The sequence below is a fragment of the Mauremys mutica genome, chromosome 5 (assembly GCF_020497125.1).
Source record: "Mauremys mutica isolate MM-2020 ecotype Southern chromosome 5, ASM2049712v1, whole genome shotgun sequence".
Lineage (NCBI taxonomy): Eukaryota > Metazoa > Chordata > Testudines > Geoemydidae > Mauremys > Mauremys mutica.
Window position 1 is genome coordinate 106,424,515 of NC_059076.1, and position 72,089 is coordinate 106,496,603.

The window sequence follows — 72,089 nt, forward strand, 5'->3', positions numbered from 1 at the left end:
AGAACAGAAAGACCACACAGCAGTACAAATCCCAGAAAGAATTACAACTAACCCAGCCAAAATTCTCCCTGGGATGTGGGGGGTTCACATTATGCAACATGGTCTCCCTAGCATATCCCAACCAGTTCCACTGGCCAATCTTAGGTGGCAACAGGGCCACGGCCTATCCTTTTCCTGCCTCCTGGTATAGAGATTTGGCTCACCACAGAGATTGCATCTGTCCCCTGTGTAAGGAAAGAGGGGTGGGGGAGAAATGAGGAAGGCTGCTTATGCTCTTTGTTTCCCCCATGCACTTTTGTATAGGGTCAGCCACAGTCTGTTTTATTGCCTATTACATGCTATCTAAACCTACAAAAAGGCCTGATCCAAAGCTCAATGAAATCAACTAAAATCTTTCCACTGACCCAGAAGGCTTTGTATCACTGCCTAGAGAATTAATAAAATAATGATAGTGAATAAAATATAAATGAAATTGAGAAACCCACCATTTTGATTTTGTTAAAAATCCCTATGTGATGATTTGGGGAATTTGTCTGTACAGTTTATGAATTCTGCTTGATGCTATGAGGTGGCTATAAACTTGTTGTATCAGGGAAAGACTCAGAGCCACACGGGGAGTTTTGGGCAGGAGAGGGAACAAAATGGATGGGGTTTTGCAGCAAGGAAGGTCCTGTTAAACTGTAGGACCACCCAATGTCAGAAAAAGCTAGTTGACCTAAGGAGAGGTTCTGTGTTTCTGAAGGAAGGTTGTGAGCTGCAGGGGAAGGATTCCAGACACCAGAGGATGCTACCCAAGCACAGAAAACTTTCTAGAATGATGAGGAACCCAACACAAGGATATGTGTATAGTGCATTTATCATTTTATCTAGATTCGTGTATCTCTTTGCTATTAAGTAAAGAGCAATGGTGTTTTAGAATACTGTGTAACATCTGTGTGTGTCTATTGGCTTTCATTGTTGCATGCCTCTGAAGAAATGAATAGTGAATCCAGAGAGCTCACACACCTGGAGTTCTGGGACAGTGTATATTTAAGTGACATAGGAGTCTGAGGGGTCAGCCCTTGTCTAAGGGGCTACGCAGTGGGATTTTGGGGTCTTTGCGATCACAAGGGAGTGCTACGCAGATCTGCACCCTGTAGTGTGCTTAGAGACCCCAAACCAGGGACAATGCCTGGAGTACCTGAACTCAGTTCAGACTCAAGGCTTAAAGTGTACAAGGAGTCAGTATTTGGATCTCCTCACAGCAGCATGATGAGTGACCAACAGGGGAAGCTCAACTAGATCTGTGACACCTATAAAGAAGACACCTGGGCCGGCTCTGGCTTTTTTGCCACACACACACAAAACCTGCGGGGTGGCTGGAGCGGCAAAGCGCACGCACACACACACAAAAAACCTGCGGGGCGGCCGGAGCAGCAAAGCACACACATACACACATAAAAACACCTGCGGGGCAGCCGGAGCAGCAAAGCACACACACACAAACCTGTGGGGCGGCTGGAGTGGCAAAGCAGGGAAAAAAAACCTGCAGGGCAGCTGGAGCCAGGGTGCAGGGTGACTCCCTGTGCTGCAGATGTGCAGTGGAGTGTGCACCCGGTCTAGTAGGGGGAGGGAGCAGGAGGAGAGAGAGAAGGGGGGCAGCTAGGGCTTCAGTGGGGTGCTCGCCATGCATCCCCTCCCGCCGCGCCACCTGAAGGGAGAGCACAGCGCTGCTCCGGTCGGCTGGGAGGGAAGGACGCGGGCTGCCCTGCCGAGTTTGCTGCAGGGCACTCCCCTCCTCTGCACCACCACCCTCTACAGGGCTGCCAGAGCGGGGAACCAAAAAGAAAAAGAAAAAAAAAGGGCTGCCAGAATGCCGCCCCTTGGAATCTGCCGCCCCAAACACGAGCTTGCTCAGCTGGTGCCTGGAGCTGGCCCTGAGACAAACACAAGAGTAGAAATATGGAGCATTTAATTTTGTGGAAGATGAGAAACGAATCCTGATATTAGACACTGATCAGTGTATTGTCAGGCAAAAGATGCATATAATTAGAGCCCTGTGCAGATACAAATTTATATCTGTGAATGAGGATAGCCACGGATATAAATTGGTATCCGCGGAACCACAGGTTCCTCTCCCAGGAACCGCAGCAGCAAAAGGAGCAGAACATGGGGCCGCCAGTCCCAGTAGCCAGCGCCTCATGCCAGCAGCTCCTCCAGCATGGCTGTACCACCCCCAGCCCAACCCCCAGTCCTGCCCCCATCCCTTCCATGCGCCTCCTGTCTGGGGGCATAGGCGCTGCTTAAACACAAGAGCATGACCAGAGACAGTTGCCCGTGAGCCTGCTGCCTGCTTGGTTTTGCTCCTTTCACTGCTGCTGCTACCAGAAGAGCCCTGTGGTTTCATGGATACCGATCTGTATCCATTGATATCCATATCCATGGGTATAAATTTGTATCTGCGCAGGGCTCTACATACAATACCCTTTCAAGTCATCCAAATACTGGATGTCTTCAGTTCCTTTAGTGTTTTTCCCTAAGTGCCATGCGTTTGCAATTCATTACTTTTAAAAATATTCTGTCATAAAATAAAATGGATAAGTATAAGGCTGGTTGGAGTTTATCAATTAAAACAACATACATAATATTAACAGAACTGTCTGAATTTTGCAAAGCTTTGTGTACAAACATTCATTTGAATGATGAATGGCTGTTTGATTTGTCAGTTTTCATGCATCTCTTGTTATTTGTTCTTCATGAAAATTCATACAATTATTTTTGGTTCACACAAATGTTTGGGGAATAGTTGTTTTCTTTACAAGTATTCATATTCACATGTGAACAAGATTGTTCTCACATGCAACTTTGTTGTTTGCAACTTGCTATTCAGCTGTTTAAAATTCTTCAGCCAGCCAATCGGAGAGCAGAAACAAGATCATATGCTGTACTAATCTCATACTAAGACTAATGAATAGCAAATAGCAGGGTGAGCAGCTTGTAAACAACCCACAGTTGGAAATTTATTTGCATAAACATTTGTGTTTGATGATTAATTATGTTCAGCACATAGATTTGGTAAATATAAAGTCTTGTTCATGAATGGAAAAGAGCCAAGTTCACAGTGAATATTACTCACAGTGTAGAATTTGAATAGTTGTAAATAATATCTTAAATAACTCACACAGTATTTCGCAGGGTACTTTAGAAATTGATTTTGGTTGCCACAATACATATCACTATTTTTCACCCACACAAAAAGAAAAAAAAAGTGTAAGCATAAACATTCTTCATTGCCAGCCCTTTTTCCTGTATAGCCCCTTAACACTTCTGGAACCTGAGACCAAAGATAGGGTAACATGGGAATGATGACAGTCTTATGAAGCTAAAGCCTGATTCAAAACCCAATGACTTTAATGGAAAGACTGCCATTGATTTCACTGAGCATTGGATCACCCCCCAAAATATGTGTTTGCTGGGGGAGAAACAGAATCATAGCTAAAAGCAGTGCTGAGGGGAAAGTACTTTAAGTGACTGGAGGATGTAAAAATCTAGTCTGCCTGAATATGTCTCTCTGAATAAGTAGAAGACAAGACTTATCCCTTAAACATGTTCTGGCAGGATGAATAGCATGTAAAGATATAGTATTAGGTGAATTAACATTATTTTTAAGAGTCTTTTTGCTGAAATTACGAACAAAAAGTTAATGCTAAATTGCTCTGGAATCCCTATGCAATTGCATGCACATCACATAAAAATCAAATAATTCATCATGAATAATGTTAGCACTGTACAAGGAGCTGCAAAATCATTTAAAATAATAATCTGCGTCTGCAAAAGGCTGCATTAGTCTTTTGTTAAACTGAATAATAAATTTATACTAAACATTTGGCAAATGGCTGTTGCAAAGTAAGACTATTGCTCCTTTTCACAATTCCTGCATTAATGTAACCTGACTCCATTTGCATATAACACAAGTGTCAGTACGGTAAAAATCTTCTATCATCACTTTTCTTAGTATGCCACCTTTACGTAGTGGAAATAGAAAGGCATTTTCCTAACTAACATCATCTGTGCAGTTATTGAGAAATCATTACACCAGAATAATATAGTTTGAAAATTGAGGAAGGGCATTTTGATGAGCATGGCCTTGAAAATCTCAGCCTGAATATCTTTGTTCTTTCGCTGACAAGACGAACCTCTTTTGAACTGATCCTATGAATCTACTTTCATTAAGAAAAGCCTATACTGTGTTAGGAGGTATCTGCTGTCGGTTCAGCTAACCATACTGGAAGTGCAAGAGACAGGCAGAGGTATCTTTAAACTAGCCTCTTCTTTCTTCCTCCCTCCTGGAGGTGCATCACTTTCCTTCTTGTGATGCTGTTCTGTGTCTCTAAGCTGTTCTTTTTAGAATCCAGACCTACTGTAAATGGGTAGGCTTTTATTCTTTATGAAATGCCTATTTTCTGGGCTGCACATCTCTGAGGGACACCATGGTTGTTGTAAAATTTACACATAATAGCTCTAAGGTTTGGAGGGAATTAGAGAGCTTCAGGTCATAGCTCAGAGTAAATTCATTAATTTATTTTTTAACAGAAAGCACATAAAATTAATGAATAGGGCCCACTGAGCTTTGCTTTGCTATATATTGCCATAAACATTTTTTTTGGTTAAGGATTGCTTGCAGCTTTACATTTTTAATCTGCACACAAAGAGAGAAAAGGGTGTTTCAGGGGAGTAACTGATCCTCAAATATATAATACTCCACATACTGTGTTATGAGCTATAATTACTGTGTTTCTAGAAAGAAGTGATCATAACATCCCAGTCCTACAGTGTTCAACACTGTAGTCAACAATGCCCTTATTGTAACCAATGGGAAACACCAGTAAAAACTGCATATTCTTTCAAGAGTTAATGTATAATAATTAGACACCAACTAATTGAAACACTGAAGCTGAGCTTTTCAAAACCACCCTGAGTGTTAGATGTACAATTCCCATTCATTTCAGTTGGAGCTCTATATATGGATTCCTTAAGGAGCTTTGAGTATCTCCGCCCAATGTTGTAACTAGTAAATAGCACAATATCATCTATTTATTTATCATTATTGTATAACATCAAACCTGCTAAAACGAAATGGTGAGTTTAGGTCAGTTGATTTATACTATAAATCAACAAAAGCCCACCCCAAAAAAAACCCTTAAATGGCTTACTTTTCCTTGAGAATTATGACTTTATTTTTTTCTAAAAGTCAGCCGAAAAAAGAGAAAATAATTATCAAACCTTATATATAAGCACAAGAGAAGGAGCTATAAAATACGATATGGATTATATATAATAAATACAACAAATGGAAATGTTATGTTATTGACATGTTTTGACATACCTCTTGACAGAGGGGAATAGGATTTTACTTTACTATTGTTCACCTTCACGAGAAAGCTACTGCCTCAGATTCTGCAATCACAGGCAATACATTGCAATCTTGTGCTCTGTATTTGTGAAGTTCCTTGGAATATTTCTCAAGAACATTACTTTATGGCACTGAAGATCTATTTGAGAATATGGCCATTATGTTATAAGAGCTTTAGCCATAGACTTTGCTCTACAATAATATAATCAAACTGAAAAAAAATTTGATACTCCATATTTTCCATTTATGTGGTATGACATCACTCTTCATAACTAGAAACAATAGCCAATGTACCACAAACCCACACAGGGGCATCAGCAGTAGGGGATCAAACCTGGGACCTCTAGAGCTAACAGCTGCATATCTGTTAGCCAAGGCTGTAGCAGGCTCAATGAGGTCTAGGGGGCCTAGATGCGGGCACTGTACCACTCAGAAAAAGCAGGGGTTACACCAATATAATAGATTCTCTCACAGCTGAAGATGAACAAGTGACTCCTATTTATACTAATAAGTACTATAGGCACATAGTGGTGTAAGCTGGCAGAATTTTCTGTTGATTTTCCATAGACAGGATTTTCCATTCCTATGGAATGGGCACAGGATTCAGCTCACAGGAGACACATGGAGTCTTTCAAGGTAGCATGGCTCTTTGCTGTGTTGCCAGGAGGATAAAAGGCTCAAAAGGCAGCTATGCAAAGGCTGTTGTCCTCCTAGGAGCTCAGCTTTATTGCCCTGGCAACATGGCTTCTGAAAGAGCCATGCTACCTTGAAAGACTCAAAATATGGAGCGGTGGCAGCCACAACAGGAATTACTGGTTTTACGTAACACTAACAACCAATTGGCTTTGAAATTGGAAATGTGTGGGGCTTGAAAAGGGGCGTATAATGATGACCAGGTGCTCCCCAGCTTCCTGACACCATAGCACTCCAATAGGAGTTGCATTATAGGGAGCATGCCATGGAGCCAGTAGTCTCTCTAGTCTTGGTGATGATTGCCTGCATTTGGCTCCACTCTTCCTACAGTAGGAGAGGGAAGAATACCGCACAAGGCTTTTAGCTTCCTGGGGTGGTTTTGCAGCAGCAGTTAACAAGCAGAACCCCAGCACTGTGCTGACAGAAATCAATGATGCCAGTGCATAAACAAAGATGTTCTTGGCATGATACGCTGCTAAATAAGTTGAAGCAGTTGTAAAAAAATAACCAAAGCCAGTCATATTAATTTCAGTTTTCATTCCAGTCAGAAAAAAATATCAGTGCTTGCCAAAAAGAAACATAAAGGTTTGGAAAGAGAACCAATGATTTTCAGGCTTTTAAGAAGATACAGCAAACAATGAGGGAAAGTGACCACCATATCAAATTATTTTGACAGTGCCTTTTAACAAATTGTAATGTAATGGGGACTAACACTATAACTGTAAGGGGCACTAACACTAATGGCAGTGGTAATTTTGCTGGATGTGTCTGAGAAAATGGGTACATAATATGGACTCCTTCCTTGGAAGGGAGAGGGGAAGAAGAGTAGAAGTTGGAACTGAGTTTAACTAATGGTGACCTAAACAGTGATGAGGGAAATGTTCTTCTTGGGAGACATAATAAGATGCTGTTCCAGGAGACAATTTATAGCCATCCCTGAGCATTCAGAGGTGGAGGATCAGGGCTCAAGCAACTACAAACACACAAACAAAATACTCTTCCTGGGCAAGACACAATTCATATCTTGCTCACAGCGAGTACACAAACTTCTCAAATACTGGCCTGTCAGAGAGAATGGTACATAGCAAAGCTAGCTTCATGCAAAGGAATATACACTGTGCTCTGTAAATTTTGTAGCCAAGACTGCTCTGGTCTATGTTCCTGCTGAATCCTGGCAGGAAATGTGCCTCAGTCACAATGGCCAAAATTTTCAAAGGAGAGTGCCTATAAATCTTGATTTAGGCTCCTAAATAGAGTCATGATTTTTTTAAGGCTATGAACATTCACATGTCCCACTGGTATCAGTGGGAGGTGCAGGTGCTCAGAACCTTTGACAATCAGCCCTGTTATTTAGACGCTAAATGTGGGATTGTTGTCTAAGTTTAGGTATCCATGTTTGAAAAATTGGTCAGTGCTTCTAGGCACTCCCACTGGAGCAGTGTGGTTTGCTCCATCCATTCTGTGGAACTGTGCTTCAAAACCCATAACCTAGATTTCATTGCTCCAGAAAAGAGCTTCATGAGCCAAGTACACTGGCTGCATAGTGCTCTAAAACACCACCTAAACAAGCACTGTGACAAATGAAGTGTGGGGAGGGTAGCTCCCTTTGATGGACATCTAGCCAGCCAGTTAGCTGTAAAATCCCTCTTGGTATCTAGTCTTTACTTGCCTTACCTGTAAAGGGTTAAAAAGTCCCCCAGGTTTAAAAGAAGAAGAAGAAGAAGTGGGCACCTAACCAAAAGAGCCAATGGGAAGGCTAGAACTTTTTAAAATAGGGAAAGAAACTTTTCCTTTGTCTGTTGTTCTCTGGGCTGCAAGGACACGAAACAGCAATGCTATAAGCAGAAATGCTGTGTAATGTTTGAACCTGGTATGAAAAAGTATCTTCCATAACTAAAATAAATAATTTGGATAGGGTATGTTTAGTTTGATGCTATCATGTTTATTTCTTATTTTGGCTCGTGGATCTCCTCTCTGCTAACCCCAAATGCTTTTGTTTGCTTGTAATCTTTAAGCTGAACCCCCAAGAAGGCTATTTTGGATTCTTAATTTTTGTAATTGTTTCTTTTAAGATCCAGCAAAAAGCCTAAGTTCCAGATGTATTTTTTCCTTTTTGTTTTTAATAAAATTTCTTTTTTAAGAACAGGATTGGATATTTTGTGTCCTAAGAGGTTTGTGCATATGTTTGATTAGCTGGTAGCCACAGCTAATTTCCTTTGTTTTCTTTCTCAGCTCTTTCCCAGGGAGGTGGGGTAAAAAGGCTTGAGGGTGCTCCACAGGGAGGAATTCCCAAGTGCTCCTTCCTGGGTTCAAAGGGTTTTTGTTTTTTTTGCATTTGGGTGGTAGCAGCATTTACCAGGCCAAGGTCAGAGAGAAGCTGTAACCTTGGGAGTTTAATACAAGCCTGGAGTAGCCAGTGTTAATTTTTAGAATCCTTGTGGGCACCCACCTTCTGCACTCAAAGTGACAGAGTGGGGATTCAGCCTTCACAGGCATGGACTGAAGTAATAGAACTGTTAGGGACAGATAGATAAAAATTGAAAGAGGATTTTCTGAATAAAGATGTATTTGTTGGTTTATTTGCATGTTACTGCAGTTGCAGTCTTTGTCATTCAGTAATCATGATCAGCTGTGTTATTTTAAAGCTAGTTCATTTTCCAAATGTTATAAACTGCCTTCCAGGGTCCCACTGGACTACTTACCTTCACTTTTGTGGCCCAGCTTTCCAGACAGGACCTAATTTAACTGCTCCACTCCATAGCTAATCCCAAAATACTGGGCTTCCTCCCTTTTTAAATCCTGCCTGCAGCAGTGGTGTAGTAGGGCAGGACTAATTAAACAGGCTTGGCTAGCCTCCAGGCTCCCACTTTTTAAAGGGGAAAGCCACCCTGTTACACAAGACAAAAGAGCAAAACATATACTTTCACTCTGAGTGCCTTTTGAGATTAAAGAAAAGGACAAACAAAGAACAAATACGAGTCTCACTGAAAAAGCAGAGTGTTGTTCTCTCTGTTTTAACAGCCGCGTTGAATTGACTCGCAACATTACACCCCAGCAGAGAGAGGAAAATTACATTGCTGAATATTCTATGTCGGCCTATGGCACATCTTGTACCATCACATACATTACTTTAATAAATTCCTCTAATCATCATTATTATTTATTATTTGTATTCCAGTAGCATTCAGAGGCTCCCAGGTATAATTAGTGCCTAATTGTGCTGAGAGTTCTATAGACATAAAGTAAGAGAGATTCTCTTTCCCAAACAGTTTATTTATTAACCATTTAAATTAGGAGAAAAAAAATCCAAGAATACTAAGGTCTCAATTGTGAAATCCACTTGTTACTTTAATTAGTTTGTTACACTCAAAAATGTGTTTTCAGTTGTTCTTACATCTCAGTCAGAATTAGTCAGGATGGAACAAGTTTGTTCTCAAGCTCAGGAAATGAACTACACAAAAAATCAATGCCTTGCAATTCTTACTAATGTTACAATGGACTCTTGAACATTTCTTGCTTCTTTTTTCAAAATTCAGCCTTTGCGTTTCCAGATTGTTCCCTGCTGTCTTTGTAGTTTACTAATGGCACAATCCTGCTCCCACTGGAGACAATGGAAAAACTTCCTTTGATTTCTAAGGAAGTAGAATTGGATCCATATGCCACAGAAGGTACAATAGATGATACAGAATTTTCTTCTTTTGAATTATTTTTCCCCTGATATTGGTTTAGCACATATTTTGCTGTATGCAACACCGATACTAAAACAAAAAGCAGGAAGAAAACTCCCATACATACAATGACACAATTATGGCAAACACATACCAACTGATGCAGAAAATAAAATGTAACAATAATCTACTCACCACTTCAAAAAATCTCCCTAGCATTCAGTATTATTGGAGATATTATACCCAATGTGTGCCTTTCAGTTTCTTAGAGGAAGCTGGGGAAAAAAGAACATAATGTATATTAATTTAAATCAAATAGGCTGGCAAAAGACAAGCAAAACTTTAGAAAAAAATCCATTTTAAAATTCATAAGGAAGTTGTTTGGGCTTTGAATTTTACCTCTGAATGTTGTGACAATAGTTATCCTTAGTTCATATGATAGCTAGTTCCATAAACTTGAACTGGCTGGTTCCTGCAAAGTTTCTTTGTCCTGTGGTTAAATATTTCCCTGTATGGACAGCCATTTTCATGTTTCTAATGGATTTTAGTTGTTATGTCAGTTTGTGGTTTCTTATCTAGCTAGGAACAATTCCAGACAAAGCTTGTGAAAATCAGGGAGACACTTAAAACCATAGATGTACAAAGTGCTATAGAAGTGAATAAAAAGTCAAGATCCTTATTCCTCCTTGTGAGATGCTTATAGTGATAAAGGATTGGCTCAAGGGACAGGCCAAAATTATTTCTTTTTTTAATGAAATCAGTGACAAAATGGAAGATTGCAACTTTTCTGTGGACAGTTAATTTGTTATATACGCAGACATTTGAGAGGAATCTGAACTCCAGACTTGCATTCAAGTGGAAAACAGAACAGCAGTGCAGGTTTATATATATTAACTGTCTGACAAAGTTTTATTTAGATTTGTATTTTTTCCTGTTTATGTTGTGATTGTGATCATGAACCTGTGGAAAGAGGGATGTCAAACCAGTACAGAACATTCCTCACACTTCCCTGGAAATTTATTGAAACTACTCCAGGTCACAAGTAGCCAGATCTCAATGGATCTGCAGAATATTTGCTGGAATGGAGTAGGCAGATGTGCCACTCTGTGGCATAGTCTCCTCTAAAACAGTAGGTACAGTATTTCATTCCTTAACATTTAGGAGAAGGAATTGCTGTTTTGTGCCATCCACTCCTCAAAGAAGAGGAACTTTCAAACCATTGCATAGTGCCTACAGAAAATATATTGCTGAGGAGAAAGGGTGGCAACCTGTATACAAGTTTGGGACTTCCTTTCTCCATGGATCTCAAACCTTCTGCTTTCTTCTCTAATACCAAAGGTCACCCCCCCAAATGAAGGATGTGGAGGAAATGTTGCTGGTAACGCTTGTACAGTTTCCTAAATCTTCTATCCTTTAACAAAAGTGATATTTCATAAATCCTGAAGTCTAAAATATGGTGGCATTATAGTGGAGTTCCATGCAGTTGGAGGATAAGAAACAGTTTAAGACGGGCAATGGACTGATCTCAACTTTTGTCCTTCTTCCAAAGATGGTTTCCCAGAGTACAGGGCTGTTTTTGCCTGTTGCCTCCCCACCTGTCTGGACCTCTTCTTCCATCTAAACTCCAAGAATTGTCTTCTATAAATTGTTAATTTCATACCATTATTCCTATCTGTGTCTCCTTAAATGATGAGAAATAATCCCTCTCTTTTTATTCTCTATGTGTTACAAATATTTAAAATGTTTTGAGCCAGAAGGACAAGATAATGCAATAATTGTTGTTAACGTTAATAGAGCTGAAAGATCATAGGGTGCTGAGGTGGGATTTTCAAAAGCACTCAAGCATTGGCCTCTGTTCCTACAGAAGTCAAGTAAGCCTTACTATTGTTTTCAGGGGAAGCAGAGCTACAACAACAGTAAGACTTTTGAAAACATGTATGATATCTATGTAATGATTATAAAGACAAGATGGGGACATCCATCACTTCTTATTAGTTTAGTTTAACTTCTGTTTTGGCCTCCAATTTACCCTCCTTTTAAGAGCCACTGCAAGGCCCCCTAATGCAGGAATTAAAAAAACAACAAAACAAAACCTTTTCTTCTGACTACACCTATGAAAAATAAAATAATCATCAAAAACCTTGTGAGTTCATTCTGTGAGTTGCTGACTGCTCTCTGCTTCCATAAACATCAATGAGAGTTGTGGACAATCAGTACTATGCAAAACTAAGCCGCAAACTACCAACCACTGGAAGTATGAAAGACTGTCTAAGAAAGATTAGGAAGTTCTCTCTGATATGCAGTATTTACTAAACTAACCAAACAAAAGCCCACCAACCCTCCATGTTGCATAGTCTTGCAGGCATACTCCTGCTCCACTTCATTACATGATGGTGACAAGTGACAATTCCTTGGTGGTTCAGACACCTTATAAAATACCTTTATTATCTTTGATATCTCACTTAAACAATGCTGAGTAATTTGTTGTATTTTTATTCACTTAATTTCCCAGAAGTGAATCATTTAGTATTCAGCTATGTACAGCCACAACATTTTTTTGATAGTAGTTCAATTCAATTATTTGGAAGCCAACTTAAAAAAAACCCAAATGTTCCAAAATGAGCAGAAGTTTGAAACTGTTCTTGAAACTGGCAGGGAGGAGTAGGTGACTGTTACTGGCAGATTTCTAATAATGAGTCACAAATGATTTTAAGCTAAGCACCATTCCAAATTACAAGCTTATTTCTTGAAGAGATTATAGAGATGGAAAACATCCATAGGTCAATTTAGTCCACTAGCAGTGAAGGATTGTTCTCAACCCTTGTTCTAGTTGAAAATGTATCCAAGGATGGGATGGCCTTACCGCATGCACTGAGTCATTTTGTTGCAGTATTTTGTTGCATTTTATTCATCCAAACTTATTAATTTAAATGAGAATTCATTATTATTTCTATTGCAGTACTGACTACAGGCCCCTATTACAGTGGCGCCCCCATTGTGCTGGGTTCTGTAGATACACATAATAAGAGACAGTCACTGCCCCACAGTTCATAACTGAAAAAGGTAAAGGGTGGAAGACCAGAAGTATTTCCATCTCCGGTTTTGGATATGGGGAACCGAAGCAAGAATTATTATTATTAATTATTATTATTATTATTATTAAAAATTAAGCGACTTGTCCAAGGTGTCACAAACCAGGATTTGGCGGTCAGGTCTAGCAGTCATAATAGGGGCAATCAGGCCAGGAACAGCACTGAAGGTTAGAGCTGGAGTCAGGAACAAAGCAGTGCTGGAGTAGACAGGGCTGAGGCAGGTGCAAGGCTAGCACAAGAGAGACTAAAGCTGCAGATATGTGCATTGAGCAGCCGGAAATCACTTGTTGCTGTTGGGTTTAAAAGAAGGTTTGCAGTCTTTCTTAGGTGGAGAGATCAAGCAGGTGTCCTGTTGTGGGCTCAGTGGTGCTCAGAGGCTGCCCCGAGACTAAGCATGCACAGACGCAAGTTCTTATTCCTGACACAAGATCACAGGCGACGTCTCTGGTATAAGTAGCAATTCAACTGAAATCTCCTGGATCCAGTAATCTAACCAAAGAGCACCCTTTCCTTTCTAATACCACTATCCTCCATTCTAGTTGTTAAGATGGTGATTCAATTTAATATCATGGTTTTTAAAAAAATGGTGCATAATTTGCATAATATGCATAATTTACACATTCTGTAGAGCCTTTTTCATCTAATGTTAGGTTGCTAACTCCATTGCGGTCTTTTGGCTTGCTTGTTTAAACTATTAATTCGTCCATACACTCATAGAATCATAGAACTGGAAGGGACCTTGAGAAGTCATCCAGTCTAGACCTCTGCATTCCTGACAGGTGTTTGTCTAACCTGCTCTTAAAAATCTCCTATTATAGAGATTGCACAACCTCACCAGGCAATTTATTCTAGTGCTTAATCCCCCTGACAGGAAGTTTTTCCTAATGGCCAAACTAAATCTCTCATGCTGCAATTTAAGCCCATTGCTTCTTGTCCTATCTAAAAAGATTAAGAAAAATATTTTTCCTTCCTCCTCCTTGTAATGACCTTTTACATACTTGAAAACTGTCTTCTCTTGTCAGACTAAACAAACCCATTTTTTTCAATCTTCCCTCATAGGTCATGTTTAATAATTTTTGCTGCTCCTCTCTGGACTCTCTCCAATTTGTCCACATCTTTCCTGAAATGTGGCACCCAGAACTGGACACAATACTCCAGCTGAGACCTAATCAGAGTGGAGTAGAGTGGAATTGCTTCTCGTGTCTTGCTTCCAACACTCCTGCTAATGCATCTCAGAATGATGTCCACTTTTTTTGCAACAGCATTACACTGTTGACTCATATTTAGCTTGTGGTCCACTATGACCCACAGATCACTTTCTGCAGAGCGACTTCCTAGGCAGTCATTTCCCATTTTGTATGTCTGCAACTGATTGTTCCTTCTAAATGGAATACTTTGCTTCAGACCATTTCTCCAGTTTGTCCAGATCATTTAGAATTTTACTCCTATTCTCCAAATCACTTGCAACTCCTCCCAGCTTGGTATTGTCCCCAAACTTTATGTGTGTCCTCTGTATGCCATTATCTAAATCATTGATGAAGATATTGAACAGAACTGGATCCAGAACTGGATCCAGAACTGATTCCTGTGGGACCCCACTCGTTATGCACTTCCAGCATGTGAACCACAGATAACTCTTTGGGAACAGTTTTCCAACAAGTTTTGCACCCACCTTATAGTAGTTCCACCTAGGTTGCATTTCCCTTATTTATTTACGAGAAGGTCATGCAAGACAGTATCAAAAGCGTTCCTAAAGTCAAGATATACCACGTCTACCACGTCCCCCCTATCCACAAGGCTTGTTACCCTGTCAAAGAAAGCAAGTAAAAGAAGCAGTGAGAGATAAAAAGACTTCCTTTAAAAAGTGGAAGTCAAATCCTAGCAAGGTAAATAGAAAGAAGCATAAACACTACCAAATTAAGTGTAAAAATGTAATAAGAAAAGCCGAAGAGGAGTTTGAAGAACGGCTAGCCAAAAACTCAAAAGGTAATAACAAAATGTTTTTTAAGTACATCAGAAGCAGGAAGCCTGCTAAACAACCAGTGGGGCCCCTCGATGCTCGAGATACAAAAGGAGCGCTTAAAGACGATAAAGTCATTGCGGAAAAACTAAATGGATTCTTTGCTTCAGTCTTCACGGCTGAGGATGTTACAGAGATTCCCAAACCTGAGCCGGCTTTTGTAGGTGACAAATCTGAGGAACTGTCACAGATTGAAGTGTCACTAAAGGAGGTTTTGGAATTAATTGATAAACTTAATATTAACAAGTCACCAGGACCGGATGGCATTCACTCAAGAGTTTTGAAAGAACTCAAATGTGAAATTGCGGAACTATTAACTAGGGTTTGTAATCTGTCCTTTAAATTGGCTTCCGTACCCAATGATTGGAAGATAGCTAATGTAAGGCCAATATTTTGTGGAAGTAGAGAAAGAACTGACAGGGATTTGTAGGGGATCTTAATGCATGACAGTCTCTGTTAGCAAGAGTTAGGCTAACTGTAACCCTTATAACGCAAGATTTGTAGAAGCGAGGATTGTGTGAGGCGAGTGGAAAAGAACTGTGTGAGAAGTTGTTTCGACCTTGTGTAGATAATGTGTAGATAATAGGAAATGTAGACTGGAGTCTCTTAAGTGAGAAAAAACAAGATATCAGGATGACCTATGTATAAACAAAATGCAGTTGTTGCTTATTATTGTCTGTAACGAAAGTATAAATGCTTGCTGTAATTGTTTACCTGTTGAGAGACCTGTCTAGGAAGGGGAAACCCTATGTCCTAGTGCACTCTCTCCCTGCTGTAGCTGCTAAACAGAATAAAGTATCTGACTCTGCTGCACCCAACCAAAAAGTGAGAACTAAGTTTTTCTCCGACAATTTAAAAAGGGCTCTAGAGGTGATCCCGGCAATTACAGACCGGTGAGTCTAACGTTGGTAACGGGCAAATTAGTCGAAACAATAGAAAAGAATAAAATTGTCAGACACATAGAAAAACATAAATTGTTGGGCAAAAGTAAACATGGTTTCTGTAAAGGGAAATCATGTCTTACTAATCAAACAAATATGTGGACAAAGGGGATCCAGTGGACATAGTGTACTTAGATTTCCAGAAAGCCTTTGACAAGGTCCCTCACCAAAGGCTCTTACATAAATTAAGTTGTCATGGGATAAGAGGGAAGGTACTTTCATGGATTGAGAACTGGTTAAAAGACAGGGAACAAAGCATAGGAATTAATGGTAAATTCTCAAAATGGAGAGGGGTAACTAGTGGTGTTCCTCAAGGGTCAGTCCTCGGACCATTCCTATTCAACTTATTCATAAATGATCTGGAGAAAGGGGTAAGCATTGTGGTGGCAAAGTTTACAGATGATACTAAACTACTCAAGATAGTTAAGACCAAAGCAGACTGTGACAAACTTCAAAAAGATCTCACAAAACTAAGTGATTGGGCAACAAAATGGCAAATTAAATTTAATGTGAATAAATGTAAAGTAATGCACATTGGAAAAAATAACCCCAACTATACATACAATATGAGGGGGCTAATTTAGCTACAATGAATTAGGAAAAAGATCTTGGAGTTATCGTGGATAGTTCTCTGAAGATGTCCACGCAGTGTGCAGAGGCGGTCAAAAAAACAAACAGGATGTTAGGAATCATTAAAAATGGGATAGAGAATAAGAAGGAGAATATATTATTGCCCTTATATAAATCGATGGTACGCCCACATCTCGAATACTGTGTACAGATGTGGTCTCCTCATCTCAAAAAAGATAAACTGGCACTATAAAAGGTTCAGAGAAAGGCAACTAAAATGATTAGGGGTTTGGAATGGGTCCCATATGAGGAGAGATTAAAGATGTTAGGACTTTTCAGCTTGGAAAAGAGGAGACTAAGGGGGGATATGATAGAGGTATATAAAATCATGAGTGATGTGGAGAAAGTAGATAAGGAAAAGTTATTTACTTATTCCCATAATACAAGAACTAGGAGTCACCAGATGAAATTAATAGGCAGCAGGTTTAAAACAAATAAAAGGAAGTTCTTCTTCACACAATCAACTTGTGGAACTCCTTGCCTGAGGAGGTTGTGAAGGCTAGGACAATAACAGCGTTTAAAAGAGAACTGGATAAATTCATGGAGGTTAAGTCCATTAATGGCTATTAGCCAGGATGAGATAAGGAATGGTGTCCCTAGCCTCTGTTTGTCAGAGGGTGGAGATGGATGGCAGGAGAGAGATCACTTGATCATTACCTGTTAGTTTCACTCCCTCTGGGGCACTTGGCTTTGGCCACTGTTGGTATACAGGATACTGGGCTAGATGGACCTTTGGTCTGACCCAGTATGGCCGTTCTAATGTTCTTATCAGGTTGGTTTGACCCAATCTGTTTTTGAAAAATCCATGCTACTGATCATCTTCTAGATGCTTGCAAATTGATTGCTTAATTATTTGCTCCATTATCTTTCCAGGTACAGAAGTTAAGATGACTGGTCTGTAATGCCCTGGATTTTCCTTATTTCCCTTCTTATAGATTGGCACTATATTTTCTCTTTTCCAGTCTTCCGGAATCTCTTCCATCTTCCATGACTTCTCAAAGATAATTGCTAATGGCTCAGATATCTCCTCAGTCAGCTCCTTGAGTATTCTAGGATGTAATTCATCAGCCCCTGGTGACTTGAAGACATCTAATTTGTCCAAGTAATTTTTAACTTATCCTATTTTAGCGTCTTCTGTTCCTGCCTCATTTTCATTGGCATTTACTACATTAGATGTCCATCATCAACTTTCTTGGTGAAAACTGAAACAAAGAAGTCATTAAGCACCTGTGACATCTCCACATTTTTTGTTATTATTTTTCTCCCCTCATTGAATAGCAGGCCTACCCTGTCTTCCTCTTGCTTCTAACATATTTGTAGAATGTTTTCTTGTTACCCTTTATGTCTCTGGCTACTTTGATCTTGTTTTGTGCCATGGACTTTCTAATTTTGTCCCTACATACTTGTGTTATTTGTTTATATTCATCCTTTTTAATTTGACCTAGTTTCCACTTTTTGTGGGACTTGTTTTTGATTTTAGATCATTGAAGATCTAGTTAAGCCAGAGTGGTCTCTTGCCATACTTCCGATCTTTCCTATGCAGTGGTATAGTTTCCTCTTGTGCCCTAAATAATGTCTTTGAAAAACTGCCAACTGTCTTCAATTGTTTTTCCTCTTAGACTTGCTTCCCATGGGATCTTACCTACCAAATCCCTCAATTTGCTAAAGTCTGCCTTCTTGAAATCCAATGTCTTTATTTTTCTGTTCTCCCTCCTACCATTCCTTAGAATCATGAACTCTATCATTTCATGATCACTTTCACCCAAGCTGCCTTCCACGTTCAGATTCTCAGAGAGTCACAGACTTTAAGGTCAGAAGGGACCAACATGATCATCTAGTCTGACCTCCTGCACAACACAAGCCGCAAAATCTCATTCACCCACTCCCGCAACAAACCCCTAAACTTTGTCTGAGCCATTGAAGTCCTGAAATCATGGTTTAAAGACTTCAAGGTGCAGAGAATCCTCCAGCAAGTGAACCGTGCCCCACGCTGCAGAAGAAGGCAACCCCCCCACAGGGCCTCTGTCAATCTGCCCTGGAGGAAAATTCCTTCCCGACCCCAAATATGGTGATCAGCTAAACCCTGAGCATGTGGGCAAGACTCACCGGCCAGACACCCAGGAAAGAGTAATCTGTAGTAACTCAGATCCCACCCCATCTAACATCCCATCACAGGCCATTGGGCATATTTACCGCTAGTAGTCAAAGATGAATTAATTGCCAAAATTAGGCTATCCCATCATACCATCCCTCCTAAACTTATCAAGTCTTGAAGCCAGATATGTCTTTTGCTCCCATCATTCCCCTTGGAAGGCTGTTCCAGAACTTCACTCCTCTGATGGTTAGAAACCTTTGTCTAATTTCAAGTCTAAACTTCCTGATAGCCAGTTTATATCCATTTGTTCTTGTGTCCACATTGGTACTGAGCTTAAATAATTGCTCTCCCTCCCTGGTATTTATCCCTCTGATATATTTATAGAGAACAATCATATATCCCGTCAGTCTTCTTTTGGTTAGGCTGAACAAGCTGAGCTCTTTGAGTCTCCTTTCATAAGACAGGTTTTCCATTCCTCGTATCATCCTAGTAGCCCTTCTCTGTACCTCTTCCAGTTGAATTAATCCTTCTTAAACATGGAAGACCAGAACTGCACACAGTATTCCAGATGAGGTCTCACCAGCACCTTGTATAGCAGTACTAACGCCTCCTTATCTTTACTGGAAATACCTCGCCTAATGTGGCCATATCACATTGGCGGCTCATAGTCATCCTGTGATCAATCAATACTCCGAGGTCCTTCTTCTCCTCTGTTACTTCTAACCAATGAGTCCCCAGCTTATAAAAAAAAAATCTCATTAATCCCTAAATGCATGACCTTGCACTTTTCACTATTAAATTTCATCCTATTACTATTACTCCAGTTTACAAGGTCATCCAGATCTTTCTGTATATCCCAGTCCTTCTCTGTATTGGCAATACCTCCCAGCTTTATGTCATCCACAAACTTTATTAGCACATTCCCACCTTTTGTGCCAAGGTCAGTAATAAGAAGATAAAGTAAGATTGGTCCCAAAACTGATCCCTGAGGAACTCCACTAGTAACTTCCCTCCAGCCTGACAGTTCACCTTTCAGTATGATCTGTTGTAGTCTCCCCTTTAACCAGTTCCTTATCCATCTTTCAGTTTTCATATTGATCATATTGATTTCATTTAATAATTCCCCATGTGGAACCATATCAAATGCCTTACTGAATCGAGGTAAATTAGATCCACTGCATTTCCTTTATCTAAAAAATCTGTTACCTTCTCAAAGAAGGTAACCAGTTCCTCCCTATTAGTCAAAATCAAAACTAGAACAGCCTCTCATGCCCATATTCGGGAGCCACCTTGCATCAGAAGATATCGGGGGAAGTGTTGAATGTCAATTCTGATATTAAGTATCAGAGGGGTAGCCATGTTAGTCTGGTTCTGTAGAAGCAGCAAAGAATCCTGTGGCACCTTATAGACTAACAGACGTTTTGCAGCATGAGCTTTCGTGGGTGAATACCCACTTCTTCGGATACAAGAAGAAGAAGTGGGTATTCACCCATGAAAGCTCATGCTGCAAAACGTCTGTTAGTCTATAAGGTGCCACAGAATTCTGATATTATAAAAGATGCTATTACCATTAGGCACTAATGTCTACATTCTTCATAAAACAAAGACTGTACAACTGGTAATCAAGTCAGATTTGTTAATGCTGCATGCTCTGATAATGTGGACATAATATACACTTGAGTAGGATAGGAAGAGGTAAATGGCCTGTTCTGGAGATAGGCACTAAAGGGACTCACTTGCCAAAACCTACTGCTAGTATCAAGCCAGGTGGGAAGGCCATCCAGATGGATTTAATAAAAGGGAGGAAGCAGACTTTAGAGGGGACTGTCCTGACAGAGGAACTGAGGCCTGAGGCAAAGAGAACCTAGTGGCTGAGATGAACAACCAAGCTTGGGAAGAAGGCTTGGACTAGATTTTATGTTATCTTATTGTTTATTAGTAAAGCCAGACCACAAAAGTGAGATCAGTTTTGACCCTACCATAGAACATGTGGATTGAGTCTTAGATCAGATAGGAAAGTCACTTGCTCATAGTACTGTAATGACAGACAAAGTCAACTCACTCCAAACTGAAATTGTCTTCAATCACTAACAAATGTGTGGTTCAATTCTAGGATTTAATCCCAATAGGGAAAAAAAATCTAATTGAAAGTTATGTAGAGGGGTTGTATAGTGAGTGTTTAAATCACTTCTTATTTTCCATTTCTGTTCTGTTGTGAGGGTTTTTTTTGGTGCTACATTTTTATTATGTATGCCTAGGAATACCTAGGGAAGAAGTGGATTCTCCAGCTACTGAAGTCTTCATCTCAAGACTGGATGTATTTCTGGATGATGTTTTAGTCAAACACAAGTTACTAGGCTCAATACAGGAATAACTAGGTGATATTATATGACCTGTGATATACAGAAGGCCAGACTAGATGATCTGAAGTCCCTTCTGGTATTAAAAATCTATGAATCTATGTGAATGATTGTCCATCTTTGGTTGCGATAGAGGCACCACTCCCTAATTTGCCTCTCCTGTTTTAAATCAGATTAGAGGAATAATTATTTATACTTACTGAGTGTTTTGTGATGGTCTTCATTTGATCATTCATTGCTCTTTGTCAGTGTGCAGAGAAAATTACTCTTCATTAGGAGGCTATAACAAGGTTTCACAGATCATCAATTCAGTGTTGAGTAGAAAATTCTATGAGGCTAATGTGGAGCTTTTCCATTAGTTTCACCAGAAGTTAAGATCTCATTTAATAAAATGTAAGTTTCTAGCTCTTATGGCTGTGAAGAACATCTTCCAAATGTGACTAAATATTAATACAAGGCAGATTCATTGGGACAGATCCTCAACCTATATCAACTGACTTTGCTGAGCCAAAGGATCGAAATGATAAATTAAAGTAAGACTGATTCCTGACATTGCAGACCGATTCTTGGAGCAGTACAGAGGTGGACAGTCTAACACCCATATGTTAGCCCCACAGTGCAACCTGAGCAGGGCAGTTCTTCTGGGATTGGAGAAGCAATCTTCTCCCTCCTTCATACACAGTCAATTCACAGCAGCAGAACTGCCCCATAGCTGCTAATCTAGTGTCAGGGAAGGAATACCTTCATCTCTGCTTGTGCCATCCATTGCACTGGGAAAAAAAACTGGTGGATGGCTATGCTCTCACATTCCTGCTGCACAGCATCATGAAGGGACCCACTATGGGGATAGGATCTGTGTTCAGTGCATGGACATCCTAAATCCTGTGCAGTGGAACTACCCTCATTCTACTCTGAGAGGGCCCTCCATAGTTGAGGAAATAGCAGGATTTTCTATCAGTTGTGAGGGCTGGAAATAAAAGCTTAGATTCTTCTGGTCAAGTAGTAGATACTGAGGGTAATTGCACACCTTTTAACTGTGTTTGTGTAGCACCTAGTACAATAGGTCCCTCAGCAAGATTGAGGACCTTTGAATATTACTGTGTTATGAAGGTTTGCTACTAATACCACTCCAGTAGAACCTCAGAGTTACGAACACTTTGGGGTTGGAGATTGTTCATAATTCTGATGGTTTTGTAACTGAACAAAACATTATGGTTGTTCTTTCAAAAGTTTACAACTGAGCATTGACTTAACACAGCTTTGAAACTTTACTATGCGGAAGAAAAACGCTGCTTTTAATCATCTTAATTTAAATGAAACAAGCACCGAAAATTTTCTTACATTGTCAATTCTTCTTTTAAACTTTCCCTTTTTTTGTATTAGCTGTTTATGTTGAACACTGTACTGTATTTGCCATTTTTTCCCCCTCCCTTCTTCTGCTGGACCCCTTGGTAGCGGTGTATATGAAATTGTGCATCTATGCTTAGGGTTAGAGCTGGGAAAATATATTTCAGCAAACAACAATTTTGTCTCCAAAACTGCATTTTTTTAGGGAACTGAAACTATTCATGAATTTGGGTTGAATTTGGGGAATAGTTTCTGCAAAAAATAAAAATTCAGAAATGTTTTATTTTGATATTTCTGAAATAAACCATTTTGATATGTTTGACTTGAATGATTTTTTGTTTTGTTTTTTGGTTTTTAATTTTGAAGAGAAAAGCTGAAAAAAATCAATTTCAACTAGAAACCTTTTTTTTTTTTTTTTAGTTTCTCTATTCAGTCACTGAATAAAAAAAAACCAATTTTTCACTCAGCTCTGTGGGGGACATTATATGTAGTATTCCTCAATGTTCATTTACCTTCCCATGTTGTTCATGTGTATATGAAGATTCCCAGAAAAAAAATTGTAAATAGAGGTAGAATTGAGTAAAATTTTCACAACAAAATGAGCTCATGAAATATTCATGAAGTGTGACTGCTCTTGGAGATAGCTGGTTGGAAGGCTTTGTACTCAAGCGTGGTGTGTCCTTTCCCAGAGCTCCAGGACACTACTGAGACAAGAACAGCACAGCTAGCATCAGATATTATTTCCTGACACCTTTGTTGTGTCTGTCAGCAGAGGACACTTCTGTATTAACAGCTCAAGCGGGATTGGCGGTCAGCATTAACCATCACAAATAGCTGTGCTTTATCCAAGCTGCCCTCTGTCTATGGCTTAATTGGAGTGGGAGTTTAATGCCGCAGGTGCAGTCATGACTGACAGGCAGCTTTGCCTGTTCACAGGGAACACAAGAGCCTCACCTGATCCCTCTAGGGTGCTTCATGAATGACAGTAATAATGGGAAATAATCAAGGAGAAGAAGTAAGACAAAGGCCATTTTAGAGAGTTGATCTTCCTCTCCTCACCTATTTGAGGGTTCTGAGAAATTCTAAACTAAAGAACATAATATCCATCAGGAATGTCAACGGTGAGATAACTACGACCGCAATTTGTACAACTGTCTTAAACACTGCTAACAAGCCCCTGCAGAACTAATCTCCCGAATGTGTCTGAAACATACAAAAACACACTCTATAGTCCAATCTGTGTTAAGGACCAGACAAAAGGGCATTTCTTCTCTCAAAAGACTGTCAATATATCTTGGGTTTGGAAAAAAACATGTTAAAACTAAAGATTTCTCTTTAGGAGTTGTAACAAACAACAATAAGATAATGTCACTTATTTTAAACCATATAGGGTATGTCTGAACAGAGGCTGGGAAGTAGACGTACATACATACAAACACTAGCTCTGCTCAAGCTGGCACCCTAAAAATAGCAATCTGCTAGAGTGGCACAGGTGGCAGCTTGGGCTAACCACCTGAGTACAATCCCGCCCAACCCCCTAGGTATGTACTTGGACAGCTAGGTAGACATACCCACAGTGATGGAAGAATATCCACGGTAACCAAAGTCTTGTGCTTCAGTTCATTTCTCCTTCCTCTGGGTAACTTAAATATCCTGCCACTGGCCTGGATATTTTTTTTTCCTCTTAGCTAGGTTGTTGGGGAAAGATTCTGTTTTCATGTCCTTGCCTGTGGAGGAAAGGTTTAGCCAGCTGTTAGACATGTAACTATGGAAGCTATCCCTCATCCCCCATCACTTTTCCCTGGCCTCACTCCTCTTGTAACATGTTCATAATAGCAATACAGCCATCACTGGCATGCAGATAAGTCACAGCTACGGATAAGATCCCCATCTCTCCCACCTCTGACAGCAGCCCTTTTGTATACCAATCTGTATATATTGTTATTCATGGGTGTATAAGAATAGATACCAAGTTACTTGATAAGAAGGTTGGTCTTATGGCCAGGACATTGGACTTAGCCTGGGGAGACATAGGTTCAGTTCTTCACTATATCAGACTTGTGTGACCTTGGACAAATCATTTACTCTTTCTGTGCCTCAGTTTCCCATTTATTAAATAGGAATAATAGAACTTGCCTTTTTCACAGAATTGTTGAGAAAAAAATATAGTAAAGATTATGAGGTGCTCAGATAATGCAGTAATGAGAGACTAGGATGGAAGTGCACCTCATATAAATAGCCTAGGCTTGCAAATGAGATTATAACATGCTATAGCTATGGCAATGACTATGCTAATGACTGTGTTAAGCCTCTGAATGGACCACATGTAAACGAGATGTTTCTAGAAATCTTAGCAGACTCAGTGAGTAGAGTGTTTATGCAGTAACTAAAAGAGCTAAACCTTCTCTCCTGATGCCTGCTCTGAGTGCTTAAACATTACAGCTGAGTTTATGTATTTCTTCACAATATCCCTGCCTTGTAAAGTTTTTAAACTTATGTTAATCATGAAAATCATCTAAACAGTTTTCTGCTAATAAAAGCTATTTATCCATCCACTGGAATCTATCTAATGTCATATGTCCACATCTATATTGCAAATAAGCTATTAGATTTAACTATACTCATAGGATATTCTTAGTAAAAATGGTGCTCTCCTTTCACTTTTATAGCTCCTCCCCTACTGTTAGCGGTTCCACAAGAGGCCTATGAAATAATATCACTAAGGAATAATTGGCACTATATATCTATATATATTTTAAAAATAGAATAAGGATATTAAAAAAGGAACAATCCTAAAATAAAGATATTCCTGAGTGCACAAAGGCAGCTGCTGTATTGGCACTTGCAATCAATTACTGTACTATAAGGCATTCATTCCTCTAGAAGAATCTATTATTTTGAAACATAATGCAAAGTCACAGCAGGCGTCATACTGGTGGGCTGTGCATAATGTATCTCAGCCAGACTACAGAGAGTATTAGACAAATCAAACCCTGTGTGTATTCTGTAACAAAGTCAACAATCCCTATATATCACTTCAAACCATTTTACCGGATCTCATTGTCAGGAACATGACATTCATTACCAGGAACCAAACCCTTCATTAAACAGTTTGACAAAGACTTTAAAGCAATACACTAGTATAAACAGAAGAAGTGGAATTAACTTCCAATGGTGAGCTTTTAAAAGGAATTTATATATATAATTTATATATTTATATATATAAAATACGCTATGGCTTTATTGTCATACATGTGTGCCACTTGATGTAGTTTTTTATTCATATACATAGCCATGTACATAGAAACATTAATTTAAAATAGTGACTGTACACACATGCTTTTACTATACTGCAGAAATTCACTAATCTAAATTTAATTAATCTGTTCTCTTTATAATTCACAAAACATGTCAATCTCTCCCCATCTCTCAGCAGAGATGTTCAGATGTTGTTGTGAGTTTTCATATTAGGAACATTTCCTTATTTTTACAAAATATACTATGGCACATCTACAAGTGTGCTATGAAGTATTAGCACAGGTAATTGAAACTAAATTATCATTGATAAAATAAATGAACAAAGTGCATTTTGTAACACCTGCTTGATTTTGTGTGTACTCCCTAATTTACAAATTTAGACTCTGATCCTGCAATGGCTGTCTAAAGTGAAACGTGCATAACTTTCAGTATTGGGGATTTAAATAATTCACAGTCATTGGTTTAAATTAATAAATTAGTTTTATTAATAAAAATAAAAACTACACAAAGTAGCACACATGACAATAAAGTCATTCATTACATGATCATTTCTCAAATAATATATCATACAAGATGGATATATAAATTGCTGAGCCATGTGATCAATTATATTTTTCAGGGTACAGTATTGCCTCACCTATGTTCTGCTCACAAATCTGCCTCTGATAAAAACAACCTTCAGAAAACAGCTTCACCATCAAATATTAAATTTTCTCCCAAAATTATGCTGACGTGGTGTTGAGGCACCATTAACCCCTCATCAGGGTGAGTGGAATGATATCATATAAGAACCACTAAGGCTAGAACTTTCCAATGAGACTAAAAGTAGTTGCTTGAAGGTTCCAATATATCAGTCTTAAAATTGCCACATTATTATAAACAGAAAAGCCATTCTATATAATTGTAAAGGTTTCTAAAATGTCATAGTTATGATTTTCCTTTCCCTCTTGTTTTTATTTAGTTAGAAAGTGGTAGTCAGATCTTAGAGGCAGAGGGTTTTGAAAAATAATATCAATAAAATTGTTAAAGCTCTTTAAATTGTTACTAACATTTGTCTCGGAAAAATATTTCGTGCGTACAGAATACATAATGATGTGACATGGTTTAAAGGATTTATTGGCATGCATTTGGGATGACCTACATAATTTTGTCATGATTTCACTACTTGTTAGTTATTCAGTCTTCCTAAATTCATGGCAATAAAATATTGATATCATACTATTCCATTACATCTCAATTAGTAAGATATATGGGCTTCATTCTGGGCTGCTTGTGTAAAGTGAGCACTGCAGCTGTAGTTCCACAGGTAATTCTGGTGCAACCGGCTAGATTGTTCCATTCTGAATGTCTAGAAGGTTTTATACCAGAAATGCTAACAATAGGCTACACCCTTATTCCTGGGTTTATTCTCTAGGCTCAACAGATGAATGATACAGTGTAAAATCTATTTTAAATGAAATAGCTGAAAACAGAATAAGCCAATTTAAAAATGAAAATGTGTGTGTGTGTGTGTGCGCGCATAGCTATATAGTATCAAACAGTCATTCCTGTAATATTTTCCATTCTCTTCCTTATAGCATCTAACCATTTGACATGTCTGCAGAAAATCCCTTTCTCCCTTGTGCCCAACGATGTCATGCCTGCTTAAATAAATTAACTCTAAGTATAAAAAGAGATCATTTTATTGTAGACTAAAGAAAATGTTAGATTTAATTTATAGTTTGTCTTCCCAGACCAGTAATGTCTATCCAGAGCCAAATGCCTGCAGGTTGCTTTAGTTTTCATTCTACTGTAAGCCATTCACATTCTTCCAAATTCATTTTCAGAATCTAAGTAGGTCAGCCATATCCAAGACACACTGAAGACTGTCACCTAAATGCTTTGGAAATTAAATGGGACAACCCTGTGAGTCTGACATAAAAGACACAATTTTGAAAAGTGGGAGTTGCTTCCTTATGAGAATTTTTTTGCCGTGTTTAAGGTTAGTGTTTAAGGTGAATGTATTTATTATGCCTAAGTATTTCAGCATCCTTTTGCTCAGACAATGTTCCCAGGTGTTCTTAAAGGTCTTTCTTATGCCCTGTCTCTTCTTACACTATTGAATTTGGTGAATTTATCTATTTAAAGTTCATGTATTATGTATCTATCTTTCTGAGTGATAATGTTAAGAAGTTTTAAGAAAAGGGGAAATAGAATAATGTATTGTTTTTAGTATGACACCGCTGGGATGCAAACAGCTGAGTTTAAGTCAGAGGTTCTCAAACTGGGGGTCAGGACCCCTTAGGGGTCGTAAAGTTTTACATGGGGCTGTCAGCCACCACCCCAAACCCCACTTTGCCTCCAGCACTTATAATGGTGTTAAATATATTAAATGTTTTTAATTTATAAGCGGGGTCACACTCAGAGGCTTGCTGTGTGAAAGGGGTCACCAGAATAAAAATTTGAGGACCGCTGGTTTAAGTTGTGCCATACTCTTCAATGTCCTATGCCTTATTTATTGCAATTAAAATATTTTTCATAATAAAAAGATAATGTAGGGGGAAAATCTGTTTTCAGAAGTTTATAACTCTTACCTAAAATTCCCCCTTTGCCATATCTGGCCAAGATCCTACAGTTCAGGATCAAAGCTCTAAGTTATAAAAATGTAGAAGTTAGTTAGGGCATAAGCCAGCAACTGTGTTCTACCTTCTCAGGTTCTACCTGTTCCTCAGAAGCTTCAGTCTCTCAGAAAAGCCACCCCAACCATATGTATCTTAAGGCATAGGGCCAGATCCTCAACTCACATATCTTCATCAACTTCAGTAGACTGATTGTAAATTTACAATAGCTGATCATGTAGCTCCAATAATCTAGCATGTGTATATAAATTCACCTTTTTACTATAGCATGTGTGTGTGTGTCTCTAAATCTGTAATATTAAAAAATCATCAATATATAAATATAAAGAAAAGCTATTGTATTTACAGTAAAAGTCAGTTATAGCATTATATAAATATTACTTTTATTATAAAAATAATGTATATACAAGGAGGCATATAGTTGCTGGAGGAAACAACTTTAAATATCCTGCCCTTTGTATATTTAAATTTTTAACCATAGTGTTGCATTAACATCAAGTATTTTTGTTTTTACTTTTCTTTCTATTTTAAGTTGTGCGATGAATACGTAAAAAGATTGACGCCTATACTACACACTTCTGATGTCAAAACTTTGTTCACAGGAGTTATCAGCAATGAATTTTGACAGGAACACTTTGTGCAGAATTTAGAATATATTGAATGTAGATTCTGAACCAAACTTTTTTCAGGTTGGAATCCAGTGGGGTTTGGCACAATGCCATTTCTGTGCTTCTGTGAAGACCACCACCACCAAATCCAGGGAGATCATCATCTCTCGCCAGACCTCTCCAGGGGAGAGAAGAGAAAAGCTCTTCATCACAAACAGCCTGAAGGAAAAGGAGGAGATTGACTTGACAAAAGAGACATGCCCTTGCAAAAAACCAACAAGTTGAAGAGCTGAGATGGTCATTCCACCACTCCTCTATGTATTTCTTCAACACTTGCACTATTATTGTGGAAGCAGCAAAGAATCCTGTGGCACCTTATAGACTAACAGACGTTTTGCAGCATGAGCTTTCGTGGGTGAATACCCACTTCTTCGGATGCAAGACCGAAGAAGTGGGTATTGTGACTACTTCTGCTGTTTTTATATGTCAGTTCCGGCTTTCTGCATGCTCCTGGCTGTGTATAATTTTATAATATTGATGCTGGCTTTGTGTATGTCCCATGCTCTGTATTTTTTTTTAATGTTGATGCTGGCTATATGATACTTAATTGAACTTTAAGTAGCTTAAGATATTTAATTTAACTTTAAAATACTCTCAGCTCCAGAGTGACTGTTTAGCACCAAAAAATGGAATATCATCCCAAACCTATAGAACTAACATTCCAAAATACTCTTGGCCAGATTCTAATGCCCTTACTCACACTGAGTAGTAACTTTGTCAACAGGTAAGTCCACTGAAGTTAACATGAGTTAAAGTGAAAGAAATTGGCCATCTGGTGTTATTTACAATCCCAAAATAGCTCCCTGTCTTTGTAATAGGCTGAACTATGGGTGTTTAAAAATCTGGATCCAGAGCACAACCATGTCCTTGCAATCAGAAAATGTACAGACTGTTTCACTCTAGGGCCCACTGCAGTGCTAATCATTCCAAAAGACACACAGAGGAAAAGGAGGCATTCTGCCCAGATTGCAAAAGTATTGAGGTCCTTATGTCTTAGTGGGGGCTAGGCACTTCAATATCTTTGAGGATCTGTGTTTCAGATACTCTGGTGATGAAGGTGATATAAGAATCTATGTAGAATGGAATAGATATGGTCCTATAAGCTGCTCTCTGCACAGGTGACCACAGCTGCCCTACAGTGGGAGAACACATATTGCACCTTTTCAAAAGGAATAGTTGTGCCCAGACTCACTCCGTGCTCCCAGAGAAACTGTGTGTACCTCTAGCACAATGCTTATGGGACAGGCCACTAGAGTAGTCTGTCTGCCCAGCCCCATCCCTGAGAGCTGAGGGTAAGAACCACAATTTGGCCCATAATAAGCAGAAATTCTATCACTAATTTCATAAAATGCCAAAAACCTCTGAACAGAACTCACTTATGGGATTCAAATGAATTCAAACATAGCAAACTCCATTTAATAGTCTGGATTGCTTTAAAAGACCCGCAACAATGATTAAACTTCTTTCCAGGGACTTTGTCATGGTTTAAAATGTTAGTGTTCTGTATTATGAAATAACTTGAGAAAATTATAGGACTGGTTAAAGCCCTCAATGATTTATCTAATAAACTGTTAATAGATTAATTATTCATTCTATTGTGTTAATGGATTTTGTTATTGGATAATGGTGCCCTAATTGTGAATGGAATAATAATAAAAAAAACACAGCTTACTGGCAGGCATAAGAGAGGAAAATCACAAACAGAATAGGGGTCTGAGTGCTGCTGTTTGAGATAATTATGCACCTCAGGTCAAGTAATCAGTTTTGAACTTAAGGGCTACTTATCTATTTTTTTCTTTTGTAAGGGAAGTTTTATCAGGGGTTGTTTATACATGGATTTTGCTTCTGGTTATGCCTTTCGGAATGTTTGGGTATGAAAATGTGTGAGAGACGGGGGGGGGGAGAGAGAGAGAGAAAGAGAGAGAGAGGGGCTCTATTTCATGCTACAGAATTTGTGCAGTTATTTGGTTGCTGGCAGCGGGAGAAAAGACAGATTTTGGCAGAATAGTGATCAACATGGGAGTCTAATACTACACTGATCTTCTAATTTTCAGGAGATAGTCTGGGGTGAAGAGTGTTTAGATTTATTTTTTACTTTTTGTATCTGTAATATATCCTGATCTTTGTTCTGTACTTTTTGGTCTTTGTTCTAAAGTTTTTATTTAAATAAATGTGAACAGAGAAAATACAAGACTCAATTCCAGGACTATTAGAATATAAGAACATAAGAACATAAGAAAGGCCGTACCGGGTCAGACCAAAGGTCCATCTAGCCCAGTATCTGTCTACCGACAGTGGCCAATGCCAGGTGCCCCAGAGGGAGTGAATCTAACAGGCAATGATCAAGTGATCTCTCTCCACAAGTTGACTGTGCGCTGCGTGAAGAAGAACTTCCTTTTATTTGTTTTAAACCTGCTGCCTATTAATTTCATTTGGTGACCCCTAGTTCTTGTATTATGGGAATAAGTAAATAACTTTTCCTTATCCACTTTCTCAACATCACTCATGATTTTATATACCTCTATCATGTCCCCCCTTAGTCTTCTCTTTTCCAAGCTGAAGAGTCCTAGCCTCTTTAATCTTTCCTCGTATGGGACCCTCTCTAAACCCCTAATCATTTTAGTTGCCCTTTTCTGAACCTTTTCTAGTGCTAGAATATCTTTTTTGAGGTAAGGAGACCACATCTGTACACAGTATTCGAGATGTGGGCGTACCATGGATTTATATAAGGGCAATAATATATTCTCAGTCTTATTCTCTATCCCCTTTTTAATGATTCTTAAGATCCTGTTTGCTTTTTTGACCGCCTCTGCACACTGCGTGGACATCTTCAGAGAACTATCCACGATGACGCCAAGATCTTTTTCCTGACTCGTTGTAGCTAAATTAGCCCCCATCATGTTGTATGTATAGTTGGGGTTATTTTTTCCAATGTGCATTACTTTACATTTATCCACATTAAATTTCATTTGCCATTTTGTTGCCCAATCACTTAGTTTTGTGAGATCTTTTTGAAGTTCTTCACAATCTGCTTTGGTCTTAACTATCTTGAGAAGTTTAGTATCATCTGCAAACTTGGCCACCTCACTGTTTACCCCTTTCTCCAGATCATTTATGAATAAATTGAATAGGATTGGTCCGAGGACTGACCCTTGGGGAACACCACTAGTTACCCCTCTCCATTCTGAGAATTTACCATTAATTCCTACCCTTTGTTCCCTGTCCTTTAACCAGTTCTCAATCTAATGGAATCAATCTGAAATGTATGTGCATGGGATTTTATATAAATTTGCAGATAAAAAGATAGCACATTGTACAGCAGCTTGACTGACTACATGTTAGTAAATTAGGGGTAAAAAACACTATGGGGCTCTTGAAATTATCCCCCAAACAAGTAAATGAATGAAACTCTATGGCCCATATTTATACAAGAGGTTAGATTAGATGATGGCTTCAAAATCTATGAAAAGTATCACAAAGCTAGGTAACTCAGAATTAAAGATAAACTTAAAAGAAATTCCAACATGTTAAGCTATGAAAGTACATGGTTAATTCACCCAAACTATCCTATCTTTGTCCACTAGTGATGTCATGCAATAACAATGACATTATAATTAGTGCATACTAAAGTTTGCAATCCCAGGTTAGTTTAAACTGATTTTTTTTTCCTGCCAAACACTATCCACCTGTGATATCGAAATATTACTCACAGTAGACTGCAAATCTGTGATCCTTCTTCGCCTTTCTCACATAATCTGGTATCCGTGAAATAGTTAATGAAGATGTTGCCATTTATATTGTCATCACCGAGCATCTAAAAGAACACTGAGATTAATGGGGAAGTTCAGGTCTCCGAGTTGCTGATGTAGTCTAAGTGCAGCATTCCACTGTTTACCCCTGTTTCAGGTTCTCAGTGTTTAGTCTGCAGTCATAAAGGCATAGAGATTTACTGTAAAAAGAAAAAAGAAAAGTTTGGATTCTGGTGAAAAAATAGCAGGCTACAAATTAAATAAAAGAATAGTCTTGAGGCCCAGATCCTCAAAGGCATTGAGATGCCTAGCTCCCATGGATTTCCCTTTGAGGATCTGGGCCTCAGTGACCAACCCAGGGTGACCTAGCCAATTTGAGCCCTGCCTATCACCATCTACAGAAGGTCAGTTCAAAAAGCTTTAACCATCTACACCTGACAGTAAAATTACCTCTCAGCCATCTGTACATAGTTTACTACGCATTTTTTGTTTTGGGGAAGAGAATGAGAAGAGATTTTTGGCAGATGTATTAAGATTTTTTTCTTAACTGAGAAGATTTTTCCTCTTTGAATATTTCATAGTATCTTGCTTTTCATTTTCAAAATATAATTGAGTTCCATGAGGGATTTGGAACACCTTCACAGTATAATAAAAATAACTAATGAGTACACTAGACAGGAATTTATTGAAATACCTGCTTCCTGCTGATCTGCTGGAATGACCAAACTCTTGTTTGAAATATGTCTGCCCATGTGGGACTTCAGTGTAAAAAAAATCTTCCTATTTCAGATATGAAAGTGTAAATACAATACCATAATACAAAAGACTTCAACATGTATGAAAGAACTGAGTAAAAGCTTATTGGTTCCTGTAAGTAAAGATCTCTTTTTTTTTAAATAAGGTCAGTGAGAAATGGTTGCAGTGTTGCCTTCTATTAGATCAAACTTTGAATAATCCAATATTCATTGAAAAATCAATGGGAAATGGGGACCTTTAACAGAGTGGCTTGCCCATGGGCGGGAGAGCCTGAGGCTAAACCAACCCTGATTATGAGATGAGCCTCCCCTGAAGGGAATCAGATGCTTTAATATAAAAGGTAGAAGGAAGCTGCAGAGGTGTGACTGACTGAAGGGGAAAAAAAGAGTAAGGAAATAAGGCCAGAGTGGGAACTGGTGGCTTCACGTAGAGCTTATGATTTTAGATGTTAGATTATTTTTGGTTAAGGACTGACTGTGTTTAGTAGATGTCACAGTGCTGTTCAAGAACAGGAATCTGGCCTTCCATGATGCCTGAGCTCAAAAGGTAGAGAAATATGCCCCTCTGGCTGAAACCTTGAGAGCTGAGGGTTACCAGGTCCAGATACACACACTGATCATCAGAGCCTTAGGCGCATGAGACCCCAGTAACAAGTAAGTGCTGAGAGAATGCGGAATCGGTCAACACTATACTCGGCTGATGCAGCAACTCATGATGTCGGACACTATCAGGTGATCGAGGGACATCTACATAGAACACATCACTGGACATCAGCAATGCCAGGAGGCATGAGCTGGAGTGCTGATGAGAAGCGCAGTTAGGAAAGTAACAAATATTTTCTTCATGGACTGTATTTTCTAAATGGACAACCAACCTAATTCTCAATTACCAAGGCACAATCTCCACTCAGTATTTTGCTTTCCACAACCAAATCCCTGTACAACTTTTCATGAGTATTTGTATTCTAATATCTAAACTGTATTGTTAAATCTATTCACCTAAATTTGGGTTATTGCGGAGTATGTACTCTATGTATCATATGACTTTAAAAAAAAACGTTGTATTTGTGGATAATCTAAGCACTATACCCAGATGTCCAGACACTCTTTTCCCATGTATGATTTTTTTAATATTAGTTTTAACAAAATTTTAAAATTTAAATCAACCCCAAAAGGGGTGTGTAGACATGTGGACTCACCCCTGCGGTGCCTCCTGCTAGTGCTTTCTGGGAATTAGCGCTTTTTCCAGCCTCCCGAAGTGCCCTCTGCAGGCCAGTGATCCACCTGTCCTCTTGGGCCCCATGTCCCTCCCTAGACCCTGGTGCCCTTTTAACTGGGGTGCTGCCCCCTGGCAGTACCCCACCAATCTGGGTCACCACTCCTTGGGGAACCCGCAACCCATCTTTGGCTACTACCCAGTCTCCATCTAGCCCCCATTCACTAGGGCAGACTGCAGTATCAGCCACTCATCATAGGCAAAGGGGTTTGGACCTGCTGCCTTTGCCTACCCCTGGGCTGCCCCCTACAATGCCCAGTACCTATTGGCCTTATACTAGGCTGCAGCCTGGGGCTTTCCAAGCTAGAGCTCCCCCGCCTTTCCTCAGCCCTGCTCCACTCAAGTAACCTGTCTCTAGCACCCTGCAGCCAGGCCCTTCTCTCTCTACAGGCAGAGGGAGACTGACTAGGCTCCTGGCTCACTGCCTCTTATAGGGGCCAGCTGGGCCTGATTGGGGCTTGGCCCCAGCTGCAGCCACTTCCCCCAATCAGCCCAGGCTTTTAGAGCTGCAGCTCTCGGCAGGGCTGCTTTTAAACCCCTCAGAACAGGAGCGGGTAACCACCGTGCTACAGTAACATTTAAAAACAAACAAAAAAAACCCCTACATGACTTAGGAGCCTAAATCCCACTAAAAGTCAATGAGACTTAAGCTTCTAAGTTATTTAGAAATTGTTACCTAGTGTTCAAAATTCAGTTTGGGGATAGATGACAACATTCAATTCCAGAACTCAGCAGTTCAGTTAGAGGTTAGAAGGTTTAGCATTCCTTGGGGTAGGAAAGAAGGCAAGAGTTGGTTGTTCTCTCTTACTGTGTTTCATCCTAAATAGGGCCTGCTCCTGCAATGAGTACTATATAGTATCTGTGTAGTGCCCTGCTGAATTAATTGTGTCTCCCCTCAGTTACTGAAGTCTACCCATTCAGTACTTATTGCAGGATCAAGTCCTGAGACTTTGGGAACCCTCACCCTCTATCCCCACCTTGCCTCAGTATATGGCTACTGCCAGTCATTGTCTAGCCCCACGCCCTGGGGCAGACTGCAGTATCAGCCACTCATCACTGGCAAGGAGGATTTGGACCTGCTGCCTTGGCCTACCCCTGGGCTGCCCTCTGCAACCCCCAGTATCCCTTGGTCTTGTGCTAGGCCACAGCCTGGGGCTCCCCAGTGCCTCTGCCTCCCTACAGCCAGGCCCTTCTCCCTCTACAGGCAGAGAAAGACTCCTGTCTGCCCCTGGCTTGTCTGCCTTTATAGGGCCAGCTGAGTCTGTTTGGGGCATGGCCTCAGCTGCAGCCACTTCCCCAATCAGCCCAGCCTAAAAGCTGCTTTCTCCAGCCACAGCCCCCTCCCAGGGCTGTTTTTACCCCTTCAGGGCAGGAGTGGGGTCCACCCTGCTACAGGGTGCTATAAACCACAATAAAGACTCTCTGCAGTGCTTAAAGGACCCATAGGAGGGGGGGCTACTATAGGCAGGGCACTGCAGAGGCACCCCAGACTGCATGGGGTTGCCTAAGTGGCTACTGCTAGAGCCCCTGGATCCCTCATTCTCCTTTGAGAATTCCAGCTTTGAATCTTTAGTCAGCAAAATAGTTACGCTTGTGCTTAGCTAAATCAAGGCCTTGTTGCTTGTGAAAGTGATTTGCTAGCACTAGATCCTTACAGGCATAATGTATGCAGGTGCTGCATACTGATGTTTTTTGTGTGGTTATGCCAATCTTCCTCACTAGTGACTGGAAAAATCTATTCTATTTCAGTCTGGCCTTTTCCAAGTAAAAACTACCAGAAATGATGAAATACCTGGTGATTCTGTAATAGCAAATGTACACTGGGTAGTAGGTTAAATGAATCAAGCTGTGAGATAATACAGGAAGCTAATGTATGAACCCACTGTACTACCTAACAACTATCTTGCAGCATTTTTTTTTCAAATTACAGTACATGGTTACTTAGTGAGCCATTAGCATAACTCAAGCCTGAGAGGGTTTCAGTTTAAAGCTCTGTTTTACTTCTTCTAGTTCAGGTGTCATATAAACTACATGAACATAGTTGTTAGAATATAAGGACATTTAATGATAATATTACTTTGTAGTAATTAGAAGATCTCTGCTAACTTGGCGCAAATACAAAGTATCTAGATTTTTTGTTATTACACTCTGTGACCCTGTTGCACTCTAACTGCTACTATCTAATAAAATACTTCCATTATTGTGAGATTTTTCTCTTTGCTCTGAAAACACTGCTTGCCCTTTAAGAATCATGCTGCCTCAGAATATCAGTTGTGCTGAAGTACTTCATGCTTTAATGAGTTTATTGTGAACTATAATAAATAAGAATGCATCCCACAAAAGCAACTGGGCGCTGGGGGGAAGGAAGGAGTAAGTATGATCCAAAGATCAAGAGACCTGTAAATTGTCAGCAGATTGATGATACTCTATCCCCTGCTTAGAAATAATCTTGCCAAGAGCTGAAGAATGAGAGGATAAACCTTGAGTGTTGTGGTTTAATATAGTTATATAGTTATACAAGTAAACAGTTTTACAGACATAATGTCTACTTGATGTAATAACCTATTAATAAAACACATAGATAATAGTTATTCAACACTCAGCCATGTGTGTCACCATTCATGGTCAAATACTATTCTACTTATTTTTATAGTCTTTATACAAACAGCACTTTCATTCTATAGCCCCCAAAGTTAACAGACAAGCATTTTTAGAAACAATTTAATGTATTATTTATCCAGCAAGTAACCCCTATTTTATAAGTATAGGGAGTTCAGACTGAAGAATTGTCCCTCTGATTCTATAATAGTCTGTTTCCAAGATTTTCATGCTACGGTGCTTCCTTCTCTCCTTAATTACTACTCCTTATTGCTAAAAAAACAAATTACAAATTGAGGCAAAATTGCAAAACAAGTTTATTCTTAAATCTTAAGTGTTTAAAATATTCACTGGGGATTATAAAACACTAAATATGAACTACATACTCCCATTATGCAGTGAACCACTGCTAGCAAGAGTGATCACAATTCCTCTGGTTTCAATTGTTTTCACTCATGTGGCCCTGTAAGCAGAAAGAAAAACAAAGACAATGATGCAAACATTTTATTAACCAAAACAATTGAAAAGTCATTTAGAACATAAGAATGGCCATACTGTATCAGAGCAGTGGTCCATCTAACCCAGTATCCTGTCTTCTGACAGTGGCTGCTGCCAGAGGGAATGAACAGAACAGGGCAATTTTTGAGCAATCCACCCCTGTTTTCCAGTCCCAGCCTCTGGCAGGGAGAGGCTTAGGGACATCCAGGGTATGAAGTTGTCTGATCCTCCATGAACTTATCTAATTCTCTTTTGAACCCAGTCATAGTTTTGGCCTTCACAACATCCCCTGGCAATGACTTTTGTATAAAAAGCCTTTTCACTCCTTTCATACTTGAGGCATTTTTTGGGTGTCCATTCAGACTCTTTGGAGGACTTCCAATATTCTTCTTTTAATCTTTTCTCCCGGGAGAGTTTGGCCTTGAGATCTACAACCACTGTTAGGCTTCAGGACTTCTCAGGTGTTTTATTTTCCTCTTGATTCCTTCCATCACATATTTAGCCAGAGCAACCAGGTATTTTCAAGCTCTGTTGGGGCTTCAATCTCCAAACTGAAGCTTAGAGCAGTTAGTCTTCATTTAAATTACGGACAGAAGGTTCATCCAAGAGTTGCTACAGTGATGGTATGAGGATGTCTCTTCAGGCTCTAGGACACCATAAACAAAACACTTCTATATCACAGAAAGGAGATAACGTCTTTGGGGCAGACACTAGTCTTTTTAGTCTGTTTGTATAGTGCCTGGCACAAGGGGGTCTTGGTCACTACAGCAATATGAATAATAATAAAGAGGACATAGACCCAACAGCATGAAACATATCTAAAATATTTGAAGTTGTTTTAACTCAATTAAAATGACTCTTCCCCATTTCTGGTCATGAAAATTAACCACATTCCCTATGATGAGGATTCAGAAGTCCCCCAAAGCCAACAGGAGCTCAGTTTTTTTTTCATCCTGTTAAAATCAGAATAGCCATCCAAGTGTGCCAGATCCTTGGAGTTTTCCACAATTTATGGCAGAGTTTTAAGGAGGACAAATATTTCTTTAAGAGTTATGTATAGCAGTATTTTCATCAGCTTTTATAAAATCAGGGCTGCTGTTGCTATTGCCTGAAGCCTGAGAAGCTTGAAATTTGCCCAGTTAGGAGCAGGGGTGGGATTAAGGGAGGGGTTGTAGCTTGGCAGCTCATCAAAAAGCAGCAAGAATAATACAAAACACCAGCCAGCCAGCAGCAAAATTATAATTCAGTTTTGTACAGTGCCTTCCATACTTACACTGTTTCTAAGAATATAGATTCCTCTAGTATAATAACTCTATAAGCACATAGAGCACTTATGTATCAGTCAACATCATATACTCAGCCTTGTTCATATTATAAATTGATTTTCACTGAAACAGGAACATTGATCAGGATACTGAAGGTTTCCCCTTCCCTCTTTAACTTCTGTCAGAGAACTAGTAACCATTGTATCTCTAGCACTATAGCATTCCCATCATGTTCTGCAATGCAAAGCCATTCTGTAATTTAAAATACTAGGCTTTGAGATTCTAATTTCCCTTACACTGGTGTATTTTTTTCCAAATGTAACTCTGCTGATTTCACAGAAGTTACTTTGGTTTACATTGATTTTCATGGAGAATCAGACCAGGAGTATGGGATTTTAACCCACAAAATTTTGGCTGGGAAGAAAAATGTGAATACATGAGGCATCTGTATATGCATTTCTGCTGTATTAGCTTTCTTTCTCAGAACTCTAGTTAGCTCATCAGATTGTTCAGTTATTGCTGTCCATTTCATAATTCAGCAATATGATACAATAGGCAATGCATTTCTAGGTGATTATAGCATGCCTCAGGTGAAGTTATAAGGCAGAAATCTGAGAGAAAAGTGACTATAACCATTCAAAAATGCAGTAATGATGTTTAATATAGCGCCTGGAGTGTCTTAGTGCAATCATTATGAAAATAATGAAAACAGGCTTGCACATTTACTTGGGATTATTGGTTTTGGTATGATATGCCTGGCAGCCAATTATAAAGATCCTATTGCATCCCCAGGGAGTTTTAAAACAATTTCATATTTAGTAACAATTCTTTTTGTTTATACTTTATTTTAGATAGTGCTGGTCTGATAAGCCTCTTGCCTGAAGCGCAGTCTTTCCCATTAGGGACGTTTCTTGCTTTTCCAGATGAATTCACATTTGGTTAACACTTAATTTGTGCAGCTACTGGCTATACCTTAGCCATAAGAATTCAAGGTCCTAGAAAGCTTTACTGTTAAATGACTAATAATTCTTGATACTTCTGGCCTGCAGGTAGCCTTTGCATTCTTTCTATTTTGCACAGTTTTGGTGTATATTTTTGCTGTGGAGAAGACTTCTCCAGGACTAGAGAAGGAAGAAGGGGAAAATCATTGGTACTCACAAACAGTTCTGTGACAGAACATCTAGACACCTTTAGTCTACAACTCATAGCTCATGACAGAAGGAAACATGAATAAAAATGCTGCTTTGGGAGAATTTAACAAGAGGTCTGACCTAAATGGGGTGCACGACCAGCCATAGTGGTTTGTAAAAGTTTATATCAGTGCTAGGTCATTAAGCCCGTGAAAGACAGCCGTTAATCATTATAAGGGTTTTCTTTTCTTCACTAGACTATTTCCTTATTATATCTCTTTGTCTTCAGAAAACTGTTTGGGAAAGCTCGGGAGGAGATATAATAAGCATGTCTAGGGAGGACCAAAGAAGAGTTAGTATCTGGATTGCCTGATGTTGACAGGCTGATCAGAGAAGATTGCGTTCAAAAGATGTAAGCTATACCCTCTTCTTTATTCTATAACTCAAGTGAAAAAGCCTTCTTTTATTTCCCTTATGAGAAATGTGAATCCAGATATGTTAAGCAAAGTCTATCTTTAGTTGTCATTCCATTTTCTCCATGTTTTTAATAAATCTTAGTTTGCTAAGGACATGTTTATACAAGTTTGTAGATTTATAACCCATGTCATGCACTGATTCTAGCACACCATACACAAACTCTGTGTGGACCCTCCTGCTGCTCACTAGAAGTTTCAAATGCCAGTAGGTCAAGAATGATTAGGGACCTTTTAGTATGCAGCACCAGGGTTGACATGGACTATTATTGTGCTCTAGATTTCGATCCCAGCTTGCTCCACAATAGCTGCTTATACAGACAATCCTACTTCATGGCGTGTGAAGGGCCACGCAGAATTCTAACCCCTTGAATGAGGAATGTGCAAGAACCTGACCTCCCTATTCCCCTGTGACATGTGATGAATTGTAGGGAGTATACAGGGTCATGGCTCTGCTCCATTATGCCCTGGCCAGGAGAACTGACTAGCTGTGCAGCAAGTATAAAGTTGCAGCCCACAAAGGGTACATCTACATCTCAGCTGGGACTGCACTTCTCAGCTCAGGTAAACAGACATGCATGCAGTCTTCTCAAGTTAGAGTAGTGTATCTGGGGTTAGCACACCTGGCAGCTCAGGTTAGCCGCCTCTAAATATACCCAATGGTACAAGGAGGGTTTCTACTCAAGCAGCTAACCTGAGCTGCCTCCCGTGCTACCCCTGCTAGTTTTAGTGTACTAGCTTAAGCAGAGCTAGCACTTGTTTGTCTACCTGAGTTGGAATGTAAACATACCCCAAACCAGGGATCAGCATCCTTTGGCATGTGGCCTGCCAGGGTAAACACCCTGGTGGGCCAGGCCGGTTTGTTTACCTGCCGCGTCCACAGGTTCAGCCGATCACAGCTCCCACTGGCCGCAGTTCGACGTCCCAAGCCAAGGGGGGCTGAAGGAAGTGGCATGGGCTGAGGGACATGCTGGCCGCCCTTCCTGCAGCCCCCGTTGGCCTGCAGCGGTGAACCACAGCCAGTGAGAGCCGCGATTGGCCAAACCTGTGGATGTGGCAGGTATCAGAGAATCATAAAACTGGAAGGGACCTCAAGAGGTCATCTTGTCCAGTCCGTTGCACTCACAGCAGGACTAAGTATTATCTAGACCATTCCGGACAGGTGTTTGTCTAATCTGCTCTTAAATCTCCAATTATGGAGATTCCACAAGCTCCCTAGGAAATTTATTCCAGTGCTTGACCACTCAGACCGTTAGGAAGTTTTTCCTAATGTCAACCTAAACCTTCCTTGCTGCAATTTAAGCCCATTGCTTCTTGTCCTATCCTCAGAGGTTAAGAAAAACAATTTATCTCCCTCCTCCTTGCAACAACCTTTTACGTATTTGAAGACTGTTATCATGTCTCCCCTCACTCTTCTCTTTTCCAGATTAAAAAAACCCCAATTTTTTCAATCTTCCCTCATAGGTCAGGTTATCTAGACTTTTAATCATTTTTGTTGCTCTCCTCTGGACTCTCTCCAATTTTTATACATCCTTCCTGAAATGTGGCTCCCAGAACTGAACACAATACTCCAGTTGAGGCCTAATCAGTGCAGAGTAGAGCGGAAGAATTACTTGTCGTGTCTTGCTTACAACGCTTTTGTTAATGCATCCCAGAATGATGGTTTTTGTTTTGCTTTATTTTGTTTTTTTGCAACAGCATTACAATGTTGACTCATATTTAGCTAGTGGTCCACTATGACCCCCAGATCCCTTTCCGCAGAAATCCTTCCTAGGCAGTCATTTCCCATTTTGTATGTGTGCAACCGATTATTACTCCTAAATGGAGTACTTTACATTTGTCCTTATTGAATTTCACCCTATTTACTTCAAACCGTTTCTCCAATTTGTCAATATCATTTTGAATTTTAATCCTATCCTCCAAAGTATTTGCAACCCCTCCCAGCTTGGTATCATCCACAAACTATGTATAGTTTATGTATAGGGAAATCGTGTCTTACTAATCTATTAGAGTTTTTTGAAGGGGTCAACAAACATGTGGACAAGGGGGATCCATTGGACATAGTGTACTTAGATTTCCAGAAAGCCTTTGACAAGGTCCCTCACCAATGGCTCTTATGTAAATTAAGCTGTCATGGGATAAAAGGGAAGGTCCTTTATTGATTGAGAACTGGTTAAAAGACGGGAAACAAAGGGTAGGAATTAATGGTAAATTCTCAGAATGGAGAGAGGTAACTAGTGGTGTTCCTCAAGGGTCAGTCCTTGGACCAATCCTATTCAACTTATTCATAAATAATCTGGAGAAAGGGGTAAACAGTGAGGTGGCAAAGTTTGCAGATGAAACTAAACTGCTCAAGATAGTTAAGACCAAAGCAGACTGTGACAAACTTCAAAAAGATCTCAAAAAACTAAGCGATTGGGCAACAAAATGGCAAATGAAATTTAATGTGGATAAATGTAAAGTAATGCACATTGGAAAAAATTAACCCCAACTATACATACAATATGATGGGGGCTAATTTAGCTACAACAAATCAGGAAAAAGATCTTGGAGTCATCGTGGATAGTTCTCTGAAGATGTCCACGCAGTGTGCAGAGGCGGTCAAAAAAGCAAACAGGATGTTAGGAATAATTAAAAACGGATAAAGAATAAGACTGAGAATATATTATTGCCCTTATATAAACCAATGGTATGCCCACATCTTGAATAAGGCATACAGATGTGGTCTTTTCATCTCAAAAAAGATATACAGGCACGAGAAAAGGTTCAGAAAAGGGCAACTAAAATTATTAGGGGTTTGGAGAGGGTCCCATATGAGGAAAGATTAAAGAGGCTAGGACTTTTCAGCTTGGAAAAGAGGAGACTAAGGGGGGATATGATAGAGGTATATAAAATCATGAGTGATGTGGAGAAAGTGGATAAGGAAAAGTTATTTACTTATTCCCATAATACAAGAACTAGGGGTCACCAAATGAAATTAATAGGCAGCAGGTTTAAAACAAATACAAGGAAGTTCTTCTTCATGCAGAGCACAGTCAACTTGTGGAACTCCTTACCCGAGGAGGTTGTGAAGGCTAGGACTATAACAGTGTTTAAAAGAGAACTGGATAAATTCATGGTGGTTAAGTCCATAAATGGCTATTAGCCAGAATGGGTAAGGAATAGTGTCCCTAGCCTCTGTTTGTCAGAGGATGGAGATGGATGCCAGGAGAGAGATCACTTGATCATTGCCTGTTAGGTTCACTCCCTCTGGGGCACCTGGCATTGGCCACTGTTGGTAGACAGGATACTGGGCTAGATGGACCTTTGGTCTGACCCAGTACGGCCCTTCTTATGTTCTTATTGTTTGTGCCTAAGTGGCACACACCAGCCGTGATAAGGTATTTTATAACAGGTTATTTAATGTGATCATCAAGTCTAGTCTCCTGGATAACAAGGGCCATAGACCTTTCCCAAAATAATGTGTAGCATATATATTTTAGAAAAAAACATCCAGTCTTGATTTTAAAATTGACAGTGATGGAGCATCTACCATAACCCTTGGCTAACTGGTCCAATGGTTAATTACCTTCACTGTCAAAAATTTATGCTTTATTTCCAGTCTCAATTTTGCTAGCTTCAACTTTCAGCCTTGAAATCAAGTTATATCTTTCTCTGCTAGATTGAAGAGCCTATTATTAAATATGTGTTCCCCATGTAGGAACTCAGACTGTAAGAGCTGAACCTTCTCTTTGTTAAGCTAAATAGATTGAACACTTCAAGTCTATCACCAGAAGGCATGTTTTCAATTTTTTTAATCATTCTTGTGGCTCTTCATTTAATTCTTTCCAATTTATCAACATCTTTCTTGAACTGTGGGCACCAGAACTGGAAACAGTATTCCAGCAGGAATATTTAATGTTATTTTGTGCAGAAGGTAATGTAATTGAAGACTAAGGTATATATTGGCACCTACAGTAATCAGTTACCTGAAGAGAGCAAAGTTTTCCATTCACTGCAATTAAGAGGTCTTATTTAAAGAACAAAAGACAGCCTGGTAGGAACATGTCATGCTGAAGTAACTCTCACAGGCAACAGCAGGCCTTCCATATATCCTTAATGCTCTATGAAAGATAATATTTTCTTATTCTGTACCTTCAAGTTATAGAATAAGTCTAAAGAGCTTTACTGTAGTATTCATAAGAACGGCCCAACTGAGTCAGACCAAGGGTCCATCTAGCCCAATATTCTGTCTTCTGACAGTGGATAGTGTCCGGTGCCCCAGAGGGAATGAACAGAACAGGTAATCATCAAGTGATCCATCCCCTGTCGCTCATTCCCAGGTTCTGGCAGTCAGAGGCCAGAGACCCCATCATGGCTAATAGACATTGATGGACTTATCCTCCATGAATGTATCTAGTTCTTTTTTTGAACCCTGTTATGGTCTTGGCCTTCACAACATCCTCTGGCAAGGAGTTCCACATGTTGACTGTGTGTTGTATGAAGAAATACTTCCTTTTAATTGTTTTAAGCCTGTTGCCTATTAATTTCATTTGGTGACCCCTAGTTCTTGTGTTATGTGAAGGAGTAAAGAACACTTCCTTATCTACTTTCTCTACACCAGTCATGATTTTATAGACCTCAATCATATCTCCCCTTAGCCATCTCTTTTCCAAGCTGAAAAGTCCCAGTCTTATTAATCTCTCCTCATACGGAAGCTGTTCCATACCCCTAATCATTTTTGTTGCCCTTTTTTGAACCTTTTCCAATTCCAATATATCTTTTTTTGAGATGGGGCAACCACATCTGCACACAGTATTCAATATGTGGGTATACCATGGATTTATATAGAGGCAACATGATATTTTCTATCCTATTATCTATCCCTTTCTTAATTATTCCCAGCATTCTGTTCCCTTTTTTGACTGCCGCTGCACATTGAGTGGATGTTTTCAGAGAACTATCCACAAAGACTCCAAGATCTCTTTCTTGAGTGGTAACAGCTAATTTACACCCCATCATTTTATATATATAGTTGGGATTATGATTTTCAGTGTGCATTACTTTGCATTTACCAACATTAAACTTCATCTGCCATTTTGTTGCCCAGTCATCCACTTTTGAGAGATCCTTTTGTAGCTCTTCACAGTCTGCCTGGGTTTTAACTATCTTTAGTAATTTTGTATCATCTACAAATTTTGCCACCTCACTGTTTACCGCTTTTCCCAGATCATTTATGAACATGTTGAATAGGACTGGTCCCAGAACAGACCCCTGGAGGACACCACTATTTACCTGTCTCCATTCTGAAAACTGACCATTTATACCTACCCTTTGTTTCCTATCTTTCAACCAGTTACCAAACCATGAGCGCACCTTCCCTCTTATCCCATGGCAGCTTACCTTGCATAAGAGCTTTTGGTGTGGGACCTTGTCAAAGGCTTTCTGAAAATCTAAGTACACTACCTTCACTGGAACTCCTTGGTCCACATGGAGGTAGTGTACTTGACCCCCTCAAAGAATTCCAGTAGATTTGTGTAAGTATATATGAAGTTGCATTCTTTCTGATTTTTACTTTTCTCCTCATCTGTACATTGACAAATGATTCTGCTGTTTAAACTGAGGTGAGCTGGGTTATTTAAGTATTCAATCTGGTTGTTGATGAGGACACTATTGAAAGGACCATTACTGATGTCCTATTTAGTTAAGGAGAGAATGATGAAGATGATTAATTGTGTCATGGATGAGAAGTAGAGCTGGTCAATTTTTTTCCACCATGCTATTCTTTTTCTATGGAATATAATTCAGAATTTTTTGCAAAATAGTTACTATTTTCATTGAAAATTTTGGAGTTTTAGCCCAAAAAAATGAAAATCAAAACTTTTCAGCAACCAAAAATGGAATTTTTGCTATCCCCACTCCCTCCAAAAAATGTGGGGAGCAAGCCAGGGAGGGAAGTAGGATGAAATAATTTACTGACCAGATCTAGTCAAAAGCATATGGAAGCTTGAAAATATATATTCAGCCAATAAATAGCACATACATGCTCACAACCTCCAAAACAGTCACAGAAGTGCTCACAGGCATAAAGAGGATTGGACAACCCAAGTGATAAAAAAAGCCATAACAATACTCTCTTCAATCATATTGTCTTTTCTGTCACTATTCATGTAGAACATTCCAGAAACATTTTATTTCCAAAAAGGGCACATCACATGTGGAACTTTGTTGGCAATCAAAAAGTAGGCAACCTAAATATTCATGACTTCACTCAAATCTGCATTGTTACCAAAGAAAATCGTTTCCAAATGTTACAATGTGTGCAATTTGAAAATTGGATTCTAAGAGGAAAAGGATAAATATCATTGGCAGAGATTTTTGTTCTAGAGTGCTTGAGTCCTGTCCCCTGCTGAGCTGGTGGTATTTCTAAGACTTAGATAAGGGTTTTATTTTAATAAGAGATATTTTGTAATACATTTATAGTAGTAGGAGCTGAAATCTGCTGAAGCTTTTAGCAATTGCAGATGACCAATATTGCTGCAGATGCTTCTAGGGCCAGATCCATAAGAAAATATCTTCAGACCTTGGACAGGCAAGAGAGTAGGCAATTATATCCTAGGAGAAGGAAGCTGCCACTGCCCAACCAATGGGAAACAGAGTGGAAAAGATGTGATCCCATGTAAACACACAACTCAGGAGTGGAAAAGTATAAGTAATTCAAATGTAATGATCTCTCTACACCTAATCTTTTCTCTTCTTCCACAAGAGCTGAACAGCCCCTGAGAGTTGCTCATTGAAGTTTCTAGAGATCTATTGTTGGACTTGAGAGGAGCTCAATAACATACATCCCCCTACTTATTGTTACTCCCAAGAACTTGTCTGTCATGACACAGGCTATGACTCTAATTTTGAGCAAACCCAAAGAAGGAAACTAAAACACTTGAAAAGGGATTGTAAGTATTAGATTCTATTAAAGTAATAACTGAGATGTCAACTGGTCAAGTTCAAGTTTGGTTTATTAGTCAAACAATAGACATCATAGCTTGGAATAAGTCAGTCAACAGCAAATGTAAACATTTACCCTTCTATTACCCTTCAATTTTCCAGCTACAAAAATCAAAACAGCTTTGACCTATTTTAACATGGATCAAAACAAATTTTCAACTAATCATTATTAAATATTGTATTCCCTTGTCTTCCTTTTAGTTGTTTTATAATGTTTTTTCCACTTATTTCTTTCTGGTGGTTTCCATTATAACTTTATAATCTATTATTCTTATAATCAAAATCAATCACAAGCACAAAAAAAGCAACTTTGTCACTTCCATTTTATAAGCAACAGAACCTCAGTGTACACCTCCACAGCAGCTGGGCCTCTGGAGCTTTGAGGTGTTTTTGAGGTCAGCAGCTATAGAAGCAAATGTTGGCATCAAAGGGCCTTTAGTTTTGCAACATCAGTTCTACACTGATAGGTATGAGATATTCAATAACAGGATATTTATTTAAATAAGCAGGAAGGGGAAGCCCTAAACAAAGGGCCAAATTAAAAAAGAAGTACATTGAGTATAAATTGATGTAACTTTCCTTTTCTTCTATCCCACTCACTGTTTAATTATGCTTTCCTTGTGCTACCAGCCTATAGCTCTGCCCTATTACACATAATTTGACATCACACACACATTGGAGGTGAGAGAAGGTGCATTTAAGTAACTGCAAGAAAAAGAATCAGTTGTGTAACATACCTTTTTCTCCAATATCTCAGTGTATAAATTACACTTAACTACTTAGATGCAAAATGCAGCTTATTAGACATCAACTCTGAATTTTGCCCAAGGCGCTAAAGGGAGGAAAAGCTGGTATAATTTACATACCAGAAAAGATATGTTTATCAGGAAAAGCAACTGAAAAGAGGGTATCAGAATCTATAAATTTAGCAGGCCACTCCCTACATTAACTTTCACCTTTTTATACGTTATGCTTCTTGGGGTCTGAATTCTGATCTGGCTTATATTGGTATAAACCAGGAGTAATCCCACTGATGTCAATGGATTTACATGGGTCTAAATCTTTTCTTTTTGTCTCCTTAGTGTGAGTTACACCAACTTAATCTACCCTAGACTTCTTAACATGTATAATTTATACTCAGGAAATCCTTTACTATGGAGTGGGTGGAGAGGGGGAGAATGAGAGGTTGCCCCCTCAACTTTTCATAGGTCTATATGCTCCATTATGACATCTGCTTTTTATTCCCCTCCCATGCCTCGGAGTTTTCAGGATATAATCATATTTGATGTTCTATATGCAAAAAACAATTTTGTCCCCTCCCCAGGAATTTTTCTGAAAGGACACTCCCACCTACACTACCTTACACATGAACCCTGAAGTTTTCCAGAAGTCTCAGAATAAAAATTGCAAGTGTTATACAATGAAGCTATATGATAGCAGGACTTATGAAGCTGGAAAGAACAATCTCTGTTACTATATCCGCATAGCAGAGATTCCGAAGAGGAGAAGGTGGGAAGATCCATTATCTTCAGCTATCTGAAATTTCCTCTCCAGTACTTTTATTATGTTACAAACTTTATTATTACTAAACTTATAAGCAAAACAAGTTTCAGATAACAGACAAAAGCTTGATTCTCTGGGGACAAAGGCTGATGACTACACAGGATCTGCTCTCTGCTCAAGCAAAGAATTAGATTAGTTATAGAATGTTAGCTCTTTCTGCTGCAGAGAATGGTAAACAAACATTCTTCTCAGCTTCACTTTTATTATATGCATAAGAAGCACAGCAATTATATCTGCTGTGTCAGAGAAACAATGACATGCTCAGCTGTTTGGCTTTATTTTTTTAATATGTGGTTTGCTTGGAAAAAAATAAATATGCTCAACCGGAGTCACAGGAAATGTTGATGTTGACATAAATTAGTGATTTCAAATAAATGCAGGTTTGGCCAAAAGTTAAACAGTGAAACTGTTAACTTGTAGGGAGAAAAAATATTCAAACTATATACCCCAAACCTGAACTTGTGAATCAAATTAGTATTTTTAATAATTGAAATAATTTTGTCTTGGTGCAAACATGTTTTGCATGAGGGCATTATATTTGACCTTTCCCAAATGTCAGCAATAATATTTAATATGAATATGCTTCACAGCCACTTTAAACACTCATATAATGTTTAATATTAAAAAATATTCTTGATATTTGTACTCAAAATGTCACTGCATATTGCATGAACAGCAATCATACTGACTTGACTCTCATCTGAAGTTGTGCATCCAGATTCTGATACAATCAGGTGAAGAAATTGAGATGGAAGAAAAGAGACTTTCCTTTTTTGTGATATTTCTGAGAAGTTAAATAAAATACTGTGTTTCTCTATAGGCAGCTAGGCTGAGGGAATTCAGTATGTATGCTCACTCAAGAATATTTGAAATCAGAAAAATAGTCTACTGTTTATGGATAAGTGTCTTGATCCAGCAAGGTTATGAGCACTCTTGGAAGTGTGGGAACCTAATGTAAACCAAGACAATGTCTTCTTCCAGAGTACGTAGACAGTCTGAGAACAGCTCCCATTCGTTTCATTAACTTGGAACATGAGTTATAACAATGTACATGTAAATATTGTTAACTATTTCAATGCTGATCAAAATAGAAGAGCAAGAAGGAGGAAGAGTTATACTGTAAAAATATGCACAAAATACTTTGAGTGACTTTAGATGCTGGTACATGCAGGGCCGGTGCAACCATTTAGGCAACCTAGGCGGTCGCCTAGGGTGCTAGGATTTGGGGGGGTGGCATTTTCTTCGGCAGTGACCGCAGCGGCCGGATCTTCGGCCACCCCGGTCGCCGCTGGCATTTAGGCGGAGGGAGCTGGGGCAGGGGAGCACGGGGAGGGCCGCCTGCAGCAAATAAGGGGGGGGCAGCACGAAGGAGAACTCCCCGTCCCAGCTCACCACTGTCCCGCCTCCTCCCCGAGCACGCCGTGACTGCTTCACTTCTCCTGCCTCCCAGGCTTGCGGCGCCTAAGCTGATTGGCACCGCAAGCCTGGGAGGCGGGAGAAGTGAAATAGCGACGGCATGCTTGGGGAGGAGGTGGAACAGCGGTGAGCTGGGGTGGGGGGGGCGCCTCATGGCGGAGGCTCGGGGATGGGGGAGGGCCAAGGGCGGCCCTCAGACGTGCCTGATGTGCCTGAGGAGGGTCCACTGGTCCCGTGGCTCCGGTGGACCTCCCGCAGGTGTGCCTGCGAATGCTCCACCGAAGCCACGGGACCAGCGGACCCTCCGCAGGCACGCCTGCAGGAGGTCCATCAGAGCCGCCTGCCGCCCTTCCCGCGACTGGCAGAGCGCCCCCCGCGGCATGCCGCCCCCAAGCACGCGCTTGGCGTGCTGGGGCCTGGAGCCGCCCCTGGGGAGGGTGCAAGGTGGAAGCTTTGCCTAGGGCACGAAACATCCTTGCACCGGCCCTGGGTACATTAGTGGGTGAATCACCATCTTGCCCCCTCGCCCGCCCCCCACATATGTGAAACACTGATTTAGGCTTTCTTAGATGTCTGTTAGACTCCCTAAATGACTGTAAGGGAATCTAACTTACTCCAAATCACACCATTGACTCAGAACACCTGTATTATCTCTCATGTCCAAACTGCAGAAAGTAGCAATAGCAGATTAGCAGTATGCTAAAATCTAGATTTAACTCTAGCAGCAGTGGATTAAAAATCCTAGTGAGCAGAGAATGAAAGACAAAAAAAGGAAGAGCTCTGGGTTAAACTATTTCTCTTACAGAAACTAGTGTAGTCTAAAAAGTGAAGTCATAGCCTAAAAATAAAGTATTGATGGATGAGCTGGATGTTTTTATATCAAGGCCTGCGTATTTTTAGATCTGACTGCTGACCAGTTTGATAAGCCTTGTTTGGAACATCTGTGTGGGACCTTGTACCCCTAATGCATCAGTGGCACATTTCTTTCCAGGAAGGTTCTTGGTCTGCCTCCCTCACTGCGCCTCCTAAGAGAAATCAGTATCTGGAGGGGGCTGTCCTATCTGCCCACACCCTTTCTTAATTAGGTAAGAATCTTTTGGCCATATCTTCCTCTGATCTATGACTCCTTCTCATGGGGCCTATTTTTTTTGCTAGATTCTTGCACTGCTGTTTAGAAAGGTTGTGCTCTTTGCTGCATGATGGGATCACCAGATCATGTTTACTAAAATGCAGTTGGGAAACAGAGTAGCAGATAGATAAAAATCCACTGCACTGGGGAAAAAAAGTTTTAAACAGTTTATGGAAGGGTGCAGAAATGTGAAAAAGTAAAGGCCAGTCATAATGACCAATTAGGAAGGAAATAGTGGATACAAAGGATTTATGCTTGAATAAACAGTATAGCAGTAGGAATATACTACTTATCACTTGATCAGAATCATAACAATGACTGTGCAATGCTCAGGGAGATTAGAGAGGCTACAAAACCAGAAAAATAATGTGTGGTTTCAACTATCCTCATATTGACTGGGTACAGGTCCCTTAACGTATGATGCAGAGATAGTTTAGATACCATTAATGACTGCTTCTTGGAGCAGCTATTCCTGGAACCCACGAGGGGAGAGGCAATGCTTGATTTAATTCTGGTGGAGCACAGGATCTGGTCCAAGAGGTAACTATAGTATAGATGACCTACTTGGTAACAGTGACCATAATGTAAGTACATTTAACATGCTTGTACAGGAGATCACACACACACACACACACACACACAGAGTAACATTTAACTTTAAAAAGGGGAACTACACAAAAATGAGGGTGCTTGTTAGATGGACATTAATAACAGCTGTTACAAATGTTAAATGCCTGCAAATAGCATGGGGACTATTTAAGAATACAATATAAGAGACTTAGACTAAATGTACACCCAAATCAGAAAAGGCAATAATAGGACCAAAAGAATGCCACCATGGCTCTACAGGGGAGTAATAAACACTGTTAAAGGAAAATAGGCATCCTTTAAATTTTGACAGTAAAAACCTATAGAAGGATACTAGAAAGGAACACAAACTCTGACAGGTTAATGTCACAGTAGAATAAGGCAGGCAAAAAAAGAATTTGAAGAGCAAGTAGGTAAAGACAAAACAATTTTAAAACTTTTTAAAAGTAATCGGAAGCAGACAGCATAGCTAAAAGGCAGTGAGGCCATTAGGTGACCAAGTGTTTAAAGGAGCACTCAAACGACAAGGCCATTGCAGGGAAGCTAATGCACCAGTCTTCACTAAAGAGGATATAGGAATATACCCACATCAGAGCAATTCTTTTTTGGGAAACAAATCTAAAGTATTGTCCAGATTGATTTGTCAGTGGAAGAGGTTTTAGAACAAACTGAGAAATTAAACAGTAATAAATCACCAGCACTAAATGGTATTCACCTAAGAATTCTAAAGGAACTCAAATATAAAATTGCAGAACTACTAACTGTAGCATGTAACCTGTCACTGAATTAAACCACCGTACCAAATGACGCAAGGTAGCTAATGCAATGCTCATTTGTCTAAAAAGGGGTCCAGAGGTAATCTTGGAAATTACAGGCCTGTGAGCTTAACTTCGGAATGAGGAAAATTGGTAGAACCTATGGTAAAGAATAGAATTATCAGATATATAGATAAACATGATTTGTTGGGGAAGTCAACACTGTGTTTGTAAAGGATAGTCATTCCTCATCAATCTATTAGAATTCTTTGAGGGTGTCAACAAGTATATGGATAAAGGTGATCCAGGCTTTAAGGTGTACTTTGATTTTCAGAAAGCCTTTGACAAGGTCCTTCACCAACAGTTCTTAACCAGTCATGGGATAAGAGGGAAGGTCCGCTCATGGATCAGTAACTGGTTAAAAGATATGTAACAAAGGGTAGGATTAAATGGATGGTTTTCACAATGGAGTCAGGTAAACAGTGGGATCCCCCATGGGTCTGTCATGGGATCTATGCTATTCAACATATTCATTAATGATATGGAAAAGACAGTGAAGTGGCAAGGTTTGCAGATGATACAAAATTATTCATGATAATTAAGGCTAAAGCTGACTTTGAAGTGTTACCAAGGGATCGTACAAAACTGGGTAATAAAATAGTAGGTGAAATGCAACATTGAAAAGTGCAAAATAATGCACATTGGAAAAAATAATCCCAACTACACATATATAATGATGGGTTCTAAATTAGCTGTTACCACTCAAGAAATAGATCTTAGAGAACTATCCATGGTGATTCCGAAAACCATCTTAGTGTTCAGAAGCTGTCGAAAAGGCTAACAGAATGTTAGGGACTATTAGGAAAGGGACAGAAAATATCATAATGACACTATATAAATCCATGGTGTCCCCACACCCTGAGTGCTGTGTCCAGATCTGGTGACCCCATTTAAAAAAAATGATATAGTGAGACTGGAAAAGGTTCAGAGAAGGGCAACGTAGTTGATTGAGGGTATGAAACAGCTTCTGTACAAGGAGAGATTAAAAAGATGAGGCATGTTCAACTTAGAAAAGAGCTGAATAAGGGGGAATATGGCAGAGGTCTATAAAATCATGAATTGCATGGAAAAAAGTGAATAGAAAAGTATTTATCATTTCCCACAATACAAAAAAAAATTAGGGGTCACCCAAAAAAATTAATAAGCACTGAGTTAAATACAAATAAAAGGAAATATTTTTTCACACAATGTACACTTAACCTGTGGAACTTCTTGCCATGAGATGTTGTGATGGCCAAAATGTATAACAGGGTTTAAAAAGAACTAGTTAAATTTATAAAAGATAAGTCATAGAATATTAGGGACCTCAGGAGGTCACCTAGTCCAACTTCCTGCTTAAAGCAGGATCAATCCCCAGACAGATTTTTGCCCCAGATCTCTAAATGGCCCCCTCAAGGATTGAACTGACAACCCTGGGTTTAGAAGGCCCATGCTCAAACCACTGAGATAGCCAGATGTGTCAATAGCTATTAGACATGATGACCAGGAATGCAACCCTCTACTTGGGGTGACTTTAAACCTGTTAAAGCCAGACTCAGAAAGGGGAAGATGGGTGGACTGAACCAAAATTGCCCTATTCTGTACTCTCCCCCTGAAGCTCTAGTACTTTCAGAGACAGGAAACTGTGCTAGATGGATCATTGGTTTGACCCATTATGATATTTTTCATGTTCCACTCATTTCTTTCCCTCGCTCTTTCTTCTGAAGCAGAGATCCCTTTCTGCCCACTGCTTCAAGACATAGAATCAGCAATGTCTGCATGTGACAGATATCTTCTCTTTTTGGTATATCAGAAGGAAAATATGATAATGATGACAAATAGCAATAATTGCATTTATATACAGTTTTCACTCCATCTATCTAGGTACTTATTTGGCCCCCTGTCAGCCGCCTGGGATGGGAGTGGTCGAACCGAGTGGCCGGAGCAGGCAGTAGGCCTAGTGGTCAGATTCAAAGCCTTACTCAATCATCAGGAGCCAAAGGAAAGGGAAAAACCAAAAGGCAGAAACTAGGTACCAGAGCCAAAGGTTGAACTGAAGTCAGTAGTCAGAAGCAAGAGCCAAAGGTCAAACCAGAGGTCAGGAACCGGAGTGAGCATGGTATCAGGCAAGGGCAGGATGGAGGCAAGGCTTAGTGCAAGGCAGGAACAGCAGGCACAATGGTAAGCATGAGCACTGAAAAGCCAGCAAGCTGCTGCTGGTTTAAGAGCCAGCCTGCTGGCTTCTTCAGCCAATCATGTGGTATGGCTGCTCAGCTATACTGATGAGGCGCCCTGGAGACTAGCTCTGCTGCCATCCCTGATTCCTGACACCTCCATCATTGTAGTATCTGTAGTAGTCTCACAATCATTAATGGATTTTGCACACACAAAACCTTTGTGAACTATGGACATATTATTCCCATTTCACCATGAATAACTGAGGCTAAAGATAGATTAAGTGACTCACTCGAATATGTATTAACTGTGACCTTAATTCAATAAATGCTGAAGTATTTTGCTGAATCGGGGCCGCTGTATACAACAATGCCAACAAAAGTCACAGTGGGTTAGCAAAGAAGTACGGAAGAATTTTGAAGGTGAGGAGATGACATTTCAGAAGTTCTGGAATTTAGCACTTAAAGGATAGGATGGGTTTTATACATAAGGACAAAGTTAAACAAAAGAATAATAAACAAGAGACACAAATAAGCACATCAGACAGACCATATCGTAACTGAAGAATTATTGGTTTATGTAAATACGTGTAAGAAGTTCTTTTTTTAAGTAAACAAATATCAAAGCAAATATTTGATTCTCTAAATCAGAATCCTTGCAAATTATGAAAGGATCCTTTATAAATTATATATACAATATGAGGAAATGGCAGAAAAAGTAAAAATTGTCTTGCAAATTTCTTCCGAATGGCTAAGCTAGAAATCTGCCTACAGTAATTGAGAAATCAAATTTACAGGAGAGAAATGATGATGAAGTAAGAAGAGAACAAATAAAACCTTAAATTGTTATTAAAATGTTTGAAGCTCTGAAAATTGATAAAGGCCCCAAAAGCAGACAACACTCAAAAGTGCTAATGGAAATGGGAACAGAAATTGGAGAAGCCAACCGAATACCATTATTTAAGAAAAGGCCTAGGGACACAGCAGGAAATTAAAGACCAAATAGTTTAACTTCAATTTGTAGAGGAAGTATTAGAAACTATTTTAAACCATCAAGTAGGAAAATGCTTAGAAAAGCACAGCTTGATTAAAGGAAACTAGCGTGGGTTTGGAATAGAAAGGTTATGCCTTACTAATTTGTTAGTTCTCTTTGAGAATATTACTACCAGGGTAGACAAAGGGTACACAGGGTAGACATCATACTTAGATTTTCAGGAATCCTTTAATATCAGAGGTTCATGTGTAAGGTACAGAGTCAATGAAAAGAGAAAATATGGCTAATTCATTTAAAAGGAAGTGGCTAAAGGACAATGAACAAGTAACTATAAAACTGGAGCATTGTCAGGCAAAAAAGAAATGAACAATGACGTCCCACAGAAATCACTCCGGTCTAGAGCATTGAAATTAAAACATGCCCATTTGAGGATGAGATAATACAGAGCTAGCACTGTCTGAAACATTTCATAGATAAAATGAAGGTCAACATTTCATAAGTTCTCTGAAAATATTTTTAAAACCTTTTTACCCCAGTGAAGTGTTGCCAGGGAAAACCGCTCATTGTTGAACAAAATCATGGCTTGTCCATCACAATAGAGGAAGTGTGCTCACAGGTGCTGACTTCCCAAAGTGCTGGGCAGTGCTTGACCCCTAGCTCTGCCCCAGTCCCCCACCCCCAGTCTATCCCTTCTCCAAAGACACCACCCCATCTCTTTCCACCCCTGCTGCACTACCACCCCACCTCTTCCTGCGCCTGCTCCACACCAGTTCAGCCCCCTTCTCCCAGTGCACCATTTCCATGCTGCAAAACAGGTGATTGTGCTGGACGGGCGGCACGGGGAGGGTGTGTGAGGTGCTGATCTGCAGAGTCAGCCAGTGGGCAGGAGGCTCTCGGGGGAGGGGAAAGGGCTGATGGGGGGGGGCTGCCAGTGAGTGCTCAGCACCCACCATTTTTCTCTCTGGGTGCTCCAGCCTCAGCACACCCACAGAGTTGGCACTTATGAGTGTGCTTCCAGAAGTCTTGTCTACACAAGGGTATTGAAGCACTTATGGAAATGCTTTTCAGCAAGGATTTGAGTTGATAAAGGTTTCAGTGATCAGAAAAAATAAAAATCTCAATATCTTTTCAGAAAGCATGTTCATCACACTTTTATATTTGGAGGTTAGATTATGAAGGAAGAACAACATTTGTTTTGGGTCAAAGTTCAAGTTGTTGTATTATAATGAAATATGCATTTCTTTATACTGAATAAGAACTGTGGGCCAAATTCTGGGCTTCTATCATTAACTTCAGTGCACCACTTAACACCATCCAAGAATTTGGTCGAATGCATTTGCTTATTATGTGGGTAGCATAAGATTTATATCAACTATTCTTTTCATTATGTTTAAGTGCTTAGGTTTTATAAATAATGAAACAGGAAACCACATTGCAACTTTGATAGGTTTGAAAGGAAGGTTTTTTGGGACCCACAACATTAAAAGTGCGCACACGAAAGGATGCACTCACTTGGACTCTGATCCAGCTCTTATTGAAGTTTTGGGAATCTTTCTGTTGACTTCCATGAATTTAGGTTGAGGCCTTCATTTTGTGCACCCAAAACAGCCACTCAGACTTCATGCATGTATGTAAGTCAGGGCTGTGTACGCCAATCCCCACTGAAGGGTATGTCTTCACTGCAATTTAAGGTGTAATTACAATTTAGACTGCAGTATCTGTGCTGACTTTAATCTAGCTAGCACACTAAAAATAGCAGTGACGCTGTGGTAACCTGGTCCATAGGCACCAACTTTCCCTGGCGCCGGTGGGTGCTTGTGTACCCCCTGCCACTGGCCCTGCCCCAACTCCCTGCCCCTGTCTCGTCCCCATTCTAACCCCTTCCCCAACTCCACCCCCTCCCTGCACCTATTGGACCCCTTCCCCAAATCCCCACCCCGGCCCCGCCTCTTCCCTGAGCGTGACGCTTTACCCCTCCTCTGCCCCCCACTCCCAGCCATGGGGGTGGAGAGCTGCTGGTGGGTGCTCAGCACCCACCAATTTTTCCCTGTGGCAGCTCCAGCCCCAGAGCACCCACGAAGTCGGCACCTATGGCCTGGTCTGAAAGCACAGGCTAGCAATGTGAGTATGTACCCAGGGTCACTGGGCAGGCTTGTACAGCCTCCACTGAAGTCCATACCTCTACTGGTGCTTCACTGCTATCTTTAGCATTGTAGCAAGATTAAAGGCAGTGAAGTGTGCCCAGCCTGTGCTGCAAATCACGCCTTCCATTGTAGTGTAGATATATCATGTGTCAAACGGGGTCGCGGGTGGGAGAGAGATTGTGAGCCTACACTGAGGACACTTCTCTTCCAAATAGTTGGAGCTTAATGTTTTGCTCTCACCAGGATCACTTCCAGACAAAATGTAACAAAACAGTAGCATTTAGTTACATCACTGTCTTCCAACAAACTGTCCTCTTCAATAAGCAAGAAAGGTTAACTTCTTCAAATATACAAAACAAATTTGTCCTTTTTTTCCCTTGGCGATCTAACTTTTCTTTTTAAACATACTATAATGTTTTATCTTTTTTCTGGAATACAGAATGGTGTCAGTGGGCATGTGACAGGTTAAAACACACACAAACACCACTGAATTATTTTTATGAAAAAATGTCTGAGTCAGTTTCCCCTTTCCCCTTGTATTGTTACCTTCCAGGAAGGGTTTAATGTTGTTCTTGACACAAAATGAGCAATGCAATGACTGGTTGGAGAAGGCTATCAAACAAAGAACAGAGAATTGTACGGGGAGACAGCACTCTCATTGGATTCAAGAGCTGACAAAAGTTTGTAACAGGAGGGACAGACCCTGGAGAAAGGGTTTGAAGGACCCTGACTATGTCTACACTGCCTCACAGTTCGGACTGTGGAGATATGACTAGTACATGCCAAAATGCTGCACTGTAATTTCCAGTGTGGATATATCATAGAATCATAGATTATCAAGGTTGGAAGGGACCTCAGGAGGTCATCTAGTCCAACCCCTTGCTCAAAGCAGGACCAATCCCCAACTAAATCATCCCAGACAGGGCTTTGTCAAGCCTGACCTTAAAAAACTCTAAGGAAGGAGATCCCACCACCTTCCTAGATAACCCATTTCAGTGCTTCACTACCCTCCTAATGAAAAAGTGTTTTCCTAATTTCCAACCTAAACCTCCCCCACTGCAACTTGAGACCATTGTTCCTTGTTCTGTCATCTGATACCACTGAGAACAGTCTAGATCTCCTTTTCAGGTAGCTGAAAACAGCTATCAAATCCCCCCTCATTCTTCTCTTCTGCAGACTAAATAATCCAGTTCCCTCAGCCACTTCTCATAAGTCATGTGCTCTAGCCCCCTAATCATTTTTGTTGCCCTCCGCTGGATTCTTTTCAATTTTTTCACATCCTTCTTGTAGTGTGGCGCCCAAAACTGGACACAGTACTCCAGATGAGGCCTCATCAATGCTGAACAGAAGGGAATGATCACGTCCCTCGATCTGCTGGCAATGCTCCTACTTACACAGCCCAAAATGCCATTAGCCTTCTTGGCAACAAGGGCACATTGTTGACTCATATGCAGCTTCTTGTTCACTGTAACCCCTAGGTCCTTTCTGCAGAACTGCTGCCTAGCCATTCAGTCCCTAGTCTGTAGTAGTGCATGGGATGTAGCAGGCATGAACTAAAATGTTCCTAATTCATATAAACAGTTCTCTTCAAATAGGATTACATCTATGCAAACTAGTAACCTTTTATTTCACACCTGCAGCATCAATCCAGAAAAGTTATAGTGTAACTTTTTGGTTCGCACTGCTATTTATACCCCCAAAGTCTAAACTGTGAGACAATGTAGACAAGCCCTCTTAAACCTATGTAGTAGATAGGTATTGCCTGGTAAGCTTGTATGTAAACCATTTATTGTTTTATTATATGCTCTCTCTATAATAATTTTGTTCTGAATAAATGCTGTCTTTTTATGATGGCTGGGTTGATCAATGGTTAATGCTGTTTTTGCCCCTGGGAGAACAGAACTGCAGAGGCTGAATAAAATTCAGACTTGCTAAAATGTTCCTAGCAAATTGCATATATGACTTACTTGGTGGTAGGTTTTAAAATACTTCAGGTCCTCAGCCAGGCCTGTCTCTGTTTACAGACTTAGGTCAGTGCTTCAATCAAGTGTGAGTGACCATCTCCCAGAGCAGGGCTGTCACTCTGTCCATTTTTAAGTCCTTTGTCTTAGGACTCTGGAGCCAGGTTAGACCACTATATGCTATTTACTAGGAACGAAACTTCAAAAGACTTCTTACTTGTATTATTTCAATATTGGGAATTTGCCTTAATTACCCCCCAGTAGTTTTTGATCCTGCAGGAAACATTTTTATCATACCCATTTAGCCAGGAATACAATCAGTAGCCAGCCCATAAAGATATGTATGACATTTATAAAGTTAACACAGTAGTCCTTGAATATTCCAGGACTCCACAACTTCTGTCACATCTCAATATAATTTGTCTTTGAATATTCCATGGAATATTCCATGGAATATTCCATGTTTCCATAGTATCCCATCTGTCATAATAAATATAGTTTTAAGAAACAGAAATATAAAAATGGACAGGCTCATAATTTTGGTAGAAAAATTATAAATCTTGCATAAAGTTACAGTGAACTGTCAAACATATTGAGGCCTGTTGTATAATGGATATAATCCCTATTGCTGTATATGCTTGACTGAATATTCACAATAGAAATCTTTTATAATTAATTAAACACCTCAGTTGAGCTTTGGCATTTAATCAATCGCAGGAGCCACTTATTGCTTCATACACCACGAAGCACAACAGATTATCATTTAATTATCTTAATTTATTGGAACATTGTGAGGGTTTTTTTAAGCAACAGGTGTTGCAATTTAAAAAAAAAATCACATGGATTGGGCTTGCTCACCAACAGTTATTGCTGCACTTTTGTAGGCAATACTATAGAGGCCTATTTTAATCTAATTTTATAGCTTTATTTATTTATTTTATTTTAAATGGGTTGCTCAATGAGTGTTTATATTTTACCAGGTAACTGACAGGAAAGCATGTAGCAATGTAGGAAATGCTTTAGACTCCAATTCAGCAAAGCACTTATGCATAAGCTTAACTTTAAGCACGTGGTTAACTCACAGTTAAACATGTGCCTAAGGTCTTTATGAAATCGGAATAGATTGCAGTATTGGAACCTAAATGTTGGATATTTTACCTAGCTAAATCAATATAGTCAAAACTGACCATCGTTGACAGTAATTTGCATTATTTTTAAAAGCCTAATCTGATAGAGGAAGGATTGAAGGGGCATGAAAATTGAACTACTATAGTTGTGAGGAACTTCAGAGGAATGTAAGTAACTTCTGTGAATGGGAAACATGATAGCAGATGTAATTGAAGGTTAACAAAAATGCACATTGCATATTTTCTAAAAGATATGCTCTAGGAATTATTTTGAGGCAGTTCTGTGACCTGTGTAATACAGGAGGTCAGACTAGATGATCACAATGGTCCCTTGTGAATCTATGAATAATTTTATTTAAACATGCACCTTTCTGAATAAACTGTAATAACCAAGGAATAGAACCTGGATATCACTGTGGATAGCTCAATGGATACCTCTGGTCAATGTGCAATGATGTCAGAAAAGCAAAGAGAATGCTAGGACACATAAGAAATGGGATACAGAATAATATGGAAATTATTATTATTGATTACACTAGTGCCTAAGGATCAACCAAGAATGGGGCCCCCTTGTGCTAGGTTTAGAAACTAAATAGACAAGGCAGATGCAAGGAAAGGGGTATAACACCCAAGCAACATGAACAGTGTGATGGTGGCAAAGGTCATGTTAGTGCCACTATTTATGTATTTAGGAGAGGGTGTTTTTTTTTTAATTGGAGAGGTCCAACTGGATGCCTAGATGGCCTACACTGAGAATGCCACATTCAGGGCAGTCTGCAAGAAATAGGGCAGACAATCCCCAAAACTGGTGTTCCCCCCCCCATCATTAGATTTACCAAGCCAGTAACAAAAAGCTTCTATAGTGCCACACTGGTTAACAAGAAGTCAAACACAATCCCCTTTAGGCATTCTAGTCCTTGGCTTCCTTCTAGGTAAACAAGTCTAATATGATGAGAGGTTATTGAAAACCGATTTCACCATATGTGAGATTCTTACTGATCCCAAAGGTTCAGACACTTACCCTCAGGTTAATGTATATTTCAGATTTTACCCAAATATCAGTTATAAAAGTGAAACCTTGGGCCAGATCCTTTCATCTCCAGTGTGCTGAACTTTGAACAGGGAAAGTTTAAGCCATGGGACTGAGATCTTCTGAAAAATTATTTCACCAGGGTAAGCACTCTGGCTGGCCGGGCCAGTTTGTTTACCTGCCCCGTCATCAGGTTCGTCCGACCGTGGCTCCCACTGGCCTCAGTTCGCCGTCCCAGGCCAATTGGGGTGGTGGGAAGCTGCAGCAAGCACATCCCTTGCCCGTACCACTTCCCGCCACCCCCATTGTCTGGGATGGCGAATCACGGCCAGTGGGAGCCGTGGTCAGCCTAACAATGACGCGGCAGGTAAACAAACTGGCATGGCCAGCCAGGGTGCTTACCCTGGCGAGCTGCGTGCCAGAGGTTGCCGACCCCTGTCTTAACCATTAGTAACACTCTTCTTTTCTTTTATTAAGAAATCTTTAGTTAGTTTACTAAGGATTGGTTGACAGTATGAAGTGGGCTGTCAAGTGTTTTGAGCATAGCATGTGACTGAGAACTCTTCTTTGTTGAGCACACACTGATCCTCCACTTTGAAGTTAACATTCAGTTTCCTATGCTTACACAGGTAATCTAGTTACACTATAACACAACAGCCAGTCATTCATTATAACAAGTAGGTAAACTGAAGACAACATAGATAATATTATTGGTTTCCTACAATGTTTCACATCTTTGATCTTAAGGTTAATGACCACAGTTGCATACATAAGGCAATTAAGACATGAAAGGGAATTTGCATCTACAAGCTAATTTGGTTATGTTGTTAAACTTCTAACAAGATACAGGTAAACACAAATATACTTAGCAAATATTCATGGTTTCTTACTCACACAGAGTGAATAAGTTGGGGATTGCTATCCTAATTAACAATGTATTTGATACCCACACAGAAGTGGATTGTCTTGATTACAATTGCAATGCATCTTGTTAAATTGTTATGGGTCACACACAGGTTAGTTGGTTTGCCAGTACCAGATGGGGAACAGCAAAATGGAAAGAATAGTGAAGGGAAAGGGGACATGGACCAGAAGAGAAGTGAGGAGAGACAGGGCTAAGGAGGAAAGAAGAAGGTTAAGAGTCTGTGAGGAGCAGCAGAGAGAGGATTGGAGCAACTGGCCAATCAGCATGGAGAGGAGAATGTACACTCAAAATAGCAGGAAGTTTTCTGAAGTTCCCTGCTTTGCCTTTTTCTCCACCAGTTACTTTTGACTGGAGTCTTCGGCTGGCTCCTCCCTGTAGTTATTTTTTCACCAAGGCCACGTGACGGGAGGAAGGGAGGCACCATCTGAATCCTAGTTTTCCCAGCATATATATGGAGGGGTCTCCTCTGTACAGTTCTAGGTCACACAATGTACAATTAGCTGGTGGAACTGATTGTCACAAGTTATCATTAAGGCTAAGAACCTACCAAGATTTTTTTAAAAAAGATATTTACATTGGTAACAAGAATATTCAAATAATCAAGAGTTTTAGAAGGGATGTAGATCCTCATGCTTTGAGGCACAAGCTTACATTAAAGTAGGGTTAAAAAGATACTTTTCTTGTGGAGAGATTATTTTATGACTGCTTTTCTGCAGGATTTCTTATACCTTACTTTGAAGCAGTTGGTACTGGCCACTGGCAGAGACAGAATTCTGGACTAGATGGACAACAATTCTTATCCAGTAGAACAATTCTGTGTTCCTAGTATTACCTCTAAGGGTATGTCTACACATCAAAAAAAAAGAAAAAGAAAAAACCCTTCAGCTGGCATTGGCTCATGGGGCTCCGGCTACAGGGCAGTTCCATGGCTGTATAGTCTTCTGGGCTTAACTGAAGCCCAGGCTCTAGGACCCTGTGAGGTGGGAGGGTCCCATAGCTTGGGTTGCAGCCTCTTGCTAGTTAAATCCTACTCAAAGGAAGTTTTAACCACTGTTGTCAAACAGCACTGAAAACAGTTTGTGTCTGTCTACACATGTAGTTAAACTATTGTTATGGAGTGGGTTAAACTTCATTGAAACTGGTGTGTGTAACAGGGCAGGTCTACACGTAAAAAGCTACAGTGATGTAGTGCTTCAGTGAAGACACTATGATGCCAACCTGAGAGCTTCTCCTTCCAGCATAGTTAATCCACCTCCATGAGAGGTGGTAGCTATGGTGACAAGAGAAGCCCTTCTGTTGACACAGCACTGTCTACATCAGTGGTTAGAACAGTATAACTGCATTGCCCAGGGCTGTGGATTTTTCACATCCATGAGTGACACAGTTATACTGATGTAAGTTTGTGGTATAGGCCTGGCTACAGCCACTGTAATAAATCCACCTCTCTGAGAGGTGGTAGCTAGGTCCATAGAAGAATTCTTCTGTAAACCTAGCACTATCTACATGGCGATGTAGGTCAGATTAACTACAGCCTGGTCTACACCACAGAGTTAGGTCAATGTAAAGTAGTTTACATCAATCTAACTCTGTAAGCTTCTACTCAAAAACATTGCTCCCACTGATGTAATTCTCCTGTTACATTAACTTAGTAATTTCACCTTTGTGAGAGGCATAGAACTTAGGTTGATGTGGTTATCTTGATGCAGTATCAGTGTAGACAATGTGTTGCTTCCATCAACTGTTATTTCCTTTCAGAAGTCATCCTACAATACCCCCACACTGACAATTGATTTAAGCGCTCCTGGTGAGGATGTGCACCGCTGATTCAAGGAGCATAGCATGGACATGCAAAAGCAATTTAATTACTGCAGTGGCTGTACATTGACATAATGTAGGTCGACTTAATTTTATCGTGTAGACTTGCCCTCAGTATGGGTATGGATTTTGCACACCCCTGAGGGATGTAGTTGGGTTGATCTAATTTTCTAGAGTAGACCAGCCCACAAAAAGGAGCAGAAGCCCAGAGAGACAACAAAACATGTAGTGGGAGTGTGACTGAAAAAGAGCCTACTGAGAGAGAGATTTTGGGGCTGAGATTTTTGGTTGAAAGAAACTTGGAATTATGAGCAAGGAAACTATCTCCTGTTGTTTGATTCCTCCTGAATTTAGAGAAACGTGACTCTACTTTCTTTGTAAATAGGACTGCATCAAAGGAACCTGACACCAGCACTTTCTCCTCCTAACTGAAACAACTGATTGTTTTAGCTAACTGCTTGGGTCAAAAAGGAGTAACACATGTACAGCACTGCTTCATTTGCACTATTTAAAGTTACATGTTGGAAGCAATTGGTCATTTTCCTTGGGCTTGTCCACAATAAGAGTGCTACTGTAGCACTTAGTGAAGATGCTACCTTTGCTGATGGGAGAGCTTCTCCTGTTGGCCTAGGTACTCCACATCCCCAAGAGGCAGTAGCTACGTTGGTGGGAGAAGCCCTCCTCTCCTGTCGACATAGTGCTGTCTACATTGGGAATTAGGTTGGTGTAACTGCATCATTCAGAGGTGAGGATTTTCCTGAGCAACACAGTTATACTGTGATAAGTTTGTAGTTTGGAGCAGGGCCTAGTGTAAACAAGTCCCTAGAGGTGGTCCATCATGGCCAGGATTGAGGCATATTTAATCTGTCTACTCACTTTACATTAAAGAGCTAATTGTTTACAACAAATGTGAGTTGTTAACCAGATTTCCAGACTTTGACAGTTAACTTAATTAATTACTTGAGCAAACACTGGAGGAAGATGGGAAAATGTTTGCTTTTTATGAGTTATTGTTCTTCAGATCAAAAACTTGATCCACTTTCATTAAAAGAGGTGGTTTTTTTTTACTGACAATAGCTTTTATATTTGGGTTAACATTTGTACTTTATAAACCAATTTATTTTTCAAAAATTTTGCAATAGTACAATTATCTCAAATGCATTTGTAATTATAACTTATTTTCCAGAGTCACATATATGAATTTTCCTTAGGATTGTCCACACTTTTTAGTTCATGCCAACGATGTCTGTGCAGGTGAGTTATAGTGCGTCACTTTGATGTGCACTGTTGTTCACACTTCTGTGCCCGAACTGCAGGGAAATGTAGATTAGAAATACTGGGAATTGCAGGCATTTGGCACCACTTAATACCTTACCGAATCAAACAGTAAAAAGTTTATTTTAGTTCAAGTTTTTTAAGACTGAGTTTTCTAGATTTAAAAGAAAAAAAGTATCTTGCTATACTTGCTATAAGGGCTTTAGAGTGCTCTGAACTAGAGCGTAATACACTAGAAGGAACTTCTCTGCTATAGGAACATGTTTGTATCCCCTTCTACCATGTACCCTTAATTCAGGGAACAGGAGGCCTAACCATAGCCCTAATAGACCACTACCTCTTGTGTTCAGAGTGCACTAGCCAGTCGCTCACCTAGCACTCTGTTGAGAGCTCAGTTTAGAACTCTTCCCTCCTATTGTTCCCTTTGTCAACTCGTGTGCTCGGCAGTAGAGCCCAGGATTTTGCCATGTAGGAATACTGCTGTGGCGCCATTCTCTGCTGCGTAATGCTCCTTTGCCTTTAAAAAAAAAAGTAATTGACTAAAAGAGTATAAATTACAAGATCTAAATCATTTATCCAATTTAAGTAAAGTGTTCCCCTGTGGGCCATTGCCTGTCATTTCAGAAAGGATACCGACTATCCTATCTGATCATTTCATTGGAAAATCAGAGGACAATTTATTACCAATTCAGGCAATGTCAGAGCAAAATTTGAGCTATTCATATGAGCCTACTTTAAAAGGCAGGAGCAGATAATGTTTCACATTTTCAAAAGATACAGTTTGTAACATTTAAAAGCCTCTTAAAAATAGTACATTGTACTTCTATAGCTCCTTCCATCAAAGGATCACAAAATGCTCATGCCGTGAATTAGATGAATTAGGCAAAGAATTAAACCTTGCAATACTCCTGTGAGTTATGTATTATTACGCCAATTTTACAGACGTGGAAATGCTTCAACAATGTGGCATAAGTGACTTGTCTAAGATCATAGACCAACATGTCAGGAATAGACCTTGGTTTTTTTTTTTAAAATTCTTTATCTTCTTCTTTAGTTAAAGCTATACTTCCCCTCCTTTTTCAGGAGTTCAACAAAATGCAGTTTGTTATTTCTCTGTTTCTCACTTAGGCCTATCTACCACCCTCCTGAATAACGTTAATCTGAAAACTCCTTGAGTTTACACTCACAAGCATAGTCTACATTAGAAAAAAATCACCATTGTGAACAACCATGGCCAATAGCAAGTACAGCTAAACTGAGACTTGAACATGTTTTAGCTGCAAGTACAGACCAGTACAAACCATGTTCAGTACTGTTTCAGAATAGAGTGGTTAAGTCCTTTCTGACAATTCTTTGCACCTTATTTTTAAGGTACTGTCAAGACAGTAAACATTTGGAGGGAGAATAATCAACATCCCCCAAAGGGACTAATTTGAACATCAGACAATCACTTGTGACAAAGTTCCTCCTCTACCTTGGTGGGTCCTGCGCTTATTGGCAGATTTGCTCACCTCAGTGATCTTCCGCACAATCTGGATCAACTCCTCCTGTGTCTGATCAGGAGTTGGGAGGTTTGGGGGGAACCCGGGCCCGCCCTCTACTCCGGGTTCCAGCCCAAGGCCCTGTGGATTGCAGCTATCTATAGTGCCTCTTGTAACAGCTGCATGACAGCTACAATTCCCTGGGCTACTTCTCCATGGCCTCCTCCAAACACCTTCTTAATCCTCACCACAGGACCTTCCTCCTGGTGTCTGATAACACTTGTACTCCTTAGTCCTCCAGCAGCACACCCTCTCACTCTCAGCTCCTTGCGCCTCTTGCTCCCAGCTCCTCACACACACTTCCTCTGCTCTGGCTCCTCCTTGCCTGACTGGAGTGAGCTCCTTTTTAAACCCAGGTGCCCTGATTAGCCCGTCTTGATTGGCTGCAGGTGATCTAATCAGCCTGTCTGCCTTAATTGGTTCTAGCAGGTTCCTGATTACTCTAATGCAGCCCCTGCTCTGGTCACTCAGGGAATAGAAAACTACTCATCCAGTGACCAGTATATTTGCCCTCTGCTAGACTCCTGTACCCCGGTGGGCCAGCCTGTATTCTGCCCTGGTCCCGAGGCCCGCCGGGGATGTCAGTTGGCGGCTCCTTCACGGGGCCGTGAGCACGGGCGTGTACTTGGCGCGGTTTACCCTTGTCCCCCACACCTGCCCCTTTTGCGGCGTGAAGGAGACCCTGGCGCACGTTTATTTAGAGTGCACCAGGTTGCAGCCCCTGTTCCGGCTCCTCTTGGCTCTCCTCTTACGTTTTTGGTTGCACTTTTCCCCTCACCTGTTTATCTATGCACTCCCCATCCGTGGCCCCACAAAGTCGCGGGATCTCCTTGTCAACCTCCTCTTGGCCCTGGCCAAACTGGCCATCTACAAAACCAGGGAGAGGAGGTTGGCCGACGGGATTTCCTGTGACTGTGGGGCCTATTTCCGCTCCTCTGTCCTTTCACACATCCAGGCAGAGTTCCTCTGGGCGGCGTCCACTGGCTCCCTTGACGCCTTCGAGGAGCAGTGGGCGTTGTCCGGGGTTCTCTGCTCGGTATCCCCATCAGGTTCCCTTCGTTTAGCCCTGTGACCTCACTCCCGATCCTGTTTTTTTCATTTGTTGTCCCCCGTAATTGGTTGGTATCACAGACCTGTGGATCCTCCCCTTAGGCTGGGGGGAGGTCCTTTAGCAGTGGGCAGGCTTCGCCCGCCCACTTCCTGGATGCCAAATAGGACTAGACTCCTGTACCCCACTGGTCTGAGTCTGTCACACACTCTAGAGGAAGAGAGTGGAAATATTAGCTGAGATAGCTATTGTATGGCTGTTTCTTCTTAATTTGTTAAGTGTTGGAAGGGGTACAAGAGAAAGAAGAACTGCAAATGGTTCATCCAAAACAGCAACTGGAATCCTGAATGCTTCTGGAAAATATATCATGGACATTTTAGCACTTGGCCAATCCATTTTGTTCTGTAAATATGTTTAATTTCTTCCATTGAAAACCTGTCAATTTAATTATAAAAGGCAAGTGTAATAAAAATAATAGCAACCTGAAAGAGAGTATTTCCTGTTAACTTGATAACTATAAACTGAGTTAATAGTACACTTTTTCAATGTTTAGCTTTAAAGTGTATTTGCTATAAACTCCTTAACCTCTCAGAGTTTATTAATCTCCAGATATGGTGACTTCCTCAAGTTTGAAGCACTTTCAAGTTGTCATTATAATAATTGCATTGTCTAATATCTACAGAAATCTACTCAAGTCACAAATACAGTCATTCAGCAAAGACAAATTTCATAGTTTCCTCATGGTCCAAAAATCCCATTCTGTACTTGCATACTGAGTGCTTCCTCTTACTTGACATCTTTTGACTTGCTAATTATGTTTTGCTTGTTTTGGCAACATTGGGAGTTTTATAGGCTGAGTGGCTGCAGTGTCAGACCCTATATGACTCAGATCCTCTTCAATCCTTCCTAGGGAAGAAAAATTATTTAAAACTGGCATAACATTCCACATGGTGTGGAAAAGAAGTGGAAAAAAGTTATTAAATAAAGGCAAATTATAAACTAATGTTACACACTGTATGTGTCACAGCTTATGTTTTCACTGTCACCATAGGGTCCTACCTCATTCCTGTGTTGTGCTTTTCAGCAGATTTCTTTATCTGCTCCTTCATCATGAGACTAATTAGTGAATGACAGCTTAAAATGCTTGATCATGTTGTGAGTTCAACAGAAAAACAGCAGGGAAATCCCAACATTTTGCCTTCACAGTGAAAATGATGATATGCACAGTTTTGTTAGCCTAGTGATGGATAGCTCTGCTGAATCTGCTTGTACTAAACACAGAGTCTGTCTGTTAATGCACTTCTGTGTGGTTTTCAGGGGCTTCTTTTACAAAAAAACAGTTTTATTCATTCAAACTCTTTCAGGAACAGCTAGTAAAGCTTGTGGATTTTGCACATATATAGGAGATAGAGCCTAAGGGCTTGCCCACATGGTGTGGCAATACACACTATGGGCATGTGACTTCTAAAGCACACTAACTTGTGCATTAATTGGTCCATATAGATCTTGTTGGCATGCACTAATGGTGCACTTTTAAGTAGTGCTGTTTGTAATAGCACTATGTTTAAGTGTACTAGGAAACCCTTAGTGTGGAGCAGCTTTGTCTACACAGACCAATTAATGCACAACACATTAAAACACTTTAGAAATAGCATCCCCATAGGGCACTTTACACTACTGTGCAATAGCCCTTAAGATAAGGGCCAACAATGTGCCATTGCTTCATTATCATGCTGGAAGGAGCAGAGAGAAAACAGTCAAGTTTAGGGTCCAAGAGGCATGCTGTCAGCACAGGGGCAGAATGGCTAGGAGCTTTGGGGGAAAGAACTCAGCAACAGTACCTACTGCTCCTTTCCCCCAAAAAGCAAAACTTAAATCCCTGCAATTTCATTGCCTGCAGCTGATGGTAGAATATAATAGGCCTGGCTCTTCAAACTTCAAACTGGCTCTTCAAACTTCATACTCTATTCAACCATGGAGCATAACTAGCTGTGTTGTTTGGTTGCTGTTTGATGCTTACAGGATGCTACCAGTGGTTGGAATCCTGACCAGCTGCTGGCACCCAGTGTTATATTTCTCCTGGCGGACAAATATTTTGTAGTCTGATGAGGCTAAAGTGTCTACTAGTGGGAAATGCTTTTTCTTTTTTCTCCGATGAGTGAGAACAAATATGCTGAATAGACAGGATGAAATGACATCTTTTCATTAAACTTCTCCTAAACCACATCATTTTAGCTTCGGTAGTATGCAATGTTTTAAATAAATCTCAGCATATGACTTGAATCCTGTGAGCTTGAGTTGTCCTTGTTTACCAAATTCAAACCAATGGCAAACAATGCATTGATGCTTCAGCATCAATTGATCAAGATGAGCCAAAGATGGGTTAAAAAGTCTGAGATTGAAGTGAAACCAATAAAGGGTAGATGATGCCCCTTTTCTGGATATTCTGAATCCCCACCATGGGAGCACTTAACATTTGTTGTCTCCAAAATAAGTAAAAGAATAAATTTTCTGGGAAAATGGGAAGGGGATTCAGAAAAGTAACAAACGTTGCCAAAAGTAGGACAGAAAATCAAGATATCAGAAGGGAGCCCAGTTGTCAGCTGATTCCTCGCCTGTCTTCTGTTTTCATGAAATCTGTTTTTACTATCTCATTTGCTCATTTGGGAAATATAAAATAAGTAAATAGTTATTTATTTAAAAACCTGTTTTGGATTCCAAAAAGTAAGGAAGACAACAGAAGAAATAAGAGTTGCGGTTAGCCTGAGGAAAGAACACTAAAAACAACATATTTGTTGTTTCACTCTTCATCCGCACTATACCAGGAAGAAAAGCCAGAGATGATAAAAGCCTAGTTTACTCCTCATAAAAACTGATATATGGATGCATTGATCACTAACGTTCAGAGATGGCATGGGGTACTAGCTAGAGCTATCACTATCTTAGTGATTCCAAAAATGTCAAGATGGCTACAATGTTGGGATATAGATTTGCTATTAATTCTGATGTATTATACTGTGTGAATGCACTAAAGAAGTACATCTGACTGGCTAAT

General features: G+C 40.0%; 1 long non-coding RNA gene across 1 annotated transcript; it reads right to left on the reverse strand.

Annotated features, from left to right (window-relative positions):
- Positions 1–9,951: 9,951 nt before the first annotated feature.
- On the reverse strand, positions 9,952–35,284 carry LOC123370838. Its single transcript, XR_006579588.1, has 4 exons — positions 35,239–35,284; positions 32,493–32,731; positions 23,810–23,965; positions 9,952–10,028 (listed from the first exon to the last, which is right to left on the reverse strand). It is a non-coding gene; the product is annotated as an uncharacterized LOC123370838 (long non-coding RNA).
- Positions 35,285–72,089: the final 36,805 nt, after the last annotated feature.